At 43.4% G+C, this 70,624-nt stretch overlaps 6 protein-coding genes and 1 pseudogene across 10 annotated transcripts in view; 4 read left to right on the top strand and 3 right to left on the bottom strand.

The window, feature by feature from the left end:
• The window catches only part of LOC110528232 (SAP domain-containing ribonucleoprotein), a 66,506-nt gene extending 66,312 nt beyond the window's left edge, over nt 1-194 (bottom strand). For all 3 annotated transcript variants that reach the window (XM_090241500.1, XM_021610107.3, XM_021610108.3), the window contains exon 1: nt 53-194. In XM_090241500.1, coding sequence (XP_090097626.1) covers nt 53-85 — 33 coding nt within the window. In that variant the 5' untranslated portion in view covers nt 86-194. The remainder of the gene's footprint in view (nt 1-52) is intronic.
• An 832-nt stretch (nt 195-1,026) lies between these two features.
• Nucleotides 1,027-4,125, bottom strand: cdk2 (cyclin dependent kinase 2). The gene is made up of 7 exons (XM_021610105.3): nt 3,679-4,125; nt 3,139-3,216; nt 2,929-3,049; nt 2,233-2,403; nt 1,980-2,081; nt 1,681-1,884; nt 1,027-1,513 (listed from the first exon to the last, which is right to left on the bottom strand). The coding sequence occupies exons 1-7, from the start codon at nt 3,792-3,794 to the stop codon at nt 1,409-1,411; spliced, it is 897 nt and encodes a 298-aa protein (XP_021465780.1). The 5' UTR covers nt 3,795-4,125; the 3' UTR covers nt 1,027-1,408.
• A 17,060-nt stretch (nt 4,126-21,185) lies between these two features.
• On the top strand, nt 21,186-29,008 carry LOC110528226 (melanocyte protein PMEL). Its single transcript, XM_021610099.3, has 12 exons — nt 21,186-21,384; nt 23,879-23,974; nt 24,073-24,219; nt 24,360-24,506; nt 24,756-24,917; nt 25,079-25,384; nt 25,517-26,398; nt 26,502-26,681; nt 26,780-26,882; nt 27,009-27,214; nt 27,333-27,423; nt 27,679-29,008. The coding sequence occupies exons 1-12, from the start codon at nt 21,327-21,329 to the stop codon at nt 27,830-27,832; spliced, it is 2,532 nt and encodes an 843-aa protein (XP_021465774.3). The 5' UTR covers nt 21,186-21,326; the 3' UTR covers nt 27,833-29,008.
• Nucleotides 29,005-33,737, bottom strand: LOC110528228 (tubulin alpha chain). Its single transcript, XM_021610101.3, has 4 exons — nt 33,577-33,737; nt 31,123-31,345; nt 30,881-31,029; nt 29,005-30,782 (listed from the first exon to the last, which is right to left on the bottom strand). The coding sequence occupies exons 1-4, from the start codon at nt 33,577-33,579 to the stop codon at nt 29,808-29,810; spliced, it is 1,350 nt and encodes a 449-aa protein (XP_021465776.2). The 5' UTR covers nt 33,580-33,737; the 3' UTR covers nt 29,005-29,807.
• Nucleotides 33,738-39,912: 6,175 nt separating this feature from the next.
• Nucleotides 39,913-41,918, top strand: LOC110528229 (tubulin alpha chain-like; annotated as a pseudogene). The gene is made up of 3 exons (XR_016497358.1): nt 39,913-40,088; nt 40,435-40,597; nt 40,707-41,918. The product of XR_016497358.1 is annotated as a tubulin alpha chain-like (transcript).
• A 3,365-nt stretch (nt 41,919-45,283) lies between these two features.
• Nucleotides 45,284-49,334, top strand: LOC110528227 (tubulin alpha-1C chain). The gene is made up of 4 exons (XM_021610100.3): nt 45,284-45,392; nt 47,046-47,268; nt 47,951-48,099; nt 48,209-49,334. The coding sequence occupies exons 1-4, from the start codon at nt 45,390-45,392 to the stop codon at nt 49,181-49,183; spliced, it is 1,350 nt and encodes a 449-aa protein (XP_021465775.1). The 5' UTR covers nt 45,284-45,389; the 3' UTR covers nt 49,184-49,334.
• Nucleotides 49,335-63,473: 14,139 nt separating this feature from the next.
• Nucleotides 63,474-70,624, top strand: part of prph (peripherin) — a 7,158-nt gene continuing 7 nt past the window's right edge. Inside the window, exons 1-9 of one of the 2 annotated variants that reach the window (XM_021610098.3) lie at nt 63,474-64,491; nt 67,218-67,278; nt 67,925-68,020; nt 68,280-68,444; nt 68,545-68,670; nt 68,916-69,136; nt 69,227-69,276; nt 69,465-69,538; nt 69,697-70,624. The exon at nt 69,697-70,624 is cut by the window's right edge and continues 7 nt beyond it. In XM_021610098.3, the coding sequence (XP_021465773.2) occupies nt 63,914-64,491; nt 67,218-67,278; nt 67,925-68,020; nt 68,280-68,444; nt 68,545-68,670; nt 68,916-69,136; nt 69,227-69,276; nt 69,465-69,538; nt 69,697-69,795 (1,470 nt within the window). In that variant the 5' untranslated portion in view covers nt 63,474-63,913 and the 3' untranslated portion in view covers nt 69,796-70,624. Of the gene's footprint in view, nt 64,492-67,217; nt 67,279-67,447; nt 67,556-67,924; nt 68,021-68,279; nt 68,445-68,544; nt 68,671-68,915; nt 69,137-69,226; nt 69,277-69,464; nt 69,539-69,696 lie in introns of those variants that run through there. The other variant, XM_090241499.1, reaches the window with a different exon arrangement.

Genomic DNA, 70,624 nt, shown 5'->3' with positions numbered 1-70,624 from the left:
TTATGAATAATTCCGTATACATTGAATTGCATTCATTTTTTATTGTTCTCACCTTCAATTTATGGATTTCAACAACGTCGGCCATCTTGTTTGTATCGGGTAAGAGCGGAAACAAAATATCCAATGCGGTAGTGCGCTTTACTGAAAGGCGTAACAAAACGACCGATGATTGGCTGTACGAGGCTTGTCTACTCTCGTGTGAAACGGTATAAATGCTGAAAAAGTTCAGTGGTGCTGCCATCTGCCGATACTTTACTAGATTTTAACACATCAAAATATAATTCCCTCAGTAACTAAGTGACTCATATACTACAAAAATATAAACTCAACAGAACAATTTCAAAGATTTTACTGATTTACAGTTCATACAAGGAAATCAGTCAAATTAAATCAATTTATTAGGGAATGGTATCAAACACCTGGAAACCACGTGATGTAATTGATACCATTCCACTGACTGCACTCGAGTCATTACCACAAGCCCATTCTCCCCAGTTAAGGTGCCACCAACCTCCTGTGCGTTGCAGGGCCATCCATTGGGAGAGGGGAGGCAGAAACCTCCTGTGCTGGGCAGGGCTGCAGCCATGGAGTCAACCAGAGTTAGCTTTTCCCCACAAAATGGCTTTGGCAAAGGAGAAATTCTGACTAACAGGGATAAACACATTTGTGCACAAAACTCTGAAAAATAAGTTTGTGCATATGGAACATTTCTGCGATTTTTTTGTATTTATTTCAGATCAAGACATGGGATCAACACTACATGTTGTGATTGTTCAAAAACAATTTACTTGTAATTAACCCTCCTTTACCCCCTTTTGTTTGTGGCTATACTATAGAACTTCTTATGTCAAGCCTTGATGAAATATCTTCAAAAATAACACAGACCATATGTTTCATATTGTCACACAATGTTAACCTAACTCAAATGAAGAGCTTGCCGAAAGTTGGCACAGGATTGTGAATGTTAACTCGCATATAGTACCTGTAAATATACAAAATTACATGAATTGAAAAGACAATAGAAGATTTGGAACAAGTTTATCTTTATGTATAATCATTAAACATTTATAAAATTGGCATAACAAGTTTGATAAAATCTAAACACAACCCCTTCAATACAAATCGAATGCTGAAACAACTGGAATTTTCCAATCCATTCTCCACTCCATAACAAGCACTCATAGCTGTAAAGAAAAAAGAAAAAAAACTCACAGGACATCTAATTTATAAAACGCTGGTTTTAGCTGCTGGAATGATTTTTGGAATGGCACCCATATTTCCCTGTGATCTCTCCCATCTTCTGGACTGTACTATTCAGGTGTGGATAAGAGCTGTGGCAGTCCTTATGCTCTGAGGTCTCTCATGGAAAGACCCTGCGCTATGTATTGTCCCTGTCAGTCTGCATGTCTCAGAGTCGTAGGTGTGGCATTGGCATGGTGACGTCACGGAAGAACCGATGGACAAGGGCATTTTTTGCAGATATCCTCTTGTTTGGGTCATAGGCCAGCATTTGCTGGAAGAATAAGAAAATGTCATAAGGTACAATCTATTAAATGTTTAAATCGGCCAGTGACAGCAAAGTGTGAAGCTCTGAGCAATAATTTCAAGTGATTACATTTTATTAATCTTATTGGTACTAGCCCAATACCAAAACATCATTAATGTGGTTAGAGTTCTCACCCCAAGAAGCTCTCTCCCGTCGTCATCCAGAGGGGGCACCACTTTGGACAGCTCCTGCCGGGCCCACTTTGGGAAGGAGGGCTTGTAGTCGGGCATGGAGGTGACTCCTGGCCAGGCCGCCTCATCCGGAGTACCCAGGGTACGGAAGATTCGGAACAGCTGATCGATCTCGGAGTCACCTGGAAACAAGGCCCTCCTAGTGATCTGAAGAATGAATCGGAAAGTTTGGAGATGAAGTGACACCTTGCTTTATAAAAATGTTAAAGCTGCAAAATATTATAGCCAGACAATAAATGTACCATTTCAGCAAAGATGCAACCCAAACTCCAGATGTCAACAGCTGTAGAGTAGTATTTGCAGCCCAAGAGAATTTCTGGAGCTCGGTACCATAGAGTTACCACCTGAGAAATGTTAATACATGTTAGTTTCCCTATCATGGGCTCAAAAATGATGAGATGCTCACAGGATCATAACACAAGTGAAACACTAATATTGCTAGTCATTGACCACAGCAAAATACAGTGTGGTGTATGTATATTGTGTATGCCTCACCTCATGAGTGTAGGTGCGGACAGGCACCCCGAAGGCCCTAGCCAGGCCGAAGTCAGCAAGCTTGATCTCCCCCTGGGCATTGATGAGCAGGTTCTGGGGCTTCAGGTCCCGATGGAGAACCCTGTGGGAGTGACAGAAGGCCAGGCCCTGTAGCAGCTGGAACAGGTAACTCTGCAAACACACCATAATTAGATTCATAGGGAGACAGACAGTCATACAACCTGATAGGTTACCATATTGTTTTCATTTCAGGTGACAAAATGTATGTAGCACTGCCATACAAAATGCAGAACAGAGTTATGCTACAACCTGGTAAAAAAAACAAAACCACAACATTACACATACAGAAACATTGTGTTAGTTGGTAAATAATCAAACAATTGTCATACATGTACTTTTTACTTGGGTCTTTCACCTTGATAACAATGCACAGTAGTTAGATGATATGCCCACCTGACAAAGATCCAAGTGGAATTGAAACGTCTCAAATCACAGTGGGGGCACTGTTGTCCTGTATGGCTCAATTAAAGCATAGCACTTGCAATGTCAGGGTTGTGCATTCAATTCCTGGGGCCACCCAGGAAAAAAAAAGCTATGCTGGCGTGACTAAGTTGCTTTGGATAAAAGTGTCTGCTAAATGCATCACCTATTGTTTTTTTGGTCAGTCTAAACAAATTGCGTGTGCAGTCTGAATACCTTGACAAGTGGCAAAGCGATACCAGAGACAGAGGAGGAGTCCATGAACTTCTTGAGGTCCTGATGTAGGAACTCAAAAACCAGGTACAGTTTGTTCTCTGTGTGGATGACATCACGGAGCCTGTCGATGTGAAAGTACAGAGATATCAATGTAAGCACAATTTAACAGAGAAATCTGGTGTTTAACATAAGTAGCTCAATGGTACATACTCAACAATATTTGGGTGGCTGAGCTCTTTGAGGAGTGATATCTCTCGGATGGCAGTGCTTGGTACTCCCTCTGTTTCCCTAAGAAGGCATAATATCACACCATCATCCCATTCCTCACAAAGTCAGCCAAATGAATTTGAACATTGCATGGGGTCCATCCATTGTGTAGTGTATAACATGGTGCAGTTAATAATAACTTTTTTTTCTACATGTGTCTGGATGTGATTTCTAGTTCTAAATAGCTGGATCTACTTATGAGAACGTTACAGTCCATGTGACCAATGATAGCAGTAGCTGTCAAGACAGTGACTTGTTTTGTCGTACAAAGCTTTAAAAGCTAACTAAGCTATCCAGGTAGTTAGCTATAAACTAGCATAACATGGGCTACTTTCAAGACTCACTGGTTATCAATTCAGGTCAAGTAACTAGGTAGCGACATAGCCAAATAGGTAGCGACGGAGGAGCCAGCTACTTGCCATGGTGACAATTAGCTGGCTAACGATAGCCAGCTAACCTAGCTGTCAGTCAGACACCACTTACGTGTCTAGTCTGATTTTCTTGAGGGCAACGGTCTCTCCAGTGACTTTGTTCTTTGCCTTGTACACCACTCCGTACGTCCCTTCTCCAATCTTTTCCACTTTCTGAAATGATTCCATGTCACACAAGTTCTGTTTTGGTTAGCTAGCTAGAGAGCTATCATCTAATACAAACCGCTGTATTTTTTTAAACAAAGAAAAACGTTAGCTAACAGCAGTAGCTGCCTTAAATTCAAGCTAACGTTAGAATGCGAACTAACTAAACTTTTGTGAATAAATCTGCAACTTTGTAACGTTGCCGCCAACGTGTTTCGCCAGGAACAACTTGGAGCGGGAGCCCATCAGGATTATCACACGATAAATAAAAGGAATCAGTTAAGCGGGTTGCAACACGTTCGACTCGAAACAAAAGTAACAGAACCCGCCAGTTCCCGCGTTGTTAATGCCACGCCTTGGATGAACTAGAGAACCGCCCAATTTTCAATATACGACCAATCACTGACAGCCCAATGATCAAAATATTACAACTGAGACGCACATTCAGGAAAGAAACAAACGATGAATGGATGGAACATTGGACCAAAGACAGTGCAGTATGAAGCTTGACAGAAACTGCTTCTCCAATAGAAATACCCGATCACTCTTGTAGTAGACGATGTCATGGTGACGTTGGCTAGCTAAACTCATGAACAGAAACACTTAATCGGGTCTACACGTTCAATTCATTGTTGTAAATACGTATGCTTCCAATAACAAATCAGGAAACGGTGTCTAAACGCCCGTCTCGCGCCAAACTGCGCATGTGCAAGCCGTCAACACAAAGACACTCCTTCGATATTAAGTTGTTTTTGAGTTTTGAGTCAGTTTGTCACTTTCACGAGGTTGGAGTAATAACATGTTAAACTACTGAAGACATTAGCTCGAATCTAGGTTGTGCCTTTAGATTTTGAGAAAATTTGCAACTAATGAATGATGTTTCATGTCTCTCATCGACTTCTCAAGTCCCGGCCTGGTCTGTTTGGTCTCTTTCTTGAGCATTCCCGGAAGTCTTACGATGTTGCGCCTCTGGGTTTGGAAACTGTGATTGGACCCTGTTTTTCAGTGAGAATCAGCTGGGTTTATGCCATAGAGATCCTATTAAATTACTAGAGAGGATATGTCACGATCCCTCTAAGTTCCAGAATGGGGCGAAAATGGGAGCTATCTTAGTCAGGGAGAAATCCAAAACTAAAATATTAGTAATATAATAATGAATACAGTTTATACAGGCTTTCTACACACTTTCTGTACAAATAGCCTCTAAAATATGTACAAACAGACCATTAATGTCTCCGATTTAGTTTTCTTGGGGTGTGTTCATAAATTCACTCTGGACTGCCAGAGTGCACGCAGAGTGTGGTCTGGGCTTTAGAAAATGTAATTACGTTTTTTTTGCAGACTTTACTGACACCTGTCATACTCAACAGGTGTTGCACCTTCATAAATTCATTGGTCATTCTGCGCTCTGGCACGCTCAGACGAGAGTGGTCTGAAATCGGAGTAGACAGCAGAGTGAATTTAAGAATGCACCCTAGGAAAGCTGTGAATGCTTTTATATGATACAATATCAGTACATGTTGCATTTACAACTTTTCTGCATTGATTGAATGGAATTTTGGCATATTGACAGTTAATTAGAAACATGTATGGAATAATTTCTCTAAAATTGTCTGGCTAGCTAGCTAACACACACACAGTGCAGATACATTCTTCACATTCATTGTTTTACACAATATCTTATCACAGCACTGGCAAAAAAAATTACATTTGTCTTATTCATTGCTTTAACACACTCCGCCTACCCTGATGTCCTAGCCGTGTCTGAATCCTGGCTTAGGAAGGCCACCAAAAATCCTGAAATTTCCACCCCCAACTACAACATTTTCCATCAAGATAGAACTGCCAAAGGGGGCAGAGATGCAATATACTGCAGAGATAGCCTGCAGAGTTCTGTCATACTATCCAGGTCTGTGCCCAAACCGTTCGAGCTAATACTTTTGAAAATCCACCTTTCCAGAAATAAATCTCTCACTGTTGCTGCTTGTTATAGACCCCCCTCAGCCTCCATCTATCTTCAGTTTGTACTGTTAGGTGACCTAAACTGGGATATGTTTAGCACCCCGACCGTCCTACAATCTAAACTAGATGCCCTGAATCTCACACAAATTATCAAGGAACCTACCAGGTACAATCCTAAATCTGCACCCTCATAGATATCATCCTGATCAACTTGCCCTCTAAATACACCTCTGCTGTCTTCAACCAGGATCTCAGCGTTGCCTGTGTCCGTAATAGGCCAAACGACCACCCCTCATCACTGTCAAACACTCCCTAAAACACTTCAGCGAGCAGGCCTTTCTAATCGACCTGGCCCGCATGTCCTGGAAGGATATTGACCTCATCTCGTCAATAGAGGATGCCTGGATGTTCTTTAAAAGTGCTTTCCTCACCATCTTAAAAAAGCATGCCCCATTCAAAAAATGTAGAACCAATAACAGATATAGCCCTTGGTTCTCTCCAGACTTGACTGCCCTTGGCCAGCACAAAAACATCCTGTGGCTTACTGCGAAGGGGCATCGAATAGCCCCCGCTGGTCACGGGTGCACCTCAGCCACGTTCAAGGTCCTAAACAATATCATAACCGCCATCGATAAAAGACAGTACTGTGCAGCCGTCTTCATCGACCTGGTCAAGGCTTTTGACTCTGTCAATCACTGTATTCTATCGGCAGACTCAACAGCCTTGATTTCTCTAATGACTGCCTCGCCTGGTTCATTAACTACTCTCAGATAGAGTTCAGTGTGTCAAATCGGAGGGCCTGTTGTCCAGACCCCTGGCAGTCTCTTTGGGGGTGCCACAGGGTTCAATTCTTGGGCCGCTCTTGCCGCGGGTGATTCTTTGATCCACCTCTACGCAGACGACACCATTTTGTATACATCTGGCTCTTCTCTGGACACTGTGTTAACAAACCTCCAAACGAGCGTCAACGCCATACATCCCTCCTTCCACTCCAACTGCTCTTAAATGCTAGTCAAACTAAATGTATGCTCTTCAACTGATCGCTTCCCGCACCCGCCCGACCGACTAGCATCACTACTCTGGACAGTTCTGACTTGGAATATGTGGACAACTATAAATACCTAGGCGTCTGGCTAGACTGTAAACTCTCCTTCCAGACTCACTTTAAGCATCTCCAATCCAAAGTTAAATCTAGAATCTGCTTCCTATTTCGCAACAAAGCATCCTTCTCTCATGCTGCCAAACATACCCTCGTAAAACTGACTATCCAACCGATCCTTGACGTCGGCTATGCAATTTACAAAATAACCTCCAACACTCTTCTCAGCAATTGGATGCAGTCTATCACAGTGCCATCGGTTTTGTCACCAAAGCCACATATACTATCCACCACTGCGACCTGTAGCTTCTCGTTGGCTGGTCCTCGCTACATATTCGTTGCCAAACCCACTGGCACCAGGTCATCTATAAGTCTTTGCTAGGTAAAGCTCCACCTTAGCTCAGCTCACTCGTCACCATAGCAACACGCACCCGTTGCACTCGCTCCAGCAGGTATATTTCACTGGTCATCCCCAAAGCCAACACCTCCTTTGGCCGCCTTTCCTTCCAGTTCTCTGCTGCCAATGACTGGAACGAATTGCAAAAATGACTGAAGCTGGAGACTTATATCTCCCTCACTAACTTTAAGCGTCAGCTGTCAGAGCAGCTTACCCATCACTGTACTTGTACACAGCCCATCTGTAAATAGCACACCCAACTACCTCATCCCCATACTGTTATTTTTTTTCTTTCTTTTTTGCACCCCGGTATCTCTACTTGCACGTCATCGTCTGCAATTCTATCACTCTAGCGTTAATGTTAAATTGTAATTATTTCTCCACTATGGCCTATTTATTGCCTTACATCCCTAACCTTACTACATTTGCACACACTGTACCTAGATTTTTCTATTGTGTTATTGACTGTACATTTGTTTATCCCATGTGTAACTATTTGTTGTTCTTTTTGTTGCACTCCTTTGATTTATCATCAAATCAAATCAAATCAAATTTATTTATATAGCCCTTCGTACATCAGCTGATATCTCAAAGTGCTGTACAGAAACCCAGCCTAAAACCCCAAACAGCAAGCAATGCAGGTGTAGAAGCACGGTGGCTAGGAAAAACTCCCTAGAAAGGCCAAAACCAAGGAAGAAACCTAGAGAGGAACCAGGCTATGTGGGGTGGCCAGTCCTCTTCTGGCTGTGCTGGGTGGAGATTATAACAGAACATGGCCAAGATGTTCAAATGTTCATAAATGACCAGCATGGTCCAATAATAATAAGGCAGAACAGTTGAAACTGGAGCAGCAGCACGGCCAGGTGGACTGGGGACAGCAAGGAGTCATCATGTCAGATAGTCCTGAGGCATGGTCCTAGGGCTCAGGTCCTCAGAGAGAGAGAAAGAAAGAGAGAAAGAGAGAATTAGAGAGAGCACACTTAAATTCACACAGGACACCGAATAGGACAGGAGAAGTACTCCAGATATAACAAACTGACCCTAGCCCCCCGACACATAAACTACTGCAGCATAAATACTGGAGGCTGAGACAGGAGGGATCAGGAGACACTGTGGCCCCATCCGAGGACACCCCCGGACAGGGCCAAACAGGAAGGATATAACCCCACCCACTCTGCCAAAGCACAGCCCCCACACCACTAGAGGGATATCTTCAACCACCAACTTACTATCCTGAGACAAGGCTGAGTATAGCCCACAAAGATCTCCGCCACGGCACAACCCAAGGGGGGGCCGCCAACCCAGACAGGATGACCACATCAGTGACTCAACCCACTCAGGTGACACACCCCTCCCAGGGACGGTATGAGAGAGCCCCAGTAAGTCAGTGACTCAGCCCCTGTAATAGGGTTAGAGGCAGATAATCCCAGTGGAAAGAGGGGAACCGGCCAGGCAGAGACAGCAAGGGCGGTTCGTTGCTCCAGAGCCTTTCCATTCACCTTCCCACTCCTGGGCCAGACTACACTCAATCATATGACCCACTGAAGAGATGAGTCTTCAGTAAAGACTTAAAGGTTGAGACCGTTTTGTTGAGACAATTTTGGGGCTTCACCATGTTTCATTGAAATGTACAGCTGTGTGTCATCCGCATAGCAGTGAAAGTTAACATTATGTTTTCGAATGACATCCCCAAGAGGTAAAATATATAGTGAAAACAATAGTGGTCCTAAAACGGAACCTTGAGGAACACCGAAATTTACAGTTGATTTGTCAGAGGACAAACCATTCACAGAGACAAACTGATATCTTTCCGACAGATAAGATCTAAACCAGGCCAGAACTTGTCCGTGTAGACCAATTTGGGTTTCCAATCTCTCCAAAAGAATGTGGTGATTGATGGTATCAAAAGCAGCACTAAGGTCTAGGAGCACGAGGACAGATGCAGAGCCTCGGTCTGATGCCATTAAAAGGTAATTTACCACCTTCACAAGTGCAGTCTCAGTGCTATGATGGGGTCTAAAACCAGACTGAAGCATTTCGTATACATTGTTTGTCTTCAGGAAGGCAGTGAGTTGCTGCGCAACAGCCTTTTCTAAAATTTTTGAGAGGAATGGAAGATTCGATATAGGCCGATAGTTTTTTATATTTTCTGGGTCAAGGTTTGGCTTTTTCAAGAGAGGCTTTATTACTGCCACTTTTAGTGAGTTTGGTACACATCCGGTGGATAGAGAGCCGTTTATTATGTTCAACATAGGAGGGCCAAGCACAGGAATCAGCTCTTTCAGTAGTTTAGTTGGAATAGGGTCCAGTATGCAGCTTGAAGGTTTAGAGGCCATGATTATTTTCATCATTGTGTCAAGAGATATAGTACTAAAACACTTGAGCGTCTCTCTTGATCCTAGGTCCTGGCGGAGTTGTGCAGACTCAGGAAAACTGAGCTTTGATTTAAAGAGGAGATTTAAAGAGGAGTCCGTAATTTGCTTTCTAATAATCATGATCTTTTCCTCAAAGAAGTTCATGAATTTATCACTGCTAAAGTGAAAGCCATCCTCTCTTGGGGAATGCTGCTTTTTAGTTAGCTTTGCGACAGTATCAAAAAGGAATTTCGGATTGTTCTTATTTTCCTCAATTAAGTTAGAAAAATAGGTTGATCGAGCAGCAGTAAGGGCTCTTCGGTACTGCACGGTACTGTCTTTCCAAGCTAGTCGGAAGACTTCCAGTTTGGTGTGGCGCCATTTCCGTTCCAATTTTCTGGAAGCTTGCTTCAGAGCTCGGGTATTTTCTGTGTACCAGGGAGCTAGTTTCTTATGAGAAATGTTTTTAGTTTTTAGGGGTGCAACTGCATCTAGGGTATTGCGCAAGGTTAAATTGAGTTCCTCAGGTGGTTAACTGATTTATGTCCTCTGGTGTCCTTGGGTAGACAGAGGGAATCTGGAAGGATATCAAGGAATCTTTGTGTTGTCTGTGAATTTATAGCACGACTTTTGATGTTCCTTGGTTGGGGTCTGAGCAGATTATTTGTTGCAATTGCAAACATAATAAAATGGTGGTCCGAAAGTCCAGGACTATGAGGAAAAACATTAAGATCCACAACATTTATTCCATGGGACAAAACTAGGTCCAGAGTATGACTGTGACAGTGAGTGGGTCCAGAGACATGTTGGACAAAACCCACTGAGTCGATGATGGCTCCGAAAGCCTTTTGGAGTGGGTCTGTGGACTTTTCCATGTGAATATTAAAGTCACCAAAGATTAGAATATTATCTGCTATGACTACAAGGTCCGATAGGAATTCAGGGAACTCAATGAGGAATGCTGTATATGGCCCAGGAAGCCTGTAAACAGTAGCTATAAAAAGTGATTGAGTAGGCTGCATAGATTTCATGACTAGAAGCTCAAAAGACAAACGTCATTTTTTTTTTTAAATTGAAATTTGCTATCGTAAATGTTGGCAACACCTCCGCCTTTGCGGGATGCACGGGGCATATGGTCACTAGTGTAGCCAGGAGTGAGGCCTCATTTAACACAGTAAATTCATCAGGCTTAAGCCATGTTTCAGTCAGGCCAATCACATCAAGATTATGATCAGTGATTAGTTCATTGACTATAATTGCCTCTGAAGTAAGGGATCTAACATTAAGTAGCCCTATTTTGAGATGTGAGGTATCATGATCTCTTTCAATAATGACAGGAATGGAGGAGGTCTTTATCCTAGTGAGATTGCTAAGGCGAACACCGCCATGTTTAGTTTTGCCCAACCTAGGTCGAGGCACAGACACGGTCTCAATGGGGATAGCTGAGCTGACTACACTGACTGTGCTAGTGGCAGACTCCACTATGCCCTGTCTATGTTGGTAGATAAGATGAGAGCACCCCTCCAGCTAGGATGGAGTCCGTCACTCCTCAGCAGGTCAGGCTTGGTCCTGTAGAAAGAGGCCCAATTATCTACAAATTCTATCTTTTGGGAGGGGCAGAAAACAGTTTTCAACCAGCGATTAAGTTGTGAGACTCTGCTGTAGAGCTCATCACTCCCCCTAACTGGGAGGGGGCCAGAGACAATTACTCGATGCCGACACATCTTTCTAGCTGATTTACACGCAGAAGCTATGTTGCGCTTGGTGATCTCTGACTGTTTCATCCTAACATCGTTGGTGCCGACGTGGATAACAATATCTTTATCTTGGCCAGGTCGCAGTTGTAAATGAGAACTTGTTCTCAACTGGACTACCTGGTCAAATAAAGGTGAAATAAAAATAAATAAATAAATAAAAACCATGGTTGACCAACTCGCTGACCAACATGGCTGACCTTTGGACCATCTTAATAAGGTTCATATCCATTCTAATTCCTAATTATATGATTTATACTGTGTTCATAACCAAGTGGGAAGCTGGTAATTACCAGTTGTGAAGTTCAAAATCAAATCACATGTTCTTTGTCACAACAGGTGTAGGCTTTACTGTGAAATGACATAAGTCATCATGCATGCCCGGCCCGCCACAAGGAGTCGCTAGAGCACGATGGGACAAGGTCATCCCAGTCAGCCATACCCTCCCCTAACAATGCTAGTCCAATTGTGCACCACCTCAAGGGTCTCCTGGTCGAGGCCGGCTGCGACACAGCCCGGGATCAAACCCGGGTCTGTTGTGATGCTTCTAGCACTGCGATGCAGTGCCTTAGACCGCTGCACCACTCGGGAGGCCAGGATAGATAATAATAAGAGTAAAATAAAGAACAGAGAAGCAGCTTTTTATGATGAGGGTGAAAGTATGTGAGTGTGGCGCGTGCTACATTTGCACACACTTTACATAGATTTTTCTATTGTGTTATTGACTGTACATTTGTTTATGTGTAACTCTGTGTTGTTGTTTTTGTAGCACTCCTTTGCTTTATCTTGGCGTGTGTGTGTGTGTGCTTATGTAGTGTATGTGTGTGTGTTTGTGTGTGTGGGTTTGTATGAAGTGTTAGTTTTGTGTGTGTGTGTGAGTGAGTGTATATACAGTTTAGTCTTGTAAATGTGCATAGAGTCAGTGCAAGAACGGGTCAGTGCAGATCGTCCGGGTAAGCATTATTGCTTGGGGGTAGAAGCTGTCTCAGAGCCTGTTTGTCCAAGAGCCGATGCTCCGGTACCGTTTGCCGGACAGTAGCAGAGTCTGTCTTGGATCGCTGAAGTTCTTGGCAGTTTTTCAGGCATTCCTCTGACACCGCCTGATATAGAGGTCTTGGATGGCAGGGTGCTCAGCCCCAGTGATATACTGGGCCGTCCGCACCACACTCTGTATCGCTTTGCGGTCAAGGGCGGTGCAGTTGCCAAGTGGTGATGCAGCTAGTCAAGATGCTGCCAATGGTGCAGCTATATAACTTTTTGAGGATCGGAAGGCAAATGCCAAATCTTTTCAGCCTCCTGAGGGGTAAGAGGTGCTGTCGTGTCCTCTTTACGACTGTGCGGGTGTGTGTGGACCACATTAAGTCCTTAGTAGCCTATGCCGAGTCCCCAACAACCGGATGTTCCGGTTTTCAGGGGAACTAGAAAGAGAGCCTGTGAGGTGACTTTTGCTTTTGGACATGAACAAGGTGACACCACTCTTAGCTCCTCCATTCTTTCCCCCTCGTCAAGACCAGGATGTAGGGGGGGGATCTAGTTTCAGGCATTTATTTTACTTCTGCTATATTAGGTTAAGTCCTCAGTGATGTGGATGCAAGGAACCTCCAATACTCCCTGTTCAACCCGCTTCACTATAGCCCTCTCAATGTGGATGGGGGTGTGCTCTCCCCCCTATTTCCTGTAGTCCTCGATCAGCTCCTAAATCTGACTGACGTTGAGGGAGAGGTTGTACACTGCCAGGTCTCTGACCTCCTCCCAGTAGACCGTCTCATCACCATCGGTGATCAGGCCTACCACCATCGTGTCATCAGCAAACTTGATGATGGTGTCGGAGTCGTTCATGGCCATGCAGTTGTGGTTGAACAGGGAGTATTGGAGGGGACTAAGCACACACACCTGAGGGGCCCCCATGTTGAGGGTCAGTGTGGCGAAGGTGTTGTTTCCTACCCTCATCACCTGGGGCTGGCCCATCAGGACGTCCAGGATCCAGTTGCAGAGGGAAATGTTCAGTCCCAGTGTTCCAAGCTTGATGATGAGCTTGGAGGGAACTATGGTGTTGAACGCTGATCTGAAGTCTATGAACAGCATTCTCACATAGCTATTTATACTCTTGTCCTGGTGGGAGAGAGCAGTGGGAAGTGCAATTGAGATTGCTTAATTTGTGAATCTGTTGGGGCAGTATGCAAATTGGAGTGGGTCCAGGGTGTCTGGGATGATGGTGTTGATGTGTGTCATGACCAGCCTTTCAAAGCACTTCATAATTACAGCTGTGAGTGCTAAGGTACAATAGTCATTTAAGCAGGTTACTTTGGCGTTCTTGGGAACAGGGACAACGGTGGTCAGCTTGAAACATGTTGAGATTACAGTCTGGGACGTGCTTTGAACTTGTTGTGAAACGCAGATTGGCTAATGGCAAACAAGCTGCGTCAACCATGAACTAAAACTACAGCTTTCATGCTTGTAAACACATTATAGTGTTCAAAAACCATATTACAGTTTTCTTCGATTGCTAAACGACAGTGGGCACAACTGGAGTCACATGTGCAAAACTCTAACTACAGTCTGCACTACCAACAGTCACCTGAGCTAAACAGTTCACATCACCTGCAAAACTCATTCCAAGCAACAAAACTCTTAACACATGGCTCAAAACACGCTCAGTGCAGCCAAACACTATGCACAACCCTCACTGAGATAACACACACTGTCACTCAGAACACACTGAGAGTAAAAACACTAGCATCAAACAGCAATACAGAAAATACAAACTTTTCATCTTTACAGTTTGAACAATTTCAGTGACTTCATACAAAGTAATATTTTCTTCAAAGAAAAGAGTGACATTCTTTCACATTATTTATTACATTTTTTAGAACATAACAATTCTTTAATTAAGGTAAATGAAAATTAGCAGTTTGCTTCAATAGTCTGTAGTAATTTACGGAATTACAGTAATGAGAAAAAAAAGGTAGAAACTAAAAGTACATACTGTAATTCGAACAAATAATTGAGGGGCTAATCCTGCCTCTCTCTAGCATCAGGCCACAGGTTTTCTTCAACATCACATCTAATGTTTTCTCTTGCCATGCACCTGGGGAAGATCCTTCTGGAGTGCCTTATCCATCCCTGGCAGTCCTCTGGACTCGTGTCCTCACATCCTCGCATGGCTTCCAAAAGAGACATTTGGTCATGTGGGTGGTGACCAAACACTTTCCACCTCCAGGCAGAGGAAAAACTCCTCTATTGGGTTGAGGAAGGGTGAATATGCAGGCAGGTACAAAACCATAAATCTGTGATGTGCTGCAAACCAATCTGTGACAGCTGCAGAGTGGTGAAAAGCAACGTTATCGCAAACTATGACAAAAACTTGGGGGTTTCTTACTGGCTCTCCCTGTTCTGCTGGCACTAGCTGAGCATAGAGCTGTTCTAGGAAAGCCATAAGCCTTTCTGTGTTGTATGGGCCAATGAGTGGTGTGTTGAGAAGCAAACCATCATTGGCCATTGCAGCACACATGGTGATATTTCCCCCCCTTTGGCCTGGAACCTCCACAGTGGCCCTTTGACCTATAACATTCCTTCCTCTGCGCCGTGTTTTGGCAAGGTTAAATCCAGCTTCATCGATAAATACAAATGAATGTGGTCTTTCCAGTGCTTCAACCTCCATTACTCTCTGAAAAACAGTTAGTGCACAGTTTTACTGTAGAAATGCTAGTGTTTTTTTTTTTACTGTAAATATTTTGTATAGCTGTGTACGTAACCTCAGACGTCTTACCTGGACATATTGGTATCTTTGCTCTTTTACCTGTTCACTGTTTCTCTCGAACGGTACAGTGTATAACTGTTTCATTGTAACTTGGTGTTTCTTTAGGACTCGAGCAATAGTTGTTGTGCTGACAGAATTAACATTTTCAAATATATCATTATCAGCCAGCACTCTATCTTGAATCTCCCGCAGTTTTATTGCATTGTTGACAACAACCATGTCAACAATAGCATTTTCCAGCGCATCTGAAAACATTTTTCCTCTTCCCCCTGTTTGGGGCAGCCTTTGGGTCCTTTTGTAAAAATATATTTTACAGTCAAACTTACTGTAAAATACAGTGCCTTGCGAAAGTATTCGGCCCCCTTGAACTTTGCGACCTTTTGCCACATTTCAGGCTTCAAACATAAAGATATAAAACTGTATTTTTTTGTGAAGAATCAACAACAAGTGGGACACAATCATGAAGTAGAACGACATTTATTGGATATTTCAAACTTTTTTAACAAATCAAAAACTGAAAAATTGGGCGTGCAAAATTATTCAGCCCCCTTAAGTTAATACTTTGTAGCGCCACCTTTTGCTGCGATTACAGCTGTAAGTCGCTTGGGGTATGTCTCTATCAGTTTTGCACATCGAGAGACTGAAATTTTTTCCCATTCCTCCTTGCAAAACAGCTCGAGCTCAGTGAGGTTGGATGGAGAGCATTTGTGAACAGCAGTTTTCAGTTCTTTCCACAGATTCTCGATTGGATTCAGGTCTGGACTTTGACTTGGCCATTCTAACACCTGGATATGTTTATTTTTGAACCATTCCATTGTAGATTTTGCTTTATGTTTTGGATCATTGTCTTGTTGGAAGACAAATCTCCGTCCCAGTCTCAGGTCTTTTGCAGACTCCATCAGGTTTTCTTCCAGAATGGTCCTGTATTTGGCTCCATCCATCTTCCCATCAATTTTAACCATCTTCCCTGTCCCTGCTGAAGAAAAGCAGGCCCAAACCATGATGCTGCCACCACCATGTTTGACAGTGGGGATGGTGTGTTCAGCTCTGTTGCTTTTACGCCAAACATAACGTTTTGCATTGTTGCCAAAAAGTTCAATTTTGGTTTCATCTGACCAGAGCACCTTCTTCCACATGTTTGGTGTGTCTCCCAGGTGGCTTGTGGCAAACTTTAAACGACACTTTTTATGGATATCTTTAAGAAATGGCTTTCTTCTTGCCACTCTTCCATAAAGGCCAGATTTGTGCAATATAGATTGTTGTCCTATGGACAGAGTCTCCCACCTCAGCTGTAGATCTCTGCAGTTCATCCAGAGTGATCATGGGCCTCTTGGCTGCATCTCTGATCAGTCTTCTCCTTGTATGAGCTGAAAGTTTAGAGGGACGGCCAGGTCTTTCAATATTATCGCTTGCACAGTGCTCCTTGGGATGTTTAAAGCTTGAGAAATATTTTTGTATCCAAATCCTGCTTTAAACTTCTTCACAACAGTATCTCGGACCTGCCTGGTGTGTTCCTTGTTCTTCATGATGCTCTCTGAGCTTTTAACGGACCTCTGAGACTATCACAGTGCAGGTGCATTTATACGGAGACTTGATTACACACAGGTGGATTGTATTTATCATCATTAGTCATTTAGGTCAACATTGGATCATTCAGAGATCCTCACTGAACTTCTGGAGAGAGTTTGCTGCACTGAAAGTAAAGGGGCTGAATAATTTTGCACGCCCAATTTTTCAGTTTTTGATTTGTTAAAAAAGTTTGAAATATCCAATAAATGTCGTTCCACTTCATGATTGTGTCCCACTTGTTGTTGATTCTTCACAAAAAAATACAGTTTTATATCTTTATGTTTGAAGCCTGAAATGTGGCAAAAGGTCGCAAAGTTCAAGGGGGCCGAATACTTTCGCAAGGCACTGTATATCTGTGTAAATATTCTATAATTGCAATACAAAATAGATTCCTGTAATGTTTTCATTTACTGTAAGGATGTAACTCTCACCTGTTTGCATGATGGAAAATTCGCATTACAGATGCCACTGTGGATCTTTGCAGATTGGGTTGCACCCTCAACCCTGCCTCTCTCAATGAGAGACCATGGTTCACGACATGGACTATAAGTGTAGCCCTTATTTCATCTGAAATAACAGCTCTTTGTCTTCTTTGTCTTCCTCCACGCATCCGCCCTCTCCCTGCCACCCTTCTCCCTCCACGAACCCATCTTCCTTGTTCCATTTCCAAAATGAGTTTTTCTGAGCTCTACCTATATATACTGTAATATGTGTGTGTGTTCACTAACAAGTCTAAAACAAGACACCTGCTTAGCCTTTCAGCTGAAATTGCAATCAGCAGTGTTTGAAAGGCACAAGGCTGAAATCTATTCCGTTTTGAATGTGTGGTTCACAGTTTTGACAGCAGTGTGTTAGCATTTGAACAAAGTGCTGTAAATCCACAGTGTTGTACAGGTTGTGGTTAAAGTCATGGGATAAGTGTGTAGAGTTTTGAAAACTGTGTTCAAGCAATGAAAAACGAACTAGAGTTTGGTCCACATGAACTGCTGCTGTGCAGACTGTAGTTAGAGTTTTGCACATGTGACTCCAGTTGTGTCCACTGTCGTTTAGCAATCGAAAAAAACTGTAATAGATATATCTCTGTATAGATAATGCTGTGTTATTTTTATCTGCCGGAAATTCTGTTATCGAGGTAATTTCCTGAGTAGTTGACGTCAGAGTTCAGCATGTGGGAGAAGTAAGAGCTCAGGGATGATAGACGTTAGTAATTATAAATTGGAGGGTCGTTCAACTGGATTTTTCACAGTCATATGTGGTAAATACCACCTTCCCACTTGGTTATGAATGCAGCATTAGGCTTTTGAAAAGCTTCTTTACAGTCTGTCAGTCTGGCATTTCTGTGAAAAGTAAACATTTAAGGCGCCTATAATCACCTCCAGTTGAGATTCATATGTTGATTTTCCCTCAAGACATTTGTAAGTTACTGCTTTCAAGGAAGTAGCTAATGCTATATACTCTTTTGTGAACCTGTCCCCTCTGCCTGTCCTACATCTGGCTGCTGCTTATGTCATCATTCCATTGGAAACTGGTAAATAATGATTGAATTGCCCTCCTCTTGCTCTCACAGGTTACATTGTGACAATTGTCTGCACTCTGAGACATGTTGACTCATTATTCCTCTAGACTTTCACGCACAACCTTATTCCAATGATCAAACAAAAAGTCTCACGCTTTTTCCTGTTGATTTGATCCTATTTATGTTCAAATTCCAGACATGCCTCAGGTGTTGTTTGTTCATCCCCTTTGCTTTCCCAGAGTGGATCAACCTTTTGTCCTGTGTGTGTGTGTATGTGTGTGTGTGTGTGTGTGTGTGTGTGTGTGTGTGTGTGTGTGTGTGTGTGTGTGTGTGTGTGTGTGTGTGTGTGTGTGTGTGTGTGTGTGTGTGTGTGTGTGTGTGTGAGAGAGAGCAAGAGATAGTTAACAGTTACGGACAGCAATGTGTGACCTGCATCCAAAATTCTGGCCTACATCTAGTGCTGAATTTCATGTGCTGAAAATGAACCATTGTAGCCTTCATTTGTGTGTAAATGGTAATACTGTATGGACAAAGCCAGGTTAGAGACAGTTTAACGCCTCTTCAGTTGAATGTGTCTTCAGAAACATTATTTTACCAATTTGTGAAAAATGTTTTTCTCACATCATAAACACACAGCTAGTTTCATTCTGGTTTGTGTGGGCTTTGTCTAAGCCAGTGTTCTATGGTGGCATCTTTACTGTGCTGTGCTGTGCAGTGTGGTCGGTCAGGTGCTCTGTGGGAAGAATTTAGTGAGCCATTAGCAATGTTGTTAGCACATGAGGGGTCACATGTAGTGCAGCCTGAACAATCTCACCACCAACGTAAGGCAACTCAAATGGTAAGATCTGTCAGATCTGTCAGCTACATACATATTTCCCATTGAATGCACCTTGTGTAAAAAATAACATGTGGCTTCTATTTTAATCACCCCTTTTCTCTGTAAAACGAGAACTTCCAAGTATCAAGGATTTAAGAATGCAGAGGCCTACTCATACCTGTGTCCATACATAACTGAAGAATTTGTTGATTTGTTTTTTAACCTGATTTGAGTATATATTGAGTTGCATGCATGTTATTTTGTTTTATGGTGTTTTAGTACATTCGGTATTTTTCTTTGTTGTATTGGAAGAATTGTACTCGCTCAACCTTTAAACCTTTGAGCATACTGTAACAAAACAAGGGAGTAGCACGAGGTTCCAAGACAGGATTTGATCCCAGTACCCTAGGGTCCAGAGCCAGACACGTTACCACTGCTCCTAGAAAGCTAGCTCCCTTAGGATAATCGTGCTTATCAATCCCAGGGTCATTACATTACTATGTTTTCCCACACAAACCAAGGTTATGGTATTTTCATTGTGATCCGGTGTTCTCAACCATTGAGACCTTTGTATTTTTACCTCATTAGCTCAATAATGTCTCAAGGTTGTTTGACTGAAATGCTCTGGAATGCAGAAGAAGGACAATGAGCTTCCACAGTAATATAGAGCAAGCACGAGTGTTTCCCAGCGTGTGTGGACTGCTATGAGCGTAGATACTTTGACTTGGTATGAGGCTTAGGGCACTGAAAGGAAGATATGGGGAAAGAGAGGAGTAAAAGGATGCTATTGATTTGCCATCCCCACGCACTCATCTTGTGACCCCCATGCACACAGCTGTATTGTCGGACGTCAGGGCAGGGATGCATGACTACAGCTGAGAGAATTCTTCCAGGCCTTCACATAAGGAACAGACATTACATACAGTACAGTAAATTACATTTGTTTAAAATCGCTGTCAGAATATGATAGATGGTGGTCATATTTAAAACGCGATATTGATGAGAAAAGTTATTAACTGAAGCGAAGTTAGATTAAGTGACATTAAAGCATATGGTATAATGGTGGAGTCATGGAATCTGGCGGAAAATTGTCTTCCCAACATGTCTGGGGAAAATCATCAAAGGAACAAGTGTCAACTTTTGCATAGAAATTGCAAGATTAGAACAAACACATGAATGTAAACTTTAAACGGTCAGATAAGTGACATAAGAGTACAGAGGAAAAGTCTGTTGTTCCTTCATGGTCCTTTTTTTGTTCTCTTCTCCTGGTTACATGGCCAGTGACCCAGCTTTTGACAGTTCCTAATGGGTATAAGGAACATCAATCCACCTCCAACAATTGTATTATGCTTAACAATACCTAACTATGACCTCATATCAAGGACACTACAGAATGGGTTACGTCCTAAAGAGTACACTCTTTCACTACTCGACAGAAATGTAAAAACATTGGATTGGTGTAGGAATGGGCTATAAAGTTTCAATATACAAGTTATTTCCTTTCAAATCCATAAAGGAATGTGAACAAGTGTACACCTCGGGAGAAAGGAGAGATTATTGGGACACACACATTCATTCAATTTCCTAAAGAGAGACCTTTGACCTTTGCAAACTCCATATGCTAGGACAACATCAGCAAAAAAACAGCCAGCCTGCTCAGTGCTCACAGGCTGTAGCAGTAAAGGATGTTCCAGCACTCAGGTAACGTGTGCAATAGGCCCCTCAGTTGCTGTGTATCCTCAGACAACACTCCAACACACTCATCATCCTTACTTTGTGAGCTATTGCTTTTTTTCACACCACAACTACTAGGCCACTAATTCCAGAAGGTTCCCACTATCTGATGAAAATGGGAAACCTAACGTTCTGTACTTGTTAGAGAAAATCATTTTTCCCAAATCTGATAATTTCTTCACTTCAAAATAAATGAAAGTGCGTCGTCAGTGGGAAGATGGCATTACTGATGATTTTTTAAAATGCATTCTGGCATGTGGAAATATGTTTTCTGGATGGATGGTATCACTAAATTAAGGTTAATCCCTATAGCTACTGTAACTATCCAGTTAAACATGTGAAAACATAATAGCATTGCTAACAAAGTGTGTGTCTGTCTATTCACGCAGTTGATTAGAGTGGGAGGGGCTGGTTTGAAGACTTCCTATGATGTCAGAGGTGAGAGGCAAGTTTATGGTAATTTATGGTCCAAGACTCTTTTATAGGGAATCGGACATCCTACCACAAATCTCTCCGGGTGGTGTGTTGTTGGGTTTTTAAGACTAGGACGAGGGTTAGGAACTGGGCAAAGAAGGACACACACAACCACGCACAATGAAGACTGTACTGATAGTACTAATGTTGGCTCTCTTGTCAGCAGCTTTAGGAGCAAGTGAGTATATGGATTATTTTCTGCATGAAAATATCTACTTGATAAAACACAGGTTTCTCCATCCCATCTTTCTTGAATTATGTGCAGTGTTGGAGGAGAGATGTAGCTGAGGTGGGACAGATTGAAATAATGGAAGAGATTATCATTGAGCCTTGCTAAGGACTCACTGAGTAATTAGAAATAATTTAGAATGTCCACAGCTTTCCAGCTGCGTGTGAAATGACATTTGTGCTAGCAATCCCCTTTAGTAGTGACATGTTTGTGTTGTTCTATATTTCCCCAAATATAAACTAATTGCATTTTTTGTATTCCATAAACTCGTACATTTGACTAATCAATACGTACAATATAACTTGTCTGATGATCCGTCAATCATCATGTTATTAATAAGAAACAATAATTAATTTTATAGTTGTTTATACACTAATGGAACTTGGACAAGCTCAACTAACGTAATTATTCAGTAATAGTGAATAACAGTGGTCTCTCTCATATCGTTCAGTTCTGTAATATCTTCAACTTAGTTTGATTGGTTTCTTTTATTCTCAGGGTCTGTGTAGAAACCTGAGCTCTAAAGCCGGAATTTTGGAACACTGTAGGATTAATAATAATCTATGCATTACTCCTCTATACACTGCATATATACTCTACAAATATCTGCATATAGTAAAGCCTTTCAATACCTGGTGAATATACAGGACTACCAGTGTCTGAAATTACAACATTTTCAAAGAGTATACCAGTACAATCTTCTACGTAATAACATCATTTGTGCAAAGAATTTCATAATAAGATCCTGAGTAAATGCACAGTAAGTTTTGACATGAGCTCATCATACAGTTCATTTTGGTATCACATATTACCAACATTTTGGTAAAACATTTGGTAATTAATAATCATTAATCTCACCCCAGCAAGATTTCAAACACGGTGTTATATACATTAAAATAGCATTTCCAAAAACTACTGACATAGTGTGGCACAGATTACATGCTCGTAGTCAAGGATAGCGCAATCACATGCCAAGTTGTCTGCACTCCAAGCCCTAAAACTCTAATGTGTATCCTGGAGTTTCAATAGTAAGGGGAACACTTTATCTCAGCTCTCAACAATAAAATAGATTAACTATATTTTCCCCAGAGGGAACATCAGTACTAATGTTCGAATTTCACTATCAATCATGCAGTTCAAAGTGTATTATTGTTATCTAAGTTTATCTAGCAATCTAGCAATGTGTTGCATCTGATGGATATCAAACCAAATCACAAACTGTAATTCACTTGGTAGGAGATATTGGTGTTTTCATCAGAAATCAGTTTGAAGTGTGACGATCTGATTAATGACTGCACACGATAATGGTATTATGGCTCGTCATTATGAATTAGAGCTTTAGGAATTTGCATTCCTGAGGTTGTTGAAGCTGAGTGTGACTGAACAGTATCATATGGGGAATACAAGGGGCTCACAATAACGGAAGATAATGTAGGTGTTGAGGTTTCCTAAATTCTTAACAAACTCGTGCACGCACGCACGCACGCACGCACACACACACACACACACACACACACACACACACACACACACACACACACAGGAACAACAGTTGGAGAATAAGGCCGCACTAATGTCTGAGCTCCACAGAGGCTCCCCTCATTTCAGCAGTTGGGATTACAGCTGCCTGCGCTCAGCTGACAGTCACATGAAAGGGATTGAGGGGGATTGCAGGGTCCGTGTGACTCACCCCCACCTCGCTCCCTCCTCCCCCTTCCACAACCATCAAAGAAATACCTGAACTACTCACCACCGCTATCTACATGTCAAACTGTTATAAACTTTCAGTAAAATGTTGGTAAATGTCTTTGTACACACCCCATCATACGCCCATATCCCAAACTGTAGTGTTATGATAATAACTTTTCCTCTACCCAGGGTAGGAAACAGGGCAGAGAATACTTCCCCGTATAATCATGTGGTCATAAAATACAATAGCCACGGCTGCATTTTAGTAAAGAAGGGTCAGATACTGTAGATTTGGAGATAAATCGATTTTAGAACAGTAGAAATTGTCAACATTTTCAATAAGCATTTGAGTCGGTCTGAGTAGGAGATCTTCGCATGACATTCACCAAAAGACATTATAAAAGTAAATGCTATTTAATTAGCTTGGTAGGTAATGAGTTCTGGGTGCCAGGATCCTGATCCTAAAAGAGCATTTTCAACCTCAGATTTACGTCTAGATTTAGTAGTGCAGTGGTTAACTGGTCTTACAAACAGATTTTCCGTTAGCGTTTTTGCTGATTCCTATTGGCAATACCTCACTATACCTACTGGAGATGCTAAATAACTGATAAAACCTCAATAATATGATTCATATGAATGGATAACATCTCCTGTAGGAGTAGAAGTTCACTATGTCAAAGTCTGATCAACAAAAACAATTAGGAGAACGAGAGGAAAATTACCCTAAAACTAAAAACCTCTTTATTTTTTTCAGAGCCTAAAACTCGCTTTACACACTACCGCTCATGGAACTCAGGAATATATCCAGTGTGGAAAGATGGGGACTCCCGATACAGAGACTGTTGGACTGGTGGGTTCTCACTTTATTGCACTTTTTTATAGATCAATCACTTAATATAGAAACATTAACCACTTTCTATTGATGTATTTATCACGTTCTGTCACCAGGTGGAGAAGTTACATTCGATGTGAAAAATGATGCACCCACCCTGACTGGCGCAAAGGCAACCTTTAACATCGACCTTCGCTTCCCATCAAACCAGACAGTGCTTCCTGATGGACAGGTGGTGTGGGCGCGTAACTGCACTGTCAATGGTGAGCTCTTCTTCCAAATTCAACCACTATACCATACCCCACTGACCCCACAGTTTTGTTGTTGGTCCTATAGGCCTACAGGCTTTTTCTGGTGTCCCTAACCTTTTATGTTAACTGGGTGTGGTGTTCCTCTGCTACAGGAACACAGTACCGTCAAGGCCAGGCTGTGTATCCCGACCAGGTCTCTGGTCCTTCAGGAGAGTACAGCGGAGTCTTCCCTGATGGCACCCCCTTCACTGGGAGCGCAGACAGGAAACCACACTACGTGTTTGTGTGGAAGACATGGGGTAAGGACAGCTCTTTCATTTACAGACATTCATGTGAGAAAATGCTAACACAATAACACAATGATTTCTGGTATTTACAGAGCTGTGCACAGTGTGCACTGTGAAATCATTCCTTTCATAAGAGGGTTGAAAGGACTAATGAAGCAGCTAATGTTCTTGGGAGTTTTGTCAACACAAGATTTGATCATCAGGCTGTTCATTTTTATAAGCGCTGCTGGTTTTTCTAACTACTGCTGCTTTGTATCCCAGGACGTTACTGGCAGGTGGCGGATGGGACCTCCTCCTCTCTCACCATCGGCACAGACAATGTGCCCCTAGGCTCTTACAACATGGAAGTAGTCATCTACCACTGCCGTGGCAAGGACAAGTTCATCCCTCTGGGCTATGCCTCCACAACCTTCTCCATCACAGGTGGGCAGCTGGAACCACAAAATCTTATTTAAACCAAAATTCAACCAACCCTAATTTGACTTCAATTGATCATTTTAAATCATTTGAATTGACTCTCACAAACCTTCACAGCATTGATGTCACAACGTGACATCTTTTGCCTTTGCTTTGTGCCTCCCCAGACCAGATCCCCTTCGCAGTGTCACTGACTCAAATTAACGATGTGAACGAGGCTGACCAGAGCTTCATCCAGAATCGGGCCATTGCCTTTAGCATCAGCCTCCACGACCCCAGCCAGTACCTCAGCGCCTCAGACGTCACCTTTAACTGGGACTTTGGTGACAACAGTGGCACCCTCATCTCCAGGGAGCACCAGGTCACACATACATACCTCAACACCGGCACATACAGGCCTCAGGTGGTCCTGATGGCAAGCATCCCCAACGGCTGTGACACACCTGCAGACCCCACCGCTGCCAGCCCCACTGGTGAGAGACATCGATTTTCTATTTTACAGCGAATCCATTTATTGGGTCCAATCTTCCCTTTTCAAAAGTCAATGCTTATTCAGTGTATATAACAATCATAACTGTTGCCTTTCTTCTTGTGTTTTCAACCAGTGATGCCTATGGATCCCTCCGGTGCTCCTGCCGTTGTTATGGTGGTCTCTACCCCAAGGGCAGCTCCAGCTGACATCGCCCTGGATGTGCCTGCCTCTGAAGTTGCCCCTGCTGAGGCTGCCGACACAGCTGCAGCTGACGCTGATGCCACAGACACAGATGCAGCTGCAGCCGAAAACCCAGCCATAGCTGAAAGCACAGACTCAGCCGCAGCCGAAACTGCAGTCGAAGCCGGTGCCACAGCTGAAGCAGCACCCACAGCTGACGACGCAGCCGCAGAGGGAGTCGAGGTGGTTGCCTCAGCAGCAGATGATCCAGCCGTCATCCCTGCAACAGAGGACCCTGCCTCTGACCCTGCAGTAGAAGCCGATGCCACAGCAGAAGACACGGCTGCTGCAGCCATTGAGGTCCCTGCCCCTGTGCCAGCTGTGGAGGGAGCCACAGCTGCCTCCGTCACCCCAGCAACTGAAGAGGCTGTTGATGCTGATGCAGCTGCCGAAACAGCAGTGGTAGATGCGACGGCTGCAGATGTGCCCGCCATCAACGCTGCTGCTTCAGTTGCTCCAGTTGCAGAGGGAGAAGAGGCCACAGTGGATCTGACGGCCACAGTCCTCTCAGAGGTCCCAGCTGTAGCCACCGTTACACCCGTGGAGGAGGCAACCGTAGTGGCCGATGCTGAGGTGGTGGCTGAGGTTGCGGCTGCAACAGAGGTGGTCCAGGTCGAGACGGTGGCCCCTGCTGTTAACGTCATTGTTCTTGCCGCCACGGAGGCTGCAGCTGTGGTGGAGGTGGTGCCAGCTGAACTTGCTCTTGAGGCCGAGGCAGAGCTAGAAGCAGAGGTCGTAGAGACAGTGAATGAGGTTGCAGCTGATGCCACTGCAGGTAATCAGTTACTTAGTTACTTAGTCATTCTGTATACAAACAAAAACATGATTTTAGCCATTTCATAATATTATTAACTTACTCTATTTTTGTTCCTCTTCAGTGCCAGCAGCAGTGACTGCTCCAGTGGAGAGTGAGGTAGCAGCAGAGGCTGAGATAGAGGCAGGCACAGAGACACAGGTGGCTCTTGTTGTGGCTAAAAGACAGGCTCCTGAACTTACAGCGGCTGACAACTGTATGATATACCGCTATGGCTCCTTCTCGACCGCTGTGGACGTTGTCCGTAAGTCCACATATGTCCAGATACTGTAGTCACAATTGAGATGTAAAATGCAGGTGATGGTTGCTAATAATGACCTCTCAATCGATCTCATTTCTCAGAGGGTATTGAGAGTGTGGAGATCACCCAGGTGGCCAACGTGGTGTCTCTGGCCACTGAGGTTGTGCAGAATGCTGTGGACCTGACCATCACCTGCCAGGGGAGGTGAGTAGCCAACTAGCAGTGGAAACAGGACCCAAGGAACCGTGCACATTCCTATTGAAATGAGTATTTTGAACATTGCCATCACCTGCACTTTATATCTCCACCTTCTTTTTACATATTACATAGCCTGCCCAATGAAGTGTGCACCATCATCTCGGATGAAGACTGCATCACGCCCGTGGAGACCATCTGTAGCAACGTGACACCCTCCCCAGATTGTCAGATGATCCTTCGCCAGTTCTTCAACGACTCTGGAGTGTTCTGCATCAACGTGTCCCTGACCAATGATGTTAGTCTGGCTGTGGCCAGTGCTAAAGTTAGTGTGACTGTGGGTGAGTGAAATTAACCAACATGTACATAAAAATTAATTAACTGTAAAATCTTTTCCATTTGACATTTCACTGATCGTGGAGTGTACCATACCTTCCTCGAAATGTGTTGTGGTTGCAGGCTCCAACTCCTCCCCAGCAGGCACTGTGGCCGCGGTTCTGGGTGTCATGGTCCTTGTCTGTGTTGCTGGTGCCATTGCTTTGACCTACAAGTGAGTGAAAGACAGTTCTAACCACCGTAAAAGTCAACAAAGTCACACACTTCCTGGTTTCTCCAAATTGATAATTGATTTTTGATCCACAAAAACTAGTGGTCCACTGAAGATAATTCCACATTATATCCCATGCCATTTCTATCTAAATAAATCATTCATTTTGAAATATTATGTGCGGTTTTATACAATATAATGCACATCTTATTTTTTAACTGTAGCATGAATGCCAGCTAACTTGTGTTTTTCAACCAGGCGGTTTAACCAATACCGTCCACTGAGGGAGGACTCAACTGGCGGCAGCATGGGAAGCTCTGGAAACACGTCTGTGCCAATGCTGCTGTGGAACCTTCTGAGCCGACAGTCACCAGGAGAAAGAAGCCCACTGCTTCAGGGAAGGGTGGTGTGAAAACTCATAACCATCTGCACTGATAAAGCACCCACTCATGCATGTTAACACTTAAATATCACTCAGAGGCACACATCCACTCAGTAACTCTGAAATACGCATATACATGTTAACACATTGCAGACTCAGACACACACAGTCACCCTAATGCAGAGACAAAATGCAACAAGAACAAGCAGTTGTATTCTGTATTGTTACACTGAAAGCAACTTTAATAAAAAACTATAATGTATTAGAAATGTATACATTTTCAACACAGAACAAAAAAGAAACCCCAAAAGCCAAAATAATGTGTTTGTTTCTGCCGTTGCATCACTTGTGACAAAATATTATATTTATTTTGACCCACATACTTTTTTTATTTAAGAAAAGAAAAACTGATGAACGTTTACAAAAATGTAGCAATTTATGCTGTGCTTTTTCTGTTATTACTCACTCTTCCTTAGAATGTAATCATAATGACTGCCTCTTGGAACCTTCCAACACATTCATTTTCTTTGTTAACTGGTCTAATTTGAATTGCCCAAAAAAATCACAGCACTGTGATATAACATATATAATGTCACCCCAAAAACAAGCATTAAAATGTAAATTATGTAAGAATCTTCAACTACCGGTATACCTTCACATTTTCCTAGTCCTATCTAAGCTTGCATTCTTGCTTTTGTCCTCCATGCCCTTACTAAACTAGCACTGATTTTCCTGTCCAAAGATCAAGAAATGTAAGTGCGTTGAGTGGTTTATTATTGATGTGAGTCTTGATGTCTATTCAGAATTGAACTGTTTTGGGTGTTATCATTACATTGCCACCAATAAAGAGGAGGAACCCATTCCTGAAGCAGAACAGAGGTTTGGCCACAGGGTGGCATAGTAAAAGTACTGTAGCATTGAAAGGAATTGAGTGAAGTCTAAGGAAAATAGAGGTATTGAAGGAAAGTCCATGCAAATTATAGAGCTCTAATTGTCACCACAATCAATACTCAATACTAAAGCTGTCTCTTCTTACTGTAAACCAGTTGATGTCAGAAGTAAGATATGATTTACATGATTAAATCTAAAGAACAAGCTATTGCTTTTACGTTATGCATTTCAGATAAAAAATGATATAAAAAGAACCATGGGGAAAATGCAATGATGTGTCGGTTTGGGATAAATAAAAAGAAAGGCACAACTCTATTCCGTTAAAATGTTAATTTAATTTGCTTTTGATTCTGTTGACATTGCTCAACATTTCTGTTGACATTTTCTGTAGAACTATGTAACAATATGTACGTACATGGTTATTACATTGCAATAATAATAGTTATTATTTATTCTTGGGAAATACTGTGATAAGTCCTGGTGAGTAGCTGATGAAGATCCATTGAATTTAGTTGAAAATGTAAAAAAAAAAATGTAAGTAATTTATTATATATCAAAGTCAGAAGAGGACAGAAAGTTGCAGTGTAAAACTGTAAAAAGTAAAACCATTGCAACACCATAACATTCCCTGAACACAATTACAGCATATTTCCTTAACCATTTTCGGTGCCAACGAACATCATGGCATTTACATTTTAGTCATTTAGCAGACCCTCTTTTCAGAGAAATTAGGGTTAAGTGCCTTGCTCAAGGGCTCATTGACACATTTTCTTTCGCCTGGTTGCTCTTAATCGCTAGGCTACCTGCCACCCTATCTATGATGTGTGACAGTGCTTGCTAGCAATTTCCAACACTAATAAGGAAAGTTGAGCCATATTAACTTGTAACCAGTGATTAGCTTGCTTGTGATTTAACTAGGGCGGCAGAGTAGCCTAGTGGTTAGTAACCGAAAGGTTGCAAGTTCGAATCCCTGACAAGGTACAAATCTGTCGTTCTGCACCTGAACAAGGCAGTTAACCCACTGTTCCTAGGCCATCATTGTAAATAAGAATTTGTTCTTAACTGACTTGCCAAGTTAAATAAAGGTCAAATAAAAAGGGTGAATCAATTCACTTTAATACTCCTCTCCCTCCTCCTCTCCCTCAATGGAATCGACACCCACCTCTTCATAATCTTTCTCCAGGGCAGCCATGTCCTCCCTGGCCTCAGAGAACTCTCCCTCCTCCATACCCTCACCTACGTACCAGTGCACAAAAGCACGCTTGGCGTACATCAGGTCAAACTTGTGGTCAAGACGGGCCCAGGCCTCTGCCACTGCAGTGGTGTTGCTAAGCATGCACACAGCCCTCTGGACCTTGGCCAGATCTCCACCAGGTACCACAGTTGGCGGCTGGTAGTTGATACCAACCTTGAAACCAGTTGGGCACCAGTCTACAAACTGGATGGAGCGTTTTGTTTTGATGGTGGCAATGGCAGCATTTACATCTTTGGGCACAACGTCGCCACGGTACAGCAGACAGCAGGCCATGTACTTGCCGTGACGTGGGTCACATTTCACCATCTGATTTGCTGGCTCAAAGCAAGCATTTGTGATCTCAGACACTGAGAGCTGCTCATGGTAAGCCTTCTCTGCCGAGATCACTGGGGCATAGGTGGCCAGCGGGAAGTGGATACGGGGGTAGGGCACCAAGTTGGTCTGGAACTCTGTCAGATCAACATTGAGGGCACCATCGAATCGGAGGGATGCAGTGATGGAGGACACAATCTGACTGATCAACCTGTTAAGATTAGTGTAGGAGGGACGCTCGATATCAAGGTTCCTGCGGCAGATGTCATAGATGGCCTCATTGTCTACCATGAAAGCACAATCAGAGTGCTCCAGGGTGGTGTGTGTGGTCAGGATGGCGTTGTAGGGCTCAACAACGGCTGTGGACACCTGGGGAGCTGGGTAGATGGAGAACTCAAGTTTGGACTTCTTGCCATAGTCAACAGACAAGCGCTCCATCAACAGGGAGGTGAAACCAGAACCGGTGCCACCTCCGAAGCTGTGGAAGACCAGGAAGCCCTGGAGGCCAGTGCACTGGTCAGCCTGGAGAGAGAGGGAGGAGAGATGTTTCAGATCATTATGGTTGGATAAAGATAGAGATTGTACAGAGATGCAGAGTGTATGTTAATAAGAGTTGTCACCAGTTTGCGGGTCCTGTCCAGAACAAAGTCAATAATCTCTTTGCCGATGGTGTAATGCCCACGGGCGTAGTTGTTGGCTGCATCCTCCTTCCCAGTGATCAGCTGCTCAGGGTGGAAGAGCTGGCGGTATGTTCCTGTGCGCACCTCATCTGGAGAAATAAATACTTGTTAGCTTTTCCCAAGACTAAGGAGATAGACCAATGTTAACAGAATGTCATTGTTTCAAGACAAAGTGATCTTACCGATGACAGTGGGTTCCAGATCTACAAACACAGCCCTGGGGACGTGCTTTCCAGCTCCAGTCTCACTGAAGAAGGTGTTGAAGGAGTCGTCTCCTCCTCCAATGGTCTTGTCACTGGGCATCTGACCGTCCGGCTGGATCCCGTGCTCCAGACAGTAGAGCTCCCAGCAGGCATTGCCAATCTGGACGCCAGCCTGACCCACATGGATGGAGATACACTCACGCTAGAGAAAGAGGAGAGAGAGCAATTGAATTGGATCCCACTGCACACATCAAGGTAAATGTTAATGATGTCACCAAAGCGTTCTCATGTGTATTTATAGCATCAAAATAGTATCCACTCTCCATAATGTCTAATCCAATGCAAATTAGATTCTTGCACTCTTTTCATTTAGTATATTACTAATTTATTAGGATCCCCATTAGCTTTTGCTAAAGCGGCAGCTACTCTTCCTGAAGGGTGAACTGAAATTCAGTAAGGTTGCATTTTCACGCACTGCAGCTATTCCACACAATCATCCCTACTGTTCTGAGAGCATACATGGCATTGAGAAAGTGGGAAAAATGGGAATTGTGCCATTTAAAGGTACTGCCCTGAGACTGAAGTCTGCAGGAGAGAGAGGATCAAAAGCTGCAGCATGGGCTGAACCATGATGAATCACGCAACCATCCCCCCTCCTCCCTCACACTCCTCCCCTTCCCCCTTCCCTTCCTCCCTCCAGCTACACCCTACTGTTCCCAAGGGATTTTCTTGCATATGTCCGTTGCTAAGCAACTGGGCACTGGCAGGAAACCGTTTGTGGTTTTGCAAAGGAAGGGGTGGTTTGTGCACTTTCCATAAAAATGTATGATTTAGATTTGTCTATAATGTGCATACACCTAGGGACACTCCACAGCTATGGCGCTCTATAATATCTATAGGTCATTGTACAGAACTACCTGCAGATATTTTCACCAATCCGAAGGCTATTTGATTTTGCTCTAGGGCAAATCACTCACATCTCATGTTGCAAAATGGAATACACTACAGATTCTACAGTGCATATATTTAACAGTAATGCCTTTAAAGAAATAGTAGCCTTTTATGTGCAGCGAGTACACTTCAACCGGCGACTGTTATATCAAATTTGCTTCTCTCTGGTTGGAAAGAAGCTGCCTGGAGAGCTAATCTAAACATGAACATGGAAAGACCAGGGTGCAGCGGGCTACAATGGCCTATACACAAATCCATATGAAAAAAGACCACCTCAGAGAAAGATCTTAACCCTTAGCCCTCCCCCTGTCAGGTGTCATTCTGGAGACCATATGCACCAGCAGAAATTAAGGATGAAAAAGCTCCCCACCAGCCCCCATTGATTAACTACTAAGGTTCACCTAAGTCTGTTATTTTCCTATATAGGCTACTTCCCTCGGAAAATAAAGAGTTAGATCATTTAAAATGGCCATTGGAACGTCAATATTGATTAAACTGTTCTACAGTAACTGTAATAGTTTGTTAACATTGGTTTGTTTCTAGAACTGTTCGGTACATTTGATCAATGTGATCCCTTTTCTGCCTATTTCATTCACCTTGCCTTGTATCGCTTTAAGGCTAATGTATGCGCACCATTGGAAATTTGAGGGAGGCCAACAGAATGTGTAAACATCCACCGGTGCCTTCTAGTCAAAATCAAATTAACGCATCAAATTTACCTAGAGTAGTTTATAGCACACCGCATATTATAGACTATAGCCTAACATTGATGGCTATAGTACTAGATATTAAACTACCAGAATGTGTCAAAATGCTAACTATCAGAAAAAATCTCTTCTCAACGTAATAGTCTACATGTCAAGGTGGGCGCGCCTCACACGATCATGAAAATGCAGTCAATCAAGGCGACAGAGGTTTGGTTGATGAGATCTGGAATGTTCTTCTATCCCCGGTTCGTTAACGCCTTTTTAAAAATATTTGGTAGTCAAACTTGAACTTAGTAGTATTTTATAATAGCAAATTATATTCAAATGACAATTAAGGCTAAGATAATTCGTCTGTATCGTCCTCGGTCCGTAGCCCGCCAAAGGTAAAGGGAATCAACTCACGTCAATCACCCGAGCTTTCCTTTTCGTAAAGCACAATGTAACCAATTTTTCAATTGAATCGACATGAGCATCTTCACTATATGAATTTGTAATAAACATACAATTGAAAATAAGGTTCTATAGGCAATAGTGTGTTTCTTTGACAGTTTGAAGCATATCCTATCATATTATGGTGGTCAAATACATCAGTGACCACTTATTTCAGCCACAATATGAATGTAGCCATATACTTACTATATGAAACAAAATGTAAGGCAATGTAACGAGATTGATGGAGGGGATGAGTAGCTAGCACCACCATGAGTAAAATGAGAGATGAACACACAACATAAATAAATAAACAGACAACTTTCTAAATGTAAACTGTACTCACCATTTTTTACTGATGGATATGAGTTTTAGAGAAATATAAAAAATAAAAAAAAGTTTAAAATTTTTTCTATTCGGTTGAGAGAGAAGTTACTTTATCCGACAGTTAAGAGTCGATGTAGTAACTGATCTTAAACACTGTGGCGCGCTAGTATTTGTAGAATCGCAAGGGGGCTGAGCCAGCAACATTAATAAATTAGGAAGAGGAGAGGATCTCGACAGCGTGCCTAGGCATGAGGCCTTTGGTGAGAGAGATCCAAGCAGCAGACAGCCTTGTGAAATCAGTGCATTGGTCCTGTTTGTTGTTTTCGCAAGATTTTGCCACATAATTTATTGCAGTGAAAGGAGTACCATATGGTCAGCATATACAGTACCTTCAGAAACTATTCACCGGTTTTGACTTTTTCCACAGTTTGTTGTGTTACAGCCTTCATTTAAAATGGATTAAATTGAGATGTGTTGGTCACTGGCCAACACACAATACCACATAATGTCAAAGTGGAATTATGTTTTTGACATTTTTACAAATTAATTTAAAAAATGTAAGCTAAAATGTCTTGAGTCAATAAGTATCCATCCCCTTTGTAATGACATGTCTAAATAAGTTGCATGGACTCACTCCCTCATCTCTATACAATTATCTGTAAGGTCCCTGAGTCGAGCAGTGAATTTCAAATACAGATTCAACCACAAAGACCAGGGAGGTTTGTCATTACCTCACAAAGAAGGGCAACTATTGGTAGATGGGTAAAAATGCATTGAATATCCATTTGAGTATGGTGAAATGATTAATTACACTTTGGATGGTGTATCAATACCCAGTCACTACAAAGATACAGGCATCCTTCCTAACTCAGTTACCAGAGTGGAAGGAAGCCAATGGTGACTTTAAAACAGTTACAGAGTTTAACAGCTGTGAAAGAAGAAAACTGATAATGGATCAACAACATTGTAGTTACTCCTCAAGACTAACCCAATTGACAGAGTAAAAATAAGTAAACCTGTACAGAATAAAAATATTCCAAAACATGCATCCTGTTTGCAACAAGGCACTAAAGCAGTACTGCAAAAAAAATGTGGCAGTGCAATTCACTTTTTGTCCTGAATACAAAGTGCTATGTTTGGGGCAAATCCAATACAGGACATTACTGAGTACCACTCTCCATATTTTAAAGCATAGTGGTGGCTGCATCATGTTATGGGTATGCTTGTAATTGTTAAGGACTGGGGAGTTTTTGGGGGGTTAAACATAAATGGAATAGAGCTAAGCACGTAAAATCCTAGAGAAAAACCTGGTTCAGTGTGCTTTCCAACAGACACTGGGTTACAAATTCACCTTTCAGCAGGACAATAACCTAAAACACAAGGCCAAATATACACTGGAGTTGCTTACGAAGAAGACAGTGAATGTTCCTGAGTGGCCAAGTTACAGTTTTGACTTAAATCTACTTGAAAATCTATGGCAATACCAGAAAATGGTTGTCTAGCAATGATCAACAACCAATTTGTCAAGAGCTTTGAGGAGCTTAATGGGCAAATGTTGAACAATCAAGGTACCCAGAAAAACTCACAGCTGTAATCGTTACCAAAGGTGCTTCTACAAAGTATTGACTCAGGTGTGTGAACATATGTATTGAAAATGTATTTCATTTTCAATACATTTGCAAAAAATGATAAAAACATGTTTTCACTTTGTATAGTTTGTAGATGGGTGAGGGGAATAAAGCAATTACATGTATTTTGAATTCAGGCTGTAACCTAATGCTGAAAGAAAGAAATCATATTTCTCTGTTTTGTTCCCAATACAAAATAAACATTTGTTGTATAATTTTACTGCAAGAAATGCATAATACTGCAGGATGTATTATTATATAGTTATTCTATTATGCTACACATGAGAGGTTCTAGGCCTACTGTCAGTGTCCAGATTTCAGTTAATATTCCATTTAACCCATATGAACTTAAATTAGGAATATTCTGTTTATTCATGGATACAGGGATACTCTTGAGCGGGATATCAAAGGTGCATGTAAACAGCTTATCCCAAATAAGATTTTAAGCGGGATATGAGCTGCTATCCGGAATACTGTGTGTATGTAAACGTGGTCATTGGCTAGGGTCTGGTTTCAATGATGGACTCTATTGGCAAAGAGGAACTACGTAACTGCCTATGTCGACAAGGGAAAATGTTTTATTCCGGGTACTCTCCCACCAAATCACGAGGCAGACATGTCAGAACCAAAGTTGCTGGCAAAACCCTTGCAGTAGTTTTAATTAAGTTAGTTGGAAGCTACTTGCAAAATACCCCCATTAAAAATAAGCTTTATGGTCTCCATCTTCCTAGATACTATTTTGTATTTTATTCAAGCGAATAAAGTAGTGACGTAGGCAGTGATGTAGTTCTTCTATGCCAACCAGAGACTAGTCACTGTTGCCTGGGATCGGGTTTTTGAGACTAGCCTTTAAGCATCTTGCTGCAGAGTTAAGTAGGCTACATGGGTAAACATAAATAACCAAGGGAAACCCAGCTTTTCTGGATCCCTGCTAAGCCATTAGAGAGCACCACATTCAACATTCAGGTTCTACTAGCAGATGTTACCAATTGCCCATTGTCTGCCACATACCCTGCAGAGCCTCACACAAAGCCATGCATAAACATCACTAGCCCACATTCACCATTATCACTCAGTTTGGTTTTTATGTTGCCATGTGTATTGACTTCTGTCATATTTAGTGCCACCACAAATGCAAAGTTTATCTTTGTTCAGCATTCATACACATACTAGGGCGGCACACAATTGGCCCAGTGTGGTCCGGGTTAGAGTTGTCACGGCCGTCGAATGACGTAGACCAAAGCGCAGCATGGTGAGCGTACATATTCCTTTTTATTAGGAAGATGCCGCCAAAAACAATACAAAAACAACTGCGAAGCTTAAGGGCTATGTGCCACAAACAAAGTTAACTACCCACAAAGACAGGTGGGGAAAAAGTGCTGCCTAAGTATGGTTCCCAATCAGAGACAACGACAGACAGCTGTCCCTGATTGAGAACCATACCGGCCAAAACAAGGAAATACAAAACATAGAAAATACAACATAGAATGCCCACCCCACATCACACCCTGACCTGGTCAGGGCGTGACAAGACTTTGGCCGGGGTAGGCCGTCATTGTAAATAAGATTTTTTTCTTAACTGGCTTGCCTAGTTAAATAAAGGTTAAAAAAAAACTGTTCCTGTCATATTCTCCCATAGATTATCATCAAAGCCTTGTGGTGGCAATAGATTAATTGTATAGGTCTCCTCATGTTTCAGGAGGAAAATATATATATATATATATATATATATATTTTTTTTTTTTTTCCTCATAACAGCATACTTCCTGACGATAAATAAGATTGGCATGCACCTGCTAACATACACTAAGAGCAGTTAGGCTATTTATTTATTCATGCTCGACATCTTGATATTTAGTATCTTGATACTATGTTTTGGACAATCCTAAAGGGGAAGAAAGTGTAAGTGCTCCATCTGTCTGTAATTGCTGAGTTGGGATGGCATGCAAGTCAGGCAGATGGGCAGGGAGGGGCAGTCAGGACAATCTGATGCAGCTGTCTCTTTCAAACACAGCCCCCATCTCCTCCTTAATCCCTTTGCCCTCAGACCAATATTGTTGAAATGATGTGTGTGTGTGTGTGTGTGTGTGTGTGTGTCAATGGGTATTCCGGACACAGGGAGAGGAAAAGAAGTGACAAACAGCTGGGACAGGGAGAGGAGAAGGAAGACAGCTGAGGGGCCATGTGTTTGCTGGTAACTGAACACAGTGACACATCACCGGTCACTCGATCCACTGCAGAGGAGTGACGTCACTGCTGCAAAACATTGAACAAAGAGGGGCGGATGCTGGCTGCCTGGCAGACTAGGGGGGAAGCGGGGGTTAGAAGGAGGAGGTTGGTGCAGCCAAATCCATACTCTATTGTAATAGATGTAATGAACTCTGGCACTTCTAAATGTTCGGCCCTTAACATTTCTGTCAAGCATCTACACAACTTCTCATCTTTTCCATTTTTATTTTTATTTTGATATAATTTTATTTTGTGACACTTTTTGCATTTTAAATATGCATATGTGAAATTGTCATGAATGGAAAAATAGGTATTTTGTGAGATTCTATACTGGTTTGCATCCTCTCCATCTCAATGAATTGACTGTGTTTGAATGACATCCAATCTAAACTCTCAAAATAAAGAAAGTCGCATACTCCATGTATAAACTCCCAGCAATTGAATGGCTATTTCCGAACGTTTGGGCATCACTGTGCCTTCCTCAGGGTCTGGGTGATGCCGAAACGTTGCTAAATACCCATTCAATTGCTGGGAGTTTATACATGGAGTGTGCAACTTTCTTTATTTTGATAGTTTATAGTTTATTTGACGTTAGTTAGCACCTCCACCAAACTATTATTTTGGGTGCGCGCCAGCTCATGTTTTTTGAATGACATCTAATGACAGAGGCAATATATAGGTCTAATGTAGTGCTAGATAGCCTACTCAGCATTTTAGCACAGGGCTGTGTTGTTGGCACAGAATTTAGTTCAGCACCCAAAGCTCAAGGAGATGTGGGACTAAATACTTAATTGACTTACAAAATAGAGTGCATGTGCCGCATGCAGTCTGTGTGTTTTGAAGGGGTAGATTTGATCATTCAGCACCAGTTTTTTACATGTTATTTATCTCACATAGGCCTACGCCCAGTGTCATGCAGCATAAGGCCCTCTATAAAAGGTGTGTCCATTGCTGCTAGTTAGACCTCAGTAATGGCTTGTGAGACTACAGCACATAATGCTAACCCTGAATGTTTTTCCTCGACACTAAAACAATCATATTCACATAATTAAATAATTGGTCAATACCAATTCACTTTATCTCACTCTCATGGAGTTATATTTGATCTACATTGTGTATTACATAGGCCTGTTTCATTTCGACTTTCAAATTATAGTAATATAGTAATACAACTAAAAACAAGGTAATTATCTGCGAACATGCTTTGTATTTTGTCCGCGATTCTGGAGTGGACTGTGCCTGTGTGTCGCTGCCTGACTCATTCAATGAGAAAGCACCCCCCTCCTCCTCCCGCAATGGCCCGCGCCCTTCTCTGCTGCTTCTGGAAGAGAAGAGTGCACTCACTCACTGTACATCTTTTCGACGCCGCTATCATTTCTTTCCTCATAAAGGAATCAAAATGGTGAGCTGTTAATTTCGTTATAAAAAATAGTTGTATATAATTGTTTTGCACACTTGGGTATACAAATGGTGAGATGTTCCATAATGAGAGAGTGGTTACATTTGCAATGAAATATTCGAAATGTTGATTATGGGCGGCTAGAAAGAATTCATGGGTATTGTAGGTCGTGCATGTTCTAGCATTCTTACAATAAATGCGCGTTTAGTAGTAGAGAGTTTGATATTTTCCTAAGTTTCTGATGTTGTGTTTTGTTGAAAGATGGTTTTTAGGGTTCAAACCCACGTTTTTTATAGGAACATCCTAAATGAATCGAAAGGCATCTGTAACAAACTGCTCTGCCACACAAAGCAAGCCACTCCCTAAGAAAATTTGGTACGGGTGTGAATTCAGTCATACAAAAGCAAAAGCATGTTTTGGCCAAATCCAAACAGTTAATTTAGGCCTATGTGAAGGGATACAGTTGCAATAGAATTATAATAGGCTACTATGTGTAATTTATCAGATAAATAGTATTTTATAGAACAATTCTAAAATGTAAGATAAATTAATTTAAGGGAAATATGTATTATGGTGTAGACTATTATTTTCACTTACTTTAATTATTCATTTTGGACTCAGTGAGGTAAGCTAACATCTGCCACACCATTTTAGCACACTGTAAATATATAGTTTGTCTCTCAGCATGTCTGTGCAGAATGGCACCAAATCTGACTTGGCATTTCAAAAATGTATTTTTTTATGATATCAGCAGTTATGGCCCTAGGTGCTAGGCTATGATATTAAGAGTGACTGTGTAAAACACATTCTGACTTCAATGGCCAGTTTCCTGGACTCAGATTAAGCCTAGCCCTGGATTACTAAAGGTGGTCAATGGAGAATCTCCCTTGAAATACGTTTTTGTCCAGGACTAAAATGAATCTCTTTCCAGGAAATCGGACCAAAATAACATACTCAGACTTCAAAGGTCTCATTATGACTGGTTGTGATTTCCTATAAATTAATTTGGAAATGAATTGGAAAGTCATAATTTTTTTAAATGATTGATATACTTGTTTATTTTTTCAACCAGCATGAGTGTATATCAGTTCAAGTAGGTCAGGCTGGAGTCCAGATGGGCAATACATGCTGGGAACTCTACTGTCTGGAGCACGGGATCCAGATGCCCAGTGACAAGACCATCGGAGGAGAGGACGACTCCTTCAACACCTTCTTCAGTGAGACTGGAGCTGGCAAGCATGTCCCCAGGGCTGTGTTTGTAGATCTGGAGCCACTGTCATTGGTACGATCACTTTGTCTTGAAAAAATGATGATGACACTGTGCTATCTCAGTCTTGACTTCTTCAGCTAACAGGTCTTTCTTTGTTCCAGATGAGGTGCGCACAGAATTGACTCAATATTAGGAATTGAAGAAAAAGTTGAAATCATTAGAAAGATTTTCTATTTTCCTGTAGTCATGTAATTCAAAATCTGTCTATTTTGTTGCTAGCAATATTCATAAAAACAATTAATTGAATTCCTATATATTTGTGGACCTACTGCAGTTTCTTTGCCGACCTATAGGGGGACTCCCGGCTGAATACCCTTGATCTATCTCTTTAGTCTTGGGAAAAGCTAACAGATATCTTTCTCCAGATGAGGTGCGTTCTGGAACTTACCGCCAGCTCTTCCACCCTGAGCAGCTGATCACTGGGAAGGAGGATGCAGCCAACAACTACGCCCGTGGGCATTACACCATCGGCAAAGAGATTATTGACTTGGTACTGGACAGGATCCGCAAACTGGTGAGAATCTCCAATAACCTTTTTAGTGGTCTTATTGTACATCCTGCATACTTATTGTCTTCAATAATTACCTAAAATGTAAAATCTTCTCTCCTCCCTCTCTCTCCAGGCTGACCAGTGCACTGGCCTCCAGGGCTTCCTGGTCTTCCACAGCATCGGAGGTGGCACCGGTTCTGGTTTCACCTCCCTGTTGATGGAGCGCTTGTCTGTTGACTATGGCAAGAAGTCCAAACTTGAGTTCTCCATCTACCCAGCTCCCCAGGTGTCCACAGCCGTTGTTGAGCCCTTACAACGCCATCCTGACCACCCACACCACCCTGGAGCACTCTGATTGTGCTTTCATGGTAGACAATGAGGCCATCTATGACATCTGCCGTAGGAACCTTGATATCGAGCGTCCCTCCTACACTAATCTTAACAGGTTGATCAGTCAGATTGTGTCCTCCATCACTGCATCCCTCCGATTCGATGGTGCCCTCAATGTTGATCTGACAGAGTTCCAGACCAACTTGGTGCCCTACCCCCGTATCCACTTCCCGCTGGCCACCTATGCCCCAGTGATCTCGGCAGAGAAGGCTTACCATGAGCAGCTCTCAGTGTCTGAGATCACAAATGCTTGCTTTGAGCCAGCAAATCAGATGGTGAAATGTGACCCACGTCACGGCAAGTACATGGCCTGCTGTCTGCTGTACCGTGGCGACGTTGTGCCCAAAGATGTAAATGCTGCCATTGCCACCATCAAAACAAAACGCTCCATCCAGTTTGTAGACTGGTGCCCAACTGGTTTCAAGGTTGGTATCAACTACCAGCCACCAACTGTGGTACCTGGTGGAGATCTGGCCAAGGTCCAGAGGGCAGTGTGCATGCTTAGCAACACCACTGCAGTGGCAGAGGCCTGGGCCCGTCTTGACCACAAGTTTGACCTGATGTACGCCAAGCGTGCTTTTGTGCACTGGTACGTAGGTGAGGGTATGGAGGAGGGAGAGTTCTCTGAGGCCAGGGAGGACATGGCTGCCCTGGAGAAAGATTATGAAGAGGTGGGCATCGACTCCATTGAGGGAGAGGGAGAGGAGGAGGGAGAGGAGTATTAAATATTTCTTAATTCCTATGCCAAATTCACACATCACTAGGTGAACCAGAGCTAAGAATGACTTAATTATTTTTTTCTATAATTCTGCCTTGAACAACAAACATCATGAAGTAGCAGGGTGGTAAGGTGTAGCCCACAAGTCTTTTAAAATGTGCTTACTCACAAGGCTGATGTCCTTGCTTCATCTGTGCGTTTGTGGCGAGTGCCCAATAAAATCATCAATGAAGGTTATTCTGTTTCTTTGTTATTAATCCTGTAACAATGTTATGAATCACATCCAGATACAGTGCATTGCGAAAGTATTCGGCCCCCTTGAACTTTGCGACCTTTTGCCACATTTCAGGCTTCAAACATAAAGATATAAAACTGTATTTTTTTGTGAAGAATCAACAACAAGTGGGACACAATCATGAAGTGGAACGACATTTATTGGATATTTCAAACTTTTTTAACAATTCAAAAACTGAAAAATTGGGCGTGCAAAATTATTCAGCCCCCTTAAGTTAATACTTTGTAGCGCCACCTTTTGCTGCGATTACAGCTGTAAGTCGCTTGGGGTATGTCTCTATCAGTTTTGCACATCGAGAGACTGACATTTTTTCCCATTCCTCCTTGCAAAACAGATCGAGCTCAGTGAGGTTGGATGGAGAGCATTTGTGAACAGCAGTTTTCAGTTCTTTCCACAGATTCTCGATTGGATTCAGGTCTGGACTTTGACTTGGCCATTCTAACACCTGGATATGTTTATTTTTGAACCATTCCATTGTAGATTTTGCTTTATGTTTTGGATCATTGTCTTGTTGGAAGACAAATCTCCGTCCCAGTCTCAGGTCTTTTGCAGACTCCATCAGGTTTTCTTCCAGAATGGTCCTGTATTTGGCTCCATCCATCTTCCCATCAATTTTAACCATCTTCCCTGTCCCTGCTGAAGAAAAGCAGGCCCAAACCATGATGCTGCCACCACCATGTTTGACAGTGGGGATGGTGTGTTCAGGGTGATGAGCTGTGTTGCTTTTACACCAAACATAACGTCTTGCATTGTTACCAAAAAGTTCAATTTTGGTTTCATCTGACCAGAGCACCTTCTTCCACATGTTTGGTGTGTCTCCCAGGTGGCTTGTGGCAAACTTTAAATGACACTTTTTATGGATATCTTTAAGAAATGGCTTTCTTCTTGCCACTCTTCCATAAAGGCCAGATTTGTGCAATATACGACTGATTGTTGTCCTATGGACAGAGTCTCCCACCTCAGCTGTAGATCTCTGCAGTTCATCCAGAGTGATCATGGGCCTCTTGGCTGCATCTCTGATCAGTCTTCTCCTTGTATGAGCTGAAAATTTTGAGGGACGGCCAGGTCTTGGTAGATTTGCAGTGGTCTGATACTCCTTCCATTTCAATATTATCGCTTGCACAGTGCTCCTTGGGATGTTTAAAGCTTGGGAAATCTTTTTGTATCCAAATCCTGCTTTAAACTTCTTCACAACAGTATCTCGGACCTGCCTGGTGTGTTCCTTGTTCTTCATGATGCTCTCTGCGCTTTTAACGGACCTCTGAGACTATCACAGTGCAGGTGCATTTATACGGAGACTTGATTACACACAGGTGGATTGTATTTATCATCATTAGTCATTTAGGTCAACATTGGATCATTCAGAGATCCTCACTGAACTTCTGGAGAGAGTTTGCTGCACTGAAAGTAAAGGGGCTGAATAATTTTGCACGCCCAATTTTTCAGTTTTTGATTAGTTTGAAATATCCAATAAATGTCGTTCCACTTCATGATTGTGTCCCACTTGTTGTTGATTCTTCACAAAAAAAATACAGTTTTATATCTTTATGTTTGAAGCCTGAAATGTGGCAAAAGGTCGCAAAGTTCAAGGGGGCCGCATACTTTCGCAATGCACTGTAAGTGAGCACGGAGTAAATTGATATCAGTAAGTTTATATACCCAAGGAAAATACTTATTTTGCTAACGTTACTTTTATCTAGACTATACAGTATGTCTGTCTCTGTAATGTCCAATTATTTATTTTACTTGCAGTATGTGGCAAAGCTCAGTTTTCATACCGATGAGACATTTGAAATGTTATATTTGCCTTAGCAGGAAATTTGACAAATTGTTATCCTTAGCAGTTTGCTAAGCTAGTTGGACTGGTGCAAGGCTTTATAAACAATATATTCATAATCAAAAACTCTGGCTCTCTCCTGTGGTTTGGCATGGTTGTAGTATCTGCTGTTTCATGAGTAGGCCTACACTGTACCAGAAATACTCTACTGACAGATCACTGTCCGTTTTTTGGCATATATTTCAAAAACAGTGATGCTATCCATTTTTCATGCCTTATGTAATCTAGCATCTTTAGGGCAAGGCCTATTCATTCTGTGACCATTTATGGAGATCATGATAGTAGTTCTTGTAAGCAGGTGTAGCACAAAACAACATGTTACATTTTCATTTCTAATATTATTTTTTATTTGATTTTTTATTTAACCTTTTTTTAACTAGGCAAGTCAGTTAATAACAAATTATTATTTACAATGACGGCCTACACCGACCAAACCCGGCCAAAATATCATGCCTTCTGCTTCTGTTCTTCATGAATCACTGTGTAATAGCCCCCTTTAATGACTCAGCAAAGTGGCTGGTGAGCGTATGTGTGTGTGTGTGTGTGTGTGTGTGTATGTGTGGTTGAGCTAAGGGCACATCCATTCATCTTTGGACTGAAAGATTGTCTAAAACCCACTTTAATGTTGCCATCAATGTTGGTATCTAATGTGTCCACTGTAGCTATTGCACTAAATGTTTGAGGTATTATACATATTTGAATATAGAGGAAAAAACCTATAGGCTACAGCCTACTCCAGTTTTCCATGACATACCAGGTTACATTTTCTTATAGCCTACCAAACCAATAGGCTAATATTAGAAGTGCCTAAAACAGCCTAGGCCTATATTCATTCCTTTTCCTCAAAGTCTTGAGTCTTACATAAGCACCTATCCCAAGTGTCTTGTCTCAAAGAAGCTAGGGCAAAGTAAGTGTTTTCTTGAGACCAGTAAAATGACAACAGTGTCCTCCAAATGACAGGCTACAAAGTCACCATAGAAAGATTCTCAGCTGCAGAATTACTAGCCATTAGCAAAAGCAGTTCCACAAAATATCTAAAAAAAATATCTCTAAATATAAAAAAAATTAAATGTAAAGCAAAAACATATAAGATAAATAAATCTAAGGATGGCGTAAAAATATGTTGGCTATTGTGTTAAGATTACTTTGTTATCGTTTTCAGTTATCTTATATCTAACATAGTTTTAGAATATCGCTCTTGACTGTGTGACAGTAGCCTACTTTGTCATGCAATGGGAATTTGCTGATCCTAACTGCCTTGAACTTTGGTTGTAGCCTACATTATAAACCTAACGGATTCCTTCTTTCGTGTCATCGGCATCCACGTACGCCTACGTGTTCAAATGGTCCAATAGAACGATCAAGAACGCCTCTTTTAGCCAGATGGGTGGTACATTTGTGTCCAAAGCCCGCCCGAATGTGGTGGACCGTCATAAGCAGTATAAAAAGCCCCACCCTGTCGCATTGCTTAAACTTCTCACATTAGACTCCTAAAGGTCCCTCTGTGAGAGTTGGTCGTAAATCTACGGTTTCTTATTTTTATCTTTACTGCTCTTTTAAACACCTAATCTTAGACATGGTAAGTTTGAATATGAAAATGACTGGAATTGTGATGTACTTTAAATGTGGTGTCATCATCGCGTAATACAATTTATGTTATGAAATACCAATCAAACATGACACCGTGAAACTTGCCTATATCTTTTAATGTCTTAAGAACCCGTTCTTTTGTATGATTATATTTGTTTTGGGGGGGGATTCAGTGACCATCATCAGACATGATCCGATTTGACACGTATAGACGGCATAAAAATGCCATAATATTATTGTCTTTGTGTTAGCATATCAAAGTGACCTTTAACATATGTCGATTAAGTCTTCGTTAAGTTCTACTGCTGCGCCACAGCTTCAGAGGCCTTCTATTCCTGATGTAGGGCGGCGCTTATTCTTCCTTCTCCTATCGCCTCGCTCGTTGACCATAGCGTTCTTGCTTTGTTACATTGTTGCATTGCGGAAAGTGGCACGCGGTCAACTCAAAAGAGCAGGGCGGGTTCATTGTGTCAATGCGGTCATGGTCACAATCATAACTGTAGGCTAGGCTACAGTGTAAAATCGGAAATCATCTCACAATTAAAATGACTTAATCATGTGATTTACACAATCTCGCATTTTATAGACTAACGCCCGTGAAAGTTCTTGGGGTGGGAAATGTTATGAGCAGTAAGAATTTAATCGAATGACAGGGCGGGCAGGTGTCAAAGTTATAGCAGAATAATCTGTGGAAATCTGACCACGTGTTTGCCCATGTTGTGTAGAGAAAGGAAAGTACGGCCTGATGTAGCCTATTTTATGATTCTAATCCGTTTATAGGCCTATAGTAAACCCCCTATAGTCCAAATACCTGTATTACACATTTTATTTTGGTATTTCGTTTTGTAGAAGGCAGTACCAATTCAAATGCTATATTTGCCTCGATCTGCATCTCCATTGCGGCGATTTTTATTACACTTTATTTTCTGCCCGCGGAAAATAACATCGTTACAATCGTGCCATATCATGGATTTTATACTGCTCCCTATACATCGCTAATCTTTGACATAATGACTAAATTGCATTTGCAACGGAGATTACCACAGACAACAGCAATAATCGCTCCCATTGTCAAGCGCACCGAATGGTGACTTCATGTTAAAAGGATGACAAGCAGAGCAAGGACTTTGCCATAGCCTATAACACTAAAATCATTAGTAAATTCTTCGTCATTGTTTGGTTAGGCCAAATGTATATATTTAAATCCATTATTAGTGTGTGGTTGTAGCCTATGAAATACACTAATGGTATGGAAGTGTCTCCTTAAATTTCTCAGTCTAAAACTTGATTCAATTCAGAAGACCTGTTAACACTCAAGGCTAAACCCTTCAGTGATTCAGGGCTAGTAGGCTATTCTACTCCAACACCTACTGCCTGCAAGTCATGTTCTTGCTCTGACACCAACAGGAGCAGGCCTTTATCCCCCATAGCTGCATGTAATCAGTGAGTCAGGTGACCTGGGTATGCTGGTGTTCAAGCCAAAGCTATGCATAACTTGAAAACACAGATACACATAGGACCACAGTCATAATGGTAAATTCATGAAAAGGTGTTTCTCTTTCTATTAACTGAAATGCTTCTGTAGGGAAAAACTACCAATATCTGAGTACTCAATTTGACATGATTTGACCTTTTCCCACAGCGTGAGTGTATCTCTGTCCACGTGGGCCAGGCTGGTGTCCAGATCGGCAATGCATGCTGGGAGCTGTACTGTCTTGAGCATGGGATCCAGCCCGATGGCAAGATGCCCAGTGACAAGACCATTGGAGGAGGAGATGACTCCTTCAACACCTTCTTCAGTGAGACTGGAGCTGGAAAGCACGTCCCCAGGGCTGTGTTTGTAGATCTGGAGCCCACTGTCATAGGTAAGATTACTTTGTCTTGAAACGGTGACGTTCTGTTACCATTGGGCTATCTCAGTGGTCTTAAACCTTTTCTTGCCTAGTGCCGCCCAGTCAGGCAAATCGCCGTCCCCATCAAATGTTAGCAATTAAAAAATGTTAATGTCTTGTCATCAGGTGAATGACTGGCAAGGAGAATTTTAAAATGAATAGATTTGGGATATTGTTTATATTAATTAACTTCCCCACATTATAATTGGAAGAGGAAGTGTAAACTAAACTCTAACATTGTAGTTACCTTTCCAGCTAATAGACAAATACATTTTTGTGTTTGCAAAGATGTATTCAGTCAAAGAAAGCTTACCAGTGACACTTGCTGCGACTGGTACTTGTGGGTGCTTTGTCAAAGCCTATGGCACACACTTCAGTGAGTGTGTAATTCGCTCCAATGGGTGGAATTGACTCAATATTAGGAATTGAAGAAAAAAGTTGAAATCATTAGAAAGATTTTCTATTTTCCTGTAGTCATGTAATTCAAAATCTGTCTATTTTGTTGCTAGCAATATTCATAAAAACAATTAAATGAATTCCTATATATTTGTGGACCTACTGCAGTTTCTTTGCCGACCTATAGGGGGACTCCCGGCTGAATACCCTTGATCTATCTCTTTAGTCTTGGGAAAAGCTAACAGATATCTTTCTCCAGATGAGGTGCGTTCTGGAACTTACCGCCAGCTCTTCCACCCTGAGCAGCTGATCACTGGGAAGGAGGATGCAGCCAACAACTACGCCCGTGGGCATTACACCATCGGCAAAGAGATTATTGACTTGGTACTGGACAGGATCCGCAAACTGGTGAGAATCTCCAATAACCTTTTTAGTGGTCTTATTGTACATCCTGCATACTTATTGTCTTCAATAATTACCTAAAATGTAAAATCTTCTCTCCTCCCTCTCTCTCCAGGCTGACCAGTGCACTGGCCTCCAGGGCTTCCTGGTCTTCCACAGCTTTGGAGGTGGCACCGGTTCTGGTTTCACCTCCCTGTTGATGGAGCGCTTGTCTGTTGACTACGGCAAGAAGTCCAAACTTGAGTTCTCCATCTACCCAGCTCCCCAGGTGTCCACAGCCGTTGTTGAGCCCTACAACGCCATCCTGACCACCCACACCACCCTGGAGCACTCTGATTGTGCTTTCATGGTAGACAATGAGGCCATCTATGACATCTGCCGTAGGAACCTTGATATCGAGCGTCCCTCCTACACTAATCTTAACAGGTTGATCAGTCAGATTGTGTCCTCCATCACTGCATCCCTCCGATTCGATGGTGCCCTCAATGTTGATCTGACAGAGTTCCAGACCAACTTGGTGCCCTACCCCCGTATCCACTTCCCGCTGGCCACCTATGCCCCAGTGATCTCGGCAGAGAAGGCTTACCATGAGCAGCTGACTGTTTCAGAGATCACAAACGCCTGTTTTGAGCCATGTAATCAGATGGTGAAATGTGACCCACGTCATGGAAAGTACATGGCCTGCTGTCTGCTGTACCGTGGCGACGTTGTGCCCAAAGATGTCAATGCTGCCATTGCCACCATCAAAACAAAACGCTCCATCCAGTTTGTAGACTGGTGCCCAACTGGTTTCAAGGTTGGTATCAACTACCAGCCACCAACTGTGGTACCTGGTGGAGATCTGGCCAAGGTCCAGAGGGCAGTGTGCATGCTTAGCAACACCACTGCAGTGGCAGAGGCCTGGGCCCGTCTTGACCACAAGTTTGACCTGATGTACGCCAAGCGTGCTTTTGTGCACTGGTACGTAGGTGAGGGTATGGAGGAGGGAGAGTTCTCTGAGGCCAGGGAGGACATGGCTGCCCTGGAGAAAGATTATGAAGAGGTGGGAGCAGATAGTGTGGAGGGGGAGGATGAGGGAGAAGAATACTAAACTATTAGGATCAGGAATTTTCAGCCTGTCAACACATTCAACCTTTTTCCTCAACATTCCTTCTAAAACCATTTTTTTTGCTGTCCCTTTGTAACCTTGACTTTTAAATGTTGCTCTCTCCTTTAAGCAATAAAAGTCAATTTTAAATGTTTGGAAATGTGTTTGTGTTTATTGACCTGTGTATATTAAGTAATGTCTCATAATACAAAATACAGCATTTGCTCTGCTGTGTTGGATATCGCAGCTTGCCCTGAATGAGGCTGAACGTTGGTGACTTATGTCATAAATTATGCAAATAGTCAGAGTAGAACTGAGAGTACCAGTGTATAGAAATGTGCGACAACACAATGAGTCTTGATCCCCTTCAATAAAATGACTGTTCTTGATTGAATTGACATTTGAAGCACTGGTTATATTTAGAGGATGTTAGTATATGTCATTGATCATAGTGTGCGCAGGATGACGTTGCCCTTTTTAAAGAAAAGTGCAGCATATTACATTCATGCCAGTGTCATTTATGCCCTTTGTGATGTGAACATGTTTAAAACAACGCTAAAACCGCATGTCCTATCCTCTTTGTAGGCAGCTGAGGTGACAGAATGGGGGAGTAGGCCTGAACTTTGAAAACAAAATTTAGTGGAGCGTAACAGTTGCATTTGTCTACTGTATAAAACCACAGGTGATTTTTGTGAGTGTTTGAATTGCCTTTTGTGGAGTCGTTGATAACCCTCATATCATGCAATGAATAGAGGTATGGGCTGATTTTTAAAAATTATAATCTTACTGGCTTTGTTTGGCTCGGCTGTAATAGCAGTGTGAGATGCCCCACAAAGAGACACAAAAGTAGTTCAATGAATGTACAGGGACTAAAGCCCAAACCACCAAGCTGTTCACAGCTGTCTGAGAAGGTGTACACTACAAGGCCAAGAGGTCATAACTTTGTCATTAGGCATACCAGTTAGAATAACTACTCTGCTCGTCTGCCAAAATAATCACAAGTGACATTTTTGTGATAACTTTCATAAACATATTGACATATTACTATTTTAAAATACAATTTCATTAACCATATTTGCTCAACCTTAAATTCAAACAGCATAGACACAACTTCAAATTAACTGAGTTCAGGCCTGTCTTCTCCCCAAGCAGAGCATGGAATTGGACAGCTGTAGCAGGGACCAGGGTCGTTGGTATTGTGTCAACTCTAAGGAGAGAATATTTTTTGCTCAGAGGGTCTGAAGTCCCTGTGGTGGTTGGAAATTATTTAACTTCGGACTCTCTTGTGATTAGCCATTGAAAGTCTGAGACCACATTTTAATATTCCAGACAGCAGTTGTGATCATGTACAAATATGGAGTCATCTGTGTATAAAATAACAATGGGGTCTCCCTACAAGCATGGAATTTTCTTACCAATGGCTTACGATGCTGTTGTAACGCATGAATACTTAATGAATGATTTCAGATTTTTTTGTTCTAACTTTCAGACTTTCATGAACTTTAAGCTTTACTGTTGAGGTTAGATATGCAGGGGGAGAATGTCAACCTACTGAGCGCATGTTGCCTCTAATGCCACCATGTGTTTCCTGCCACATTTCACGCTGTCATTACCTACCTGGTCTGACCTGTGTAGCCAGTGCTGCAGCTTTAGGTGAGTTGCTAGACACACGTCTTTGAAATGGCCGCTGCTTTGTACACGTCTGCTGGGAGGAGGTACTAATACAGGAAATATGAGGTCTGTACATTAGATGGTGACTGTGTCCTAGATTTTGCATCAGATAAGATAGCTTTGGTGTGTGTCTGTACAAGTGTGTGCTTGTGTGTGCGTGCTTGTGTGTGAAGGGAGGCGATGCAGATAGAGACTCAGGACACAGGAAACCTCATCAGTGGTCATATGTGAATATTGGTCATTACATGACATTAATTGCTGCAGTGTGTAGTCTTCCATTAAGGAAAGACAGAGGCATGGAGAGAGGAAGCAAAACAGCAATCTCATTTATTATAAGGCAGGTTGATTCGATTGTGGTGCAAAGCCCAACAACAGGAAATTAATTACAGAGAAAGTCAGACATGGCAAGGACTATGTTTGGTTCAGATTTGGACCAATCATAGACATCCATGTTTCACGTTTGGACAGCACAGTACGGTTAGGGCTGGGTGAAATGTCCAAAATATCATATCACAGTATTTTTAAAACATTTTTACAGTATGAAGGTATTTGACGGTATTTTATGTTTTTGAATAAAAAAAGTTCAAAATGTGCTTTATGAGTAGTGCGTGATTTTACAGTGGCAACACATACTGTACATTCTAAGTGATTTCAATGGGTCTTTCTCTATTCTAATTGTTTTATGCTGTTCAATTCAACTTCAACCAACATTGTTGCATGTCAAATCAAACGTATTGGTCACACACACATATTAGCAAATGTTATTGCGGGTGTAGCGAAATGCTTGTGTTCCTAGCTCCAACAGTGCAGTAGTATCTAACAATTCACAACAATACAAAAATCTAAAAGTAAAATAATGAAATTAAGAAATATATAAATATTAGGACGAGCAATGTCGGAGTGGTATTGACAAAAATGCACAAGTGCACCTTCTGCTGTTTCCTGAAGTCCACGATCAGCTCCTTTGTTTTGTTGACATTGAGGGAGAGGTTATTTGCCTGGCACCACACAAAGAGGGCCCTCACCTCCTCCCTGTAGGCTTTCTCATCATTGTTGGTAATCAGGCCTACTGTTGTGCCGTCTGCAAACCTGATGATTGAGTTGGAGGTGTGCATGGCCACACAGTCATGGTGAACAGGGAGTACAGGAGGGGGCTAAACACACACACTTGTGGGGCCCCTGTGTTGAGTATCAGCGAAGTGGAGGTGTTGTTTCCTACCCTCACCACCTGGGGGCGGCCCGTCAGGAAGTCCAGGACCAAGTTGCGCAGGGCAGGGTTCAGACCCAGGGCCCCAAGCTTAATGATGAGCTTGGAGGGTACTATGGTGTTGAAGGCTGAGCTGTAGTCAATGAACAGCATTCTGACATAGGTATTCTTCTTGTCCAGATGGGATAGGACAGTGTGCAGTGTGATGGCAATTGCATCGTCTGTGGATCTATTGGGGTGGAAAGCAAATTGAAGTGGGTCTAGGGTGTCAGGAAAGGTGAAGGTGATATGATTCTTAATAACTAAACTTTCAAAGCACTTCATGATGACAGAGTGAGTGCTACGGGGCGATAGTCATTTAGCTCAGTTATCCTTTGCTTTCTTGGGTACAGGAACAATGGTGTACATCTTGAAGCAAGTGGGGACAGCAGACTGGGATGGGGAGAGATTGAATATGTTCGTAAACACTCCAGCCAGCTTGTCTACGCATGCTCTGAGGACGCGGCTAGGGATGCCGTCTTGCGAGGGTTAACACGCTAAAATGTCTTACGAAGGTGTTTAGCTTGTCTGTGAGCAAGATGTCGGTGTCAAAGGGAAAACGTGGCTCGTTTTCCCTTTGTAATCCGTGATTGTCTGTAGACCCTGCCACATACGTCTCGTGTCTGAGCCGTTGAATTGCGACTCCACTGTCTCTGTACTGACGTTTTGCATATGCTGCATTGACCATGCAGACTGAAGGCAAGTGTCTTGTGGTCAAGCAACAACAAATGCGCTCCTTCAGTGACAGGGGGCAGGGCTAGGTCTGTGTGGAAAGCGGCATGGAGAGAGAGAGAGAGAGAGAGCGGAGAGAGATGACTCAAGTAGCTGTCTAAACTATAAATATTGACATTATACATGGCATATCACATTTAACATTCAAATACTGTTATAGAAGTTAAAGAAAAAACCCAAACCTGTCCGTGCATCAATAGCGGTGTATAGTAAAATATGGTATACCACCCAGCCCTAAGTACGGTAGAGTGCAGCAGAGTACAGTACATTACATAATCCTGTACACAGTACCTTAAAGAAAAGTAGAGTATAGTACAGTACGATACAGTACAGGGGACTGCAATACAGTAGAGCACAGTAGAATACAGCAAAATAAATAAAAGTAAAGTATAGTGTGATGAATTGTACCCTACTTTACTCTAATATATTTTACTCTACTGAACTATACTAAACTGCACAACATTGTACTGTACTCTACTGTACTAAACTATTCTGAATAAAATTCTACTATCCTACACCGTATCATGCCATACCATACCGTACTGTACTTTACTGTACTGTGCTCTACTGTGCTGTTCAAACTTGTGAAACATCGCGTAGACATCTATGATCATTTCAGATTTGTCTATGGTCTGCACCGACCAAATGTTGACTTTCAAATAATACCCAGCATGCTTTGCAAGTGTCTAAGGGACTGCATCTCAGTGCAAGAGGCGTCACTACAGTACCTGGTTCGAATCCAGGCTGTATCACATCCGGCCGTGATTGGGAGTCCCCAAGGGCGGCACACAATTGCCCCAGCGTCGTCTGGGTTTGGCTGGAGTATGTTGTCATTGTAAATAAGAATTAGTTCTTAACTATATTTGCCTATTAAAAAATAATAATAATAATTTTACATTTACATTTTGGTCACTCAGCAGACGCTCTTATCCGGAGCGACTTACAGTCAGTGCATTCAACTAAGATAGATAAAACAGCATATCACAGTCATAGCAAGAAAAGAAAATCTGTAACCATTACTGAGAATGTTATTGTAGTTGAAATGGTCTGTTGGTTTATTCTGTCGGTTAGACTTCATTAACATCATTGCTGCCAGTTTCAAAGCGTTTGAAAAAGCTAACAGTAAATGCATGTGACAGAAGTTGTCAATATTGTTCCAATCTTCAGTTGGCTTCTCGCCTATATTAAGAGGCTTGAAAGTTATTAATTTGATATAATGCTTATTTCATTGAGAATGTACACTCTCCTTGTTCGGGCGACGTCACCGGTCTTCTAGCCACCGTCGATCCAGCTTTAATTTTCCATTTGTTTTGTCTTGTTTTCCCGCACACCTGGTTTGCATCCTCTCATTACTCGTCTTGCATATAACCCTCTGTTTCCCCCCATGTCTGTGTGTGGAATTGTTATATGTAAATGTATGTGTACTCCAGGCTGGTTTGCATTCCCTCATTACTCGTCTTGCATATAACCCTCTGTTTCCCCCCATGTCTGTGTGTGGAATTGTTATATGTAAATGTATGTGTACTCCAGGCTGATTTGCGCCGGGTTATTATAATCCGTGTGTCTTCAGTTTTCTGAGTAACGTGTTTTGTTCGCCTCATTAAAGGGCTCCGTTTGCTACCCATTTCTGCTCTCCTGCGCCTGACTTCCCTGCAGCCAGTTACACACTCCTTTACAGAATTCCACACCTGAATTATGGAGTCAGCAGGAGCAGGTACCCCTGGTAGCAGAGTCGAGGAGCACTTCCAGGAGCACGCAGCGATGCTTCACCATCTCGGCGCCGCCATGTATCGCGTCGTTCAAACGATGGACCGCTGGGAGAGACAGAGAGTCCCTCCAGCTCCCCCACCAGCACAACAGGGGTTTCCACTACTCACTCCCTCTGCACCCGGTTCCAAGTGGAGGTTCCTTCACGTGCACCATCTGTGGCTGCAGAGGTCACACTGCTGGTCGGTGTCGGGGTGGTTCCTCTGGGCGTCGAGGCAGCAGGCAGGGCACTCTGGCGTCACCCCAGGTGAGCCGGCACCATTCTCACCCAGAGCACTCTGTTTGCACACCTGTTTTTGCATGTTACTTTTCCTGAGTTTTCCCCGCATTCCCAGCATAAGGCACTCGTCAATTCAGGCATCGGCTGAGAATTTCATAGACAGATCATTCGCCCATAGTTTAGGGATCCCAATTGTTCCAGTGGCTATGCCCTTCCCAGTTCACGCCTTAGACAGTCGGCCAATAGAGTCAGGGTTAATTAGGGAGGCCACCACTCTCCTGGGCATGGTGACGCAGGGGGGTCACAAGGAGAGAATCAGTCTCTTCCACATTAACTCTCCTGCGTTTCCCATGGTGCTAGGCCTACCCTGGTTAGCTTGTCATGACCCCACTTTCATGGCAACAGAGGGCTCTCATGGGGTGGTCGCGAGAGTGCTCGGGGAGGTGTTTAGGGGTTTCCGTTGATGCTACTACGGTGGTCTCCACCGTGTGCATTTCCCTCAAATATTCAGATTTGGCTCTCGCCTTCTCCAAGAGGAAGGTGACTCAATTACCACCCAATCGTCGGGGGGATTGTGCGATAAACCTCCAGATAGACGCCGCACTTCCTAGGAGTCACGTGTATCCCCTGTCACAGGTGGAGACGGCGGCTCTGGAGACATATGTCTCTGAATCTCTGCGTCAGGAGGTACATTCGTTCCTCCACTTCACCCGCCTCCTCGAGTTTATTTTATGTGAAGAAGAAGGAGGGAGGTCTGTGCCCGTGTATTGACGTATCCAGGAGGGAGACGAGTGGAAGACAGCGTTCAGTACCACCTCATGGCATTATGAGTACCTCGTCATGCCGTACGGGTTGATGAATGCTCCATCAGTCTTCCAAGCCTTTGTGGACAAGATTTTTTGGGACCTGCACGGGCAAGGTTTAGTGGTGTATATCGATGACATTCTGATATACTCCTCTGCACGCTCCGAGTATGTGTCCTTGGCGCGCAAGGTGTTTGGTTGACTGTTGGAGCATGACCTGTATGTCAAGGTTGAGAAATGCCTGTTCTTCCAGCAGTCCGTCTCCTTCCTAGGATACCGCATTTCCACCTCAGGGGTGGAGATGGAGAGTGACCGCAATTCAGCTGTGCGTAATTGGCCCACTCCCACCATGGTAAAGGAGGTACAGCGGTTTCTAGGGTTTACCAATTACTACCGGAGGTTTATCCAGGGTTTTGGTCAGGTAGCGGCTCCCATTACCTCACTGCTAAAGAGAGGTCCGGTTCGGTTGCAGTGGTCACCTGAGGCGGATAGGGCTTTTGGTCACCTAAGGGCTCTGTTTACCTCGGCGCCCGTGCTAGCCAATCCGGATCCCTCTTTGGGGTTCACGGTGGAGGTGGAGGTGGGATAGGAGCTGTGCTCTATCAGCGCTCGGGCACGCCACCGAAGCTCCGCCCCTGTGCCTTCTTCTCGAAGAAGCTCAGCCCGGCGGAGCAAAACTATGATGTGGGGGGATCAGGAGCTGTTGGCTGTCGTCAAGGCGTTGAAAACTTGGAGACATTGGCTTGAGGGGGCTAAACACCCTTTTCTCATCTGGACTGAACACCGCAACCTGGAGCACATCCAGGCAGCGAGGAGACTGAACCCTCGCCAGGCAAGGTAGGCCATGTTTTTCACCCGTTTTGTTTTCACCCTTTCTTACAGACCAGGATCCCAGAATGTGAAGGCAGATGCACTGTCCCAGCTGTATGACACAGAGGAGCGGCCCATGGATCCTACCTCCATACTCCCGGCCTCCTGCCTGGTGGCGCCGGTAGGATGGGAGGTGGACGCGGACATTGAGCAGGCGTTACGTGCAGAGCCTGCTCCCTTCCAGTATCCCGCTGGGCGTCTGTACATTCCGTCTGCAGTCCGAGACCGGCTGATCTATTGGGCTCACATGTCACCCTCCTCTGGTCATCCAGGGATCGGTCGGACAATGCGCTGTTTGAGTGGGAAGTTCTGGTGGTCCACCTTGGCTAAGGACGTGAAGGTTTATGTTTCCTCCTGCTCGGTGTGCGTTCAGTGTAAGGCTCCTAGGTCCAGAGGTAAGCTACACCCCTTACCCGTTCCACAACGGCCTTGGTCGCACCTGTCGATTGATTTTCTTACCGATCTCCCCCTTACAGGGTAACACCATGATACTGGTCATTGTGGACCGTTTCTCTAAGTCCTGCCGTCTCCTCCCTCTGCCCGGTCTCCCTACGGCCCTAAAGACTGCAGAGGCCTTGTTTACGCACGTCTTCTGGCACTACGGGGTGCTGATCTGATCGAGGTCCCCAGTTCACTTCGAGGGTCTGGGGGTCTCGATCAGCCTTACCTCGAGAGTAATGGGCAGGTGGAGAGAGTGAACCAGGATGTGGGCAGGTTTCTGCGGTCTTATTGACAGGACTGGCCGGGGGAGTGGGCGGCGTTCGTGCCCTAGGCCGAGATGGCTCAGAACTCGTTCCGCCACTCCTCCACTAACCTCTCCCCCTTCCAGTGCGTACTGGGGTACCAGCCTGTTCTGGCGCCTTGGCATCAGAGTCAGACCGAGGCTCCTGTGGTGGACGACTAGTTCAGGCGCGCGGAGGAGACATGGGACGCCGTCCATGTTTACCTCCTGCGGTCCGTGCTGCGCCAGAAAACCAGCGGCGTGTTTTGTTCACCTCAATAAAGGGCTCCGTTTGCTACCCATTTCGGCTCTATTGCGCCTGACTTCCCTGCAGCCAGTTATGCGCTCCATTACAGTCCTACAGTTGACAGTGCATGTCAGAGCAAATACCAAGCCATGAGGTCAAAGGATTTGTCCGTAGAACTTCAAGATAAGACTGTGTCGAAGAACAGATTCGGGGAAGGGTAGAAAAAAACGTCTGCAGCATTGAAGGTCCCCAAGAACACAGTAGCCTCTATCATTCTTAAATGGAAGAAGTTTGGAACCACTCCTAGAGTTGGCAGGCCAGCGAAACTGAGCAATCTGGGGAGAAGGGCCTTGGTCAGGGAGGTGACCAAGAAACCGATGGTCACTCTGACAGAGCTCCAGAGTTCCTCTGTGGAGATGGGAGACTCTTCCAGAAGGACACCATTTCTGCAGCACTCCAACTATCAGGCCTTTATGGTAGAGTGGCCAGACGGAAGTTGGAGTTTGCCAAAAGGCAGCAAAATTATTTGTATACTATGACAAACAAGATTCTCTGGTCTGATGAAAACAAGATTGAACTCTTTGACCTGAATGCCAAGAGTCACATCTGGAGGAAACCTGGCACCTTCACCTGATTTCAACTTCTGTAAAATACTTATTGTCACGTCCTGACCATAGAGAGCCCTTATTTTCTATGGTAGAGTAGGTCAGGGTGTGACTGGGAGGTTTTCTAGTTATTATTTTCTATGTGGTGTTCTAGTTTAGATTTTCTATGTTGGTGTTTGGTATGATTCCCAATTAGAGGCAGCTGGCTATCTTCATCTCTAATTGGGGATCATATTTAAGTGTGTTCCACCTGTGTTTTATGGGATATTGTTTTGAGTTAGTGTATGTTACACCTCTTAGTTAAGGTTAGTTGTTTGTTTTGTTCTTTCTTTGTTGTTTTGTGGATTTCTAATAAATAATATGTGGAAACCATATCGCGCTGCAGCTTGGTCCGATAATTTTTCCAGCGAACATGACAGAATATCCCATCAAACTAGGACCAAGCAGCGTGCCCAAAGAGTGAAGAATTTCTAGACATGGGAAGAAGTGATGGGGAGATGCGAAACCCTTCCATGGCGACAGACATAAAGGAGATTATGGAGGACAGCGACGACGACAGGGTTCGCGGCTACATAAAGCCCAAGGATAACCCCAAGTTTTTTTGGGGGTGGGGAGCACATGGAGCTGGCGGCTGAGCAGAGGGAAGAGCCAGTGACTGTCAGGGAGGCAATGGCGAATTTGGGAGAGAGTGAGATGTTGTGTAAGTGTGTTCTGCTCAACATGTGACCAGAGGATCCGGTTAGCAGTCTGGTGCAACCTGTGCCGGTTCCATGCTTCTGGCCTCAAGTGCACCTCTCAGTCCGGTACGTCTTGTGTCTCCTCGCACTCTCCCTGAAGTGCGTGTCCCCAGTCCGGTACGTCCTGTGCCTGCTCCTCGCACTCTCCCTGAAGTGCGTGTCCCCAGTCCGGTACGTCCTGTGCCTGCTCCTCGCTCTCTCCCTGAAGTGCGTGTCCCCAGTCAGGTACGTCCTGTGCCTGCTCCTTGCACTCTCCCTGAAGTGCGTGTCCCCAGTCAGGTACGTCCTGTGCCTGCTTCTCGCACTCTCCCTGAAGTGCGTGTCCCCAGTCCGGTACGTCCTGTGCCTGATCCTCGCTCTCTCCCTGAAGTGCGTGTCCCCAGTCCGGTACGTCCTGTGCCTGCTCCTCGCTCTCTCCCTGAAGTGCGTGTCCCCAGTCAGGTACGTCCTGTGCCTGCTCCTTGCACTCTCCCTGAGGTGCGTGTCACCAGTCCGGTGCCACCTGTGCCGGCCACACGCATCAGGCCTCCAGTGCGCCTCCCCAGTCCAGAGCTTCCGGCGACGGTCCCCAGTCCAGAGCATCCTGCGACGGTCCCCAGTCCAGAGCTTCCGGTGACAGTCCCCATTCCAGAGCTTCCGGCGATGGTCCCCAGTCCAGAGCTTTGAGCGACGGTTCACAGTCCAGAGCTTGCGGCGACGAGCAATAGTCCAGAGCTTCCGGCGACGGTTCACAGTCCAGAGCTTCCGGCGACGGTTCACAGTCCAGAGCTTCCGGCAACGTTTCACAGTCCGGAACCTCCAACGACGGTCCACAGTCCAAAACCTCCTGAGACGGTCCACAGTCCGGAACCTCCTGAGACGGTCCACAGTCCGGAACCTCCTGAGACGGTCCACAGTCCGGAACCTCCTGAGACGATCCACAGTCCGGAACCTCCTGAAACGTTCCACAGTCCGGAATCTCCTGAGACGGTTAACGGTCCGGAACCTCCTGCGACGGTCAACGGTCCGGAACCTCCAGCTCCATGGCCGGAGCCTTCCCCTGCGCTGATGCCCAGTCTAAGTACGGCGTTCAGTCCAGCTTCAAGGCCAGAGTCTTCTTCTGCGTTGGTGCCCAGTCCAGGCACAGCGTCCAGTCCTGCTCCATGGGGGGAGCTTTCCCCTGCGCAGATGCCCAGTCCAGGCACGGCGTCCGGTACAGCTCCATGGCCGGAGCCTTCTCCTGCGCTGGTGCTCAGTCCAGATACGGCGTTCGGTCTTGCTCCATGGCAGGAGCCTTCCTCTGCACTAATGTCCAATCCAGATCTGGTGTCAAGTCCCATTCCATGGCACTAGCCTTCCTTGATACTGAGGTCCAGTCCAGTGTTCAGTGTTCAGCCCGGGTCCATGGCTGGATCCACGGGATGAGCGGGTTCTTCGGCCCGCACCAGAGCCGCCACCAAAGATGGTGGATCCGTGAGCTGAGCGGGTTCCTCGTCCCGCACCAGAGCCGCGCTCGATGTTGGCGGATCTGCGGGATAAGCGGGTTATTATTTTCTATGTGGGGTTCTAGTTTAGATTTTCTATGTTGGTGTTTGGTATGATTCCCAATTAGAGGCAGCTGGCCATCGTTGCCTCTAATTGGGGATCATATTTAAGTAGCATTTTTTCCACCTGTGTTTTATGGGATATTGTTTTGAGTTAGTGTATGTTACACCTCTTAGTTAAGGTTCGTTGTTTGTTTTGTTGTTTCTTTTTTTTTTTTTTTTTTGGAAGGAGCGCATTCTCTCAACCAGCTTCATGGAATGCATTTCAATTAACAGGTGTGCCTTGTTAAAAGTTAATTTGTGGAATTTCTTTCCTTCTTAATGCGTTTGAGACAATCAGTTGTGTTGTGACAAGGTAGGGGTGGTATACAGAAGATAGCCCTATTTGGTAAAATACCAAGAGAAACGACAGTCCATCATTACTTTAAGACATGAAGGTCAGTCAATGCGGAACATTTCAAGAACTTTGAATGTTTCTTCAAGTGAAGTTGCAAAAACCATCAAGCACTATGATGAAACTGGCTCTCATGAGGACCGCCACATAAAAGGAAGATCCAGAGTTACCTCTGCTGTAGAGAATAAGTTCATTAGAGTTACCAGTCTCAGAAATTGCTGCCCAAATAAATGCTTTGCGGAGTTCACGTAACAGACACATCTGAACATCAACTGTTCAGATGAGACTGTGTGAATCAGGCCTTCATGGTTGAATTGCTGCAAATAAACCATTACTAAAGGACACCAATAAGAAGAGACTTGCTTGGGCCAAGAAACACGAGCAATGGACATTAGACAGTGGAAATCTGTCCTTTGGTCTGAGTAGTCCAAATTTGAGATTTTTGGTTCCCACCACCGTGTCTTTGTGAGATGCAGAGTAGGTGAACGGATGATCTCCGCATGTGTGGTTCCCACCGTGAAGCATGGAGGAGGAGGTGTGATGGTGTGGGGTTGCATTGCTGGTGACACTGTCTGTGATTTATTTAGAATTCAAGGCAAGCTTAACCAGCATGGCTACCATAGCATTCTGCAGCGATACTCCATCCCATCTGATTTGCGCTTAGTGGGACTATAATTTGTTTTTCAACAGAACAATGACCTAATACACCTCCAGGCTGTGTAAGGGCTATTTGACCAAGAAGGAGAGTGATGGAGTGCTGGCCTCCACAATCACATCAACCCTATTGAGATGGTTTGGGATGAGTTGGACTGCAGAATGAAGGAAAAGCAGCCAACAAATGCTCAGCATATGTGGGAACTCCTTCAAGACTGTTGGAAAAGCATTCCAGGTGAAGCTGCTTGAGAGAATGCCAAGAGTGTGCAAAGCTGTCGTCAAGACAAAGAGTGGCTTCTTTGAAGAATCTCAAAGATAAAATATATTTTGATTTGTTTAATCACTTTTTGGTTACTACATGATTCCATATGTGTTATTTCGTGGTTTTGATCTCTTCACTACTATTCTACAATGTAGAAAATATGAACGATAAAAACAAACTGGAATGAGTAGGTGTGTTCAAACTTTTGACTGGTACTATATATATATATATATATATATATATATATATATATATATATATATATATATATATATATATATATATATATATATGTGTGTAGAGAAGCTTAGGCCTAACTCCAGAGAGAGCGATAGAGATACGCTGACGCTGACATGCATTTATTTATGTCAGATGGCTACTGCGTCTGCTATACAGATATAGACATACAGTAGGAGGCTAATTTGTTCATTTTCGATTATATTGTTAGATTATACAGTCCCTGGTTCGAATCCAGGCTGAATCACATCTGGCTGTGATTGGGAGTCCCATAGGGCGGCGCACAATTGGCCCAGCGTTGTCCGGGTTTGGCCTTCTGGGTGGCTGTCATTGTAAATAGGAATTTGTTCTTAACTGACTTGCCTAGTTAAATTAAGGTTAAATAAAATACAAAATAAAAAATACAAAATTAGGAGTAACTCAGTAACTGGTAGGCCTGAAACAGACGTCTTCTCCTCAAGTTCAACTGTCAGAGTCAGTTGGAGCACCGGGGCGCACTGCCTTCATATCATAGGCCTGCTATAGCTAAAGCTTAATTATAGCCACCTCATACCAAACCTTCACAAATGTTTCTAAACTTTATTAGGGTAGTATCAAAAGTAAGTCAAGCCATTGTTTATAGGGAAAATACAAGCAGAAAAGTGAATGTAAACCAGGTAAGAAACGCACTACCCTCCCCTGTGACATTATAAAAAAACACAACTCTTCACAAAGCAACAAAAAATGTTTGGACTACCCCTCCCCCAGTACATTTCGATCTGTCCCTTAATCAATCCAGAGTCTATCCATGTACTGTAGGTTAAGCATGATGTATTTTATTATTTTTGTTTCAATAAAAATATGATTTACCCAAAGTACCCACAAAACAAATGAAAATATGAAATGTTGATGTTGTCATTGTGTCTGGGCTCAGAGGACATGACTGGATCCACACAAAACAAAGTGTTCCTCTGAAATCTGTTCAGCTGCTGAGGAGATCTCGCCAAACCTAATTTCCAAAATAGGATTCAAACACAGATCACTCGATACCAGCACACTAGCCATGCGGGATAGAATTGCACCGTAGTTGCTCTGCCCTCGCCTCCCAGAATATCAATATAATATTCCATTACAGTGGAAATAAAGGGAAGAGACAGAGCGAGGGAATACATTCAGCTCTGCAGTGATAACCAAATGAGCTTTGTCATATAAGAAACTGAATAATGAAGACATTTTTTGCTTTGGGATTTATTTGGACAAACTACTTTGTTGAACAACTTTAAAATGTCTTACATAATCACATTGATGATATCACTTATGTATTTCTACCATTACAGTAACAGTAAATTAAGAACATTAACAGTGAAAGAGAAGAGGATGGTGATAAGGAGTGGGACAGAGCAACAGGAGGAGATGTACTGATAAATCAAGAGAGGAAAAGTGGAGAAAATAATTGCAGGGAGCGGACACAGCATCCTACAGAGGATACACCGTCTCAGCTGTCAAGGTGAGGAGAGGGAGGAGGGCTTGGCGATGGAGACATCTTTAGAGATAGAGGCATTAACGTGGGAGACAGTTTGGCCTCCTGCCATGTGCTACGGATAAAAGGGAGGTGCAGATGGAAAATGAGACAGAGAGAGAGAGAGAGAGAGCGAGAGAGAGCGAGAGAGCGAGAGAGCGCGAGAGAGAGAGAGAGAGAGAGAGAGAGCGAGAGAGAATACAGGGATGCAGGGGAGGAGGGCCTGCTACTGTAGGCTGGGGTGTGGCCTAAGACTGCATGTATGTTGAGGAGTGATGGATAGAGGAAGGAGGCAGGGGATCTGGAGACTAGAAAAGAGGGAGGGAGGGTGGGGGTGAGGAGCTGTTTGCAGAGAGGCAGTGGGGTGTGGGGGTGGGGGTGAGGAGGATGGGATGTCGTGGGTATAAAAGCTCCGGCACTCCTCAGTCGGACGTCCTGTTGCTTTACTCCCTGCTCCGAGGCACCTTTGGCTCCAACAAACAGAGACAGCAAGAAAGAGAGCTAGACAGATAGATAGTAAGAATTAGAGACCACCAAGCCTCAACCATGAGCCACCCTTCAATGATCCACCATTCAGGCCGCGCCTCCACTTCTTATCGCCGCACGTTCGGGGTCCCCAACCCCATCTCCATTTCCTCCTACTCTCCTTCCTACTCGTCTGTCAACTCCCGCAAGCCAATGTCCAGCGGGCGCTACATGCACTCCATATCGCCCGTGGTGTCCTCTCGCTCCTCCAACTACCACCACCAGCAGCGGCAGCGCTCTAGCACCCAGCTGCCCCGTCTCACCTACGAAAAGGTGGACTTCCAGCTGGCCGATGCGGTCAACGCCGAGTTCCTGGCCACCCGCAGCAACGAGAAGGTGGAGCTGCAGGACCTCAACGACCGCTTCGCCAGCTTCATTGACAAGGTGCACTACCTGGAGCAGCAGAACAGCGGGCTGCAGCAAGAGCTGAGCCAGTTCAAGGGCCAGCTGCAGGAGGGAAAGCCCAACCGGGCCACCGAGCTCTTCCAGGAGGAATTGAGGGAGCTGAGGCGCCAGCTGGACCACGTGGGCAAGGAGAGGGACCAGTACCAGGTTGAGAGGGACAACCTGGCCGAAGACATGAACCTCCTCAAACAGAGGTGGGTGACACAGAGGAAGGAGAGAGAGGTTAGGATGGGGTGGGGTATGGAGGATTTTTGGGTAGATTTGGGAAGTGAGGGTTAGGGTAAAGAAGGGGGGGGTTATAGTTGGGGATGTGCATGAGTGACGCAGATACATTTTGGGTGGTAGTGGTGTTTGGAAAGGGGGGTGTAACAATTGGAAGTGTATTTTAGAAAGTTGGCAGAGGTGGCAGGGGACTGGCTGTTTTTTGGGTTCTGATGTTGATTGACACATTCTGGGCAGAGCCTGTCGGGGAGGGGACATGGGCAGGGCGTGTGACTGTGGACAGTCTGTGACTTTCACCACATCACCACCACTCTCCCCTCAGCAGTGGTTGTCTAGCTGGGGCGTGGCACTTTGGAAGGTCGGAAACAAAAGCACCGCAGCATACTACCACACTGTGGTTTACTGCAGTGTGTGTATGTGTGTGTGTGTGTGTGTGCATGCTGAATGTCATGGCAATGGACAAGATCCAACAAAAAAACAAGATGAAGTGCTTCAGCATATCATAACCAAGCAATGAATGGAACACCAAGGAAAATAAGGCATTGGATACAGTAGCAGAACATGTCTACATTGGCAGTATTTACAAACTTTCCCTGAACATCTCAGCATTTGTTGAGCATCTGCAGATTATTTTACTAAATCTGTTTTATTAAATCAAGAAATGTTATTAACAGGAAGATGAAACTTCCTGCATGCATTGGATGTAAGTATGGACACAGTACATTTGATTTGACATGATGTTGCAGTTCTGTCAGCCCTTTCATACCAAACCACAATACTTTGCTTTGAAACTTACATTTGAGAAAATTCAAACAACTTGTTATGTGAAACAGTATTTTTCCCCATTTGAGTTAGATTATCGGAACAATTTCTGTAGACATACTAGTTACATATTAATACACAAACACTCCCCATGTCTATTCCCAGCCCTAAAGAGAGAGAGAGATGACAGAAGAGGAGGATGGATAAACTGAGCTCTGGGTGGCGCCAGGAAAAAAGTAGGGAGGGGGATAAGAGAGGGAGGGGGCATAAGAGGAGGAAGAAGAGGAGGAGAGGTGGAGAGAGGTTGTGTAGACGCAGAGAAAAATAGCATCTGGTTAAATCAATGTGATTGAATAAGAGTGGCTCCATTAGGGGGTGGGGGTTTAGTGTCTCCTTGTGTTGATGGGGCGGTGCCAGGGACACCATTGGGAAAAAAGGAACCCTGTGACACGGCATGAATTAAAGATGAGATGAGGCAGCAAACCCTCACATACAGTACATGCAGTTTCATTAAATGAAACACATTTAATTAAAAGGAAGATGAAAGTCCCTGCATGCATGGAATTTAAATATAGACACAATAACACATGTAATTTAAATATAGACACAATAACACGTCATTTAAATATAGACACAATAACACATAATTTAAATATAGACACAATAACACATGTAATTTAAATATAGACACAATAACACATGTAATTCGAAATTACGCTACAGTTTCACCAGCCCTTTCATACCAAATCACAATATTTAGCTTTGAAAGTTAACATTTAGAGGAATCAGACAACCAGTTATGGGAAACAGTATTTTTCCCCACTTGAGTTACAATTTCTGTAGACACACACTAGTTACATGTAAATACACATACACACATCCCTGACCCAGAGAGAGAGAGAGAGAGATGACAGAAGAGGATGGATAGACTGTGCACAAGGTGGAGCCAGGAAAGAAGTAGGAAGAGTGATGAGAGAGGGAGGAGGCGGAAGAGAAGGAAGAGGAGGGGTCGGGAAATGGGGTGTAGGCGGGGAAAAATCTATGTGACTCAATGAAAGTGGCTCCATTAGGGGGTGGGTGTTCAGTGCCTCCTTGTGCTGATGGGACAGTGCCAGGGACCCCATTAGGAAAAAAGGACCCCTTCAACACGGCATAAATGAAAGATGAGATGAGGCAGCATAAAGTATATTTCACGTTTGGGAAAGGGAAGGCTTAGTCAGACCAGTCAGTATACTATAGGCTTACATAGTTATGTCTTTGGCGGCAGACTGCCCAGAGCTGTCAGGTTTAAAACAGGGTGTGTGCAGTCCACATGACCTCTAACAAGTGATTTGCCAACATTTGTTTGGAGTAGCAGCTGCTAACCCCATTGTATACGCTAACCCTAACCCTTTTACAGGACTTGTGAATTACCAAATTGATCCAGAGGCTTCTTTTGCCAGCTGATGCTTCTTCCAGAGGAGGCGTATGATACCCAGTCAGACATATTTGGTCTGTGTCCCAAATGACACCCTATTCCCTATATAATGCACTACTCTTGATCAGAGCCATATAGGGGATGCACTATATAGGGAATAGTGTGCCATTTGGGATGACACCTTGGATAGCACTTATGCAATTAGCACTGTGTTCAGCCCTGTCCCAATGCTTCAGCTTCCTTTGTCCAGAGCAGGACTTAACCTAGACTAAAGCCCAAGCATTGTAAACGATATAAAAAAAGTTAAAGAGATACAGAGGATGTGTGTTTATTAACTACAAAATATATTGTCTTATATATTTCATGTAATGTATATTTATTTTCCATTAATGTATTTATTTATTCTAAGGAGTCCCCTAAATAGATAACATGAATTTACAACAGTAGGCCTATGCATGATTGTAATATATATGTTATCCTTGTATGTGTGACCACACCCTAACCCCCCTCTTCATACAGGCTGGATGAGGAGAATCAGAAGAGGGCTGAGGCTGAGAGTAACCTGATTGTCTTCCGCAAAGTAAACACACCCTAGACTCAAACCATCACACTGTATACCAAATCAATATTTTGGGCAGCGAGTCGATAGTTGACTGTAAAAGCCTGATTGAATCACACACCAGTTATGATGTCAGGGCCCAACCCAAAGCATATTTTTCCTCATAGCCCTGCATAACAGTGACATCTTCTGGTTCGCTGAGATAGAGCTGATTATTATGATAACTTGGCAGCTCTGAGAACCCGGAAATCAGGGGTATATTCACTAAGAACCAAACAAAAACAAACAGGCTGAAACGGTGAGGAACTAATCTGAACTTCTCCTATAAGAAATGCTTGTTTTCAATGCAAAACATTATTATATGGTTTGCACGGATAAATACAACCCAGGATACTTCCCACTGTGCACACACTGGTTGAATCAACATCGTTTCCATGTCATTTCAATGAAATTACGTTGAACCAACGTGGAATAGACGTTGAATTGACGTCTGTGCCCAGTGGGTTATAGCAATGACAAAAGACAATATTGATAGCACTGCATTGTTGATATATTACCATATGCAACCTACCAACTGTTGAGTGTTATCTAACCAAGACAATAACATTTGTTTACCTGTTTGGGGGTTGATGAATTGCTTACTAATAGTACTTTGATCTAAAACCAGGACGTGGATGATGCCACTCTGTCTCGCCTGGAGCTGGAGAGGAAGATCGAGTCTCTGATGGATGAGATTGAGTTCCTCAAAAAGCTGCATGAAGAGGTAGATGCCGCTGCTGAGATGGTCGAGCACAAATCATGATGTTTGTGATGGCCCACTATGATCCTTATGAATAACAATCTATTCTGGTGTATTACCTGTCATTTGGTATGCTGATCTGCTCCTACTTGCATTTAGTTTTGTACATATTTTTGTGAATAGTTCACTAAAGTTTATTTGCATCATACCTTTCTGGATTGTACCTGCCATTTAGAGGACTTTTTTCACACTAAACTTCTCACTTGCTCTGCGGTCTTTTCAGGAGATCCAGGACGTGCAGGTGAGTGTCCAGACCCAGCAGATGAAGATGGAGGTGGAACAGACTGCCAGGCCTGACCTGGCCGCTGCCCTCAAGGACATCAGGGCCCAGTACGAGAACATTGCCTCCAAGAACATGCATGAGTCTGAGGAGTGGTACAAGTCCAAGGTGAGGGGGGAACAATACACAGACACACACACACACTCATGCATGCACACACACAGAGTAACACCTATCCTTATTTTGTGTTTTTTCTGTGTTCCCGGAGTTTGCTGACCTGACGGACTCTGCCAAGCGTAACACTGATGCTCTGAGGCAGGCCAAGCAGGAGCAAAATGAGCATAGGAGGCAGATGCAGTCCCTCAACTGTGAGATCGATGCACTGAAGAGCACGGTAAGGCCTCACAGCACCTTCCTATTTATTTGTAATCACCCCCAGTTTACACTGGCTGAAAGAGGAACTAGAGCACATTGATCTCAGGCTTAGCCCAAAATGGCTGCCAGCCATGAATCACCCAAGTGGGTCATGCATGTAAGTAGAGGATGATGCGAGTGAACAAAATCCCTCCCCCCAAAATCTCCCACAGAATCTTCCCCCAACAATTGTCCTCATATGTACAGTATGTATGTATTTTTCAGAACGAGGCTCTGCTGAGGCAGATGCGTGAGATGGAAGGCCAGTTTGGCGTGGAGGCCAATAACTACCAGGACAACGTGGGTCGCCTGGAGGAGGAGATGCACCACCTGAAGGACGAGATGGCCCGCCACTTGAGGGAGTACCAGGACCTGCTCAATGTCAAGATGGCCCTGGACATAGAGATCGCCACTTACCGCAAGCTGCTGGAGGGAGAGGAGAGCAGGTGAGGAGGATAAGGGTTAGGACATCCTTACTTGTGTTTGATTATGAATATGTTCCTGAGCTAACATCCTATTGCTTAATTTCTCTTTAGGATTATTGTTCCTATGCATCCCTCCCAGTACGGCCGTAGTGGTGATAGGGGTGAGATACATCATATTGCCAATAATTTTTTTCTCTCTCTTCTACTATTACTTTATTTCCTTCTCCAAGCAAATACACAAATACTTGTCAGTATCATCTTTCGATTTAACATATCCATAATTGATTAAATTGATATAAATGATCATGCACAGTATCAATGTTACTAAATCAGACTTATCCCCTCATAGCCTATGACCACACCCCAGACACCCCTAAAAGGAAGCCTGTGGTGATTAAGACAGTGGAGACTCGTGATGGAGAGGTAAACATTCTAAACATTTTCTGGTATCAATAAAATGTGTTCCATACTTTCCATGTCCCCATTATGATATTCACTATACAGTGTAATTTCACTATACAGCATTTGCTGGAAGTGATGTAATTTGACTGAGGTCTGTTTTGCTTCTTCTCTTCCTCCAGGTGGTGAAGGAGTCAAAGACGGAGAAGGAGAGGAGCGAGATGGATGGCAGCCATGGCAGGAATGAAAGGGACCATGATAGGAATGGCAGGGATGACTAGAATAGTTAGGTACCAATCGCCTGTTCCAGATTTAGATGTAACAATACAACACAAAAGATGGAAACAAGAAATGCAAGAAGTAAAATAAAGTTTAAAGCTCCTTAATTGCTTCTCACCTTTCATCCTTTAACAGATATTTTCTGTTGAGCAGAGAGCCTGTAGTAGATATTTGTGCAATGTTAAAACTTGAAGAAATCTCTTAGATAGCAAACTTAGTCACAGGATGTGACCGTGGGGTTACTTTTAATAACCGATCATTCCTCATTGAAGAAAAAAGACAAAGACAGCCTTACATGAGCATACACAGACACGATAGTGCTATCAAGCAGGGAATGAACGCAAACTTGAGTGGCTCCTGCTGCAAATCAATTTTTTTTATTGATACATCACTTGAGGCCTTAATTTACATTGAAATCCCTTACATAACATGTTTTGTAGCTGAACTTATCATTCACCAAGGGGAAATAGAAAGTGGCGTAACAAAGCAACAGGGTTTTAGTGATCCCTCTCTGACATATTCTCTCCAGTAGAAGGACACAATCAGATGTAGCTTTGAGAGACAGTGGACATCAATAAGGAACAGTTTGAAAGGGAAAATGTCTCTGTATAGTGCAATGGAACTCTCAATGTCAAATATCAGGCCAGAGAGGGACCACCAATGGGATTGATGGGTGAATACTGTCCTTGCTGCACCACATACTCTGCACATTGCGCTCTGCTCAAAATACAAAAAGCTGACAGGGAAATGTGCTATGCAAACATATGAGAATGTGTGTTTCTGACAGCTATAGACAATTTAAAAAAATACAAATGCAATTAAAGTCAACTG

The sequence above is a fragment of the Oncorhynchus mykiss genome, chromosome 7 (genome assembly GCF_057628025.1).
Source record: "Oncorhynchus mykiss isolate SJ-2025 chromosome 7, ASM5762802v1, whole genome shotgun sequence".
Classification (NCBI taxonomy): domain Eukaryota; kingdom Metazoa; phylum Chordata; class Actinopteri; order Salmoniformes; family Salmonidae; genus Oncorhynchus; species Oncorhynchus mykiss.
The sequence above is the reverse complement of the archived record's forward strand: the minus strand, read 5'-3'. Positions and strand labels throughout refer to the sequence as shown.

Coding starts and splice junctions, on each gene's coding strand:
- LOC110528226 (XM_021610099.3), top strand. CDS start 21,327: ATGAAGACTGTACTGATAGTACTAATGTTGGCTCTCTTGTCAGCAGCT. Junction 21,385..23,878: donor GTCAGCAGCTTTAGGAGCAA/GTGAGTATATGG, acceptor TATTTTTTTCAG/AGCCTAAAACTCGCTTTACA. Junction 26,399..26,501: donor TGCAGCTGATGCCACTGCAG/GTAATCAGTTAC, acceptor GTTCCTCTTCAG/TGCCAGCAGCAGTGACTGCT.
- LOC110528227 (XM_021610100.3), top strand. Junction 47,269..47,950: donor TCTGGAGCCCACTGTCATAG/GTAAGATTACTT, acceptor ATCTTTCTCCAG/ATGAGGTGCGTTCTGGAACT. Junction 48,100..48,208: donor TGGACAGGATCCGCAAACTG/GTGAGAATCTCC, acceptor CTCTCTCTCCAG/GCTGACCAGTGCACTGGCCT.
- LOC110528228 (XM_021610101.3), bottom strand. Junction 31,030..31,122: donor TCTGGAACCCACTGTCATCG/GTAAGATCACTT, acceptor TTATTTCTCCAG/ATGAGGTGCGCACAGGAACA. Junction 30,783..30,880: donor TGGACAGGACCCGCAAACTG/GTGACAACTCTT, acceptor CTCTCTCTCCAG/GCTGACCAGTGCACTGGCCT.
- cdk2 (XM_021610105.3), bottom strand. CDS start 3,794: ATGGAATCATTTCAGAAAGTGGAAAAGATTGGAGAAGGGACGTACGGA. Junction 3,050..3,138: donor AGCCACCCAAATATTGTTGA/GTATGTACCATT, acceptor TCACATCGACAG/GCTCCGTGATGTCATCCACA. Junction 1,514..1,680: donor ACGGGAGAGAGCTTCTTGGG/GTGAGAACTCTA, acceptor TTATTCTTCCAG/CAAATGCTGGCCTATGACCC.